General features: G+C 37.9%; 2 protein-coding genes across 2 annotated transcripts; one reads left to right on the forward strand and one right to left on the reverse strand.

Moving 5' to 3' along the window:
* Positions 1-22067: 22067 nt before the first annotated feature.
* Positions 22068-41643, reverse strand: TMEM212 (transmembrane protein 212). Its single transcript, XM_049775566.1, is given in 6 exon segments — positions 22068-22259; positions 29062-29128; positions 30654-30674; positions 30676-30974; positions 33266-33325; positions 41485-41643. Coding segments are annotated over 6 exon segments (798 nt in total).
* A 10847-nt stretch (positions 41644-52490) lies between these two features.
* LOC126011920 (non-histone chromosomal protein HMG-17-like) lies at positions 52491-53276 on the forward strand. Its single transcript, XM_049775679.1, has one exon. The coding sequence runs from the start codon at positions 52502-52504 to the stop codon at positions 52772-52774; it is 273 nt and encodes a 90-aa protein (XP_049631636.1). The 5' UTR covers positions 52491-52501; the 3' UTR covers positions 52775-53276.
* Positions 53277-72089: the final 18813 nt, after the last annotated feature.

Consider the following 72089-nt stretch of genomic DNA (forward strand, 5'->3'; position numbering starts at 1 on the left):
GGTCTTTAGAAATCTGCCATAAAGTAAAGAATTTAACTACATAGTACATTCCCTTTTCTAGAGTGCCAAATGGGCAGAGAAGATCTTGTTTACAAGAGGCAGATTTACAGAAGAGAAACAATTCAGTCTTGCAGAAGCTTCTGCAAACAGGAGATGTGAGAAGTGTTCAGAACAAAGAAGGGGTCATCCTTAAGAAATACAAGAAGCTTTGATCTTGCCCTTGCCTAAAGCAAGGTGAAAGGGTAAAGTCTTAAACAAGTTTGATCTGTGTATTTAAGTCAAACAACACTTTCAACACGTATGGGCAAGCGGAAGAGTTATTCAAATGGCAAAACATATAGGCTCCAGATTTTGTAACTATATAAATATACCAAATGTGAAATCACTTTCCTCCTACCCTCTTGACTATTGGAGATAGTAAGTCTTTAAAAGAGAGTGATCAGATCGAAGAAGAATGTAAATCTGGCTGAATAATAAAACCACAGTAATTTTGGACTTTTCTGTGTTCTTTAAACTTGCCCATAGTTTAAAGTTCTGTATTTCTTTCTAGGTGCCCTTGTCTTGTAACCACTCACTCAAACTTTTGACAGACCTTGGAAACAATGACTCATTTACAAAGACCTACACGACTGAGATATTCATAGAATAATGAAGGGAAGGTGTGACAACAGTGCTTGTGGTTTGACTCATCCTGGGGAAATGCATAAGACCTTCATTTATTTGCTAATCATTTCTGAGATAGCATATTTGTCCCTGCAAGGTACTTTGTAATGATTTATAGAAGTACTCCCTACTTATGAGCACAGAGCTAACAAATTAGCACATGCCTGAAATTTATTTACTCACCCAACTTAAAGAATATTTTGTTTTCCTTTCTTTTTCTTTTTCTTTCTTTCTTTCTTTCTTTCTTTCTTTCTTTCTTTCTTTCTTTCTTTCTTTCTTTCTTTCTTTCTTTCTTTCTTCTTTTCTTTCTTTCTTTCTTTCTTCTTTCTTTCTTTCTTTCTTTCTTTCTTCTTTACTTTCTTTCTTTCTTTCTTTCCTTCTTTCTTTCCTTTCTTTTCTTTCTCTTCTTTCTTTCTTTCTTTCTTTCTTCTTCTTTCTTTCTTTCTTCTTCTTCTTTCTTTCTTTCTTTCTTTCTTTCTTTCTTTCTTTCTTTCTTCTTCTTTTCTTTCTTTTCTTTCTTTTCTTCTTTCTTTCTCTTCTTTCTTCTTTCTTCTTTCTTTCTTTCTTTCTTTCTTTCTTTCTTTCTTTCTTTCTTTCTTTCTTTCTTTCTTTCTTTCTTTCTTTCTTTCTTTCTTTCTTTCTTTCTTTCTTTCTTTCTTTCTTTCTTTCTTTCTTTCTCCCCCCTCCTCTGCCTCTCTTTCTTCTTTCTTTTCTACCTTTATTTTATTCATTCTTTAGATTTTGGCACATATCTGTCTAGCAGTGCTCAGCACTCACTCTTGGCTCTGTGCTCTGGGGTATATGTAGTACTAGGTATAGGATCAGGTATAGAATCTCACTTGCTATGTGCAAGGCAAGTAAGTACCTTTCCTTGCATTTATCTGACCCTGAGAACTTAAATTTGCTTTACAAATATAGCACTGTATTAAGAAACATTGCTTTTAGTGTCTAAATCTATCATGGTTAGCTGGATTTTATTTCCAAAGTAAAATCTGTCTAATTTTTCTGCAATAAAATCTTCTCATTGCTATTTATTCTGAAGTAATTGTGATATAGTCAATTTAAGCTGAAATGAACAAAAGAAGCATCAGGAAATTTTTGTATTTGGGCACATCAAGAACCATTCCTTGAAAAATTTCCCCAGTTCCCAGGAGAATCTAAGAAGAAGACAAGAAAAAAATAACAGGTATCATGTCTGGAACCCTCCATATTTAAAGGAAGATAAAGATATCTAGAAAGTGTATGAGAATGGTAAGTGGATGGAATAAACACTTAGTCTCAGGTAGCACTCAAACCCTAAAACCCAACAGGGTTTCAGTTATCCCAACAGGCCACAGATAGAAGATTGTTTAAAGTGGAACCTTAATGGATTGGAGATCAGGGCAGAGTACAGCCTTTAGGTACACCTGGTCTGATTGAACTTAGTGAACCAAACATGAACTTCTCACAGTCTGTGTTGGATCCTTAGAAGCATCCATTTTTTTTAAATATTTATTTTTAACACATTTCATTTTTAATAATTTTTAATTAAATCACACATTTACAAAATTGTTCATGACTGCACTTCAATCATACAATGTCCAACACCCACCCCTTTACCAGAGCACAATTTCCCCACCAATGTCCTCAGTTTCCCTCATCCATTTCCCACTCCTCCCTCAATCCTGTCTGCTCCTATCCATATCCCACACCCCCTCTATCTACTTCTTTGGCAGACAGTTTTCTTCTCTCTCTGTTCCTTTTATTTTGTTTTAGACATTGTGATTTACAGTATTGTTACTGAAGGGGTAATTTATCATCTTACTTCCTTCCAGCACCCAATTCTTGTTTAGAGTGGTCATTTCCAATTATCATTGTCATAGTGGTCCCTTCTCTGCCCTACTTGCACAACTCCACTTTTTGTGACAAGCTTCCTACCATGGACCAGTCCTCCTGACCCTGTCTCTTTGGGAATAATTACCATACTGTCTTTTATTTTTAATATCTCATAAATGAGTGTGATTATTCTATGTTTGTCTGTTTGTCTCCCCTGATTCATATTACTTAGCATAATACTCTCTATGTCATGCATAAGCAAATTTCATGACTTTATTTTTCTAACAGCTATAGTTTTCCATTGTGCAGATATACCACAGTTTTTTTTTTTGTTTTGTTTTGTTTTGGTTTTTTTTTTGGTCAATTTATCTTTACTTGGACAGTTGGATTTTCAGATTCCAGCTATTGTAAATAGTTTTACAATAGGAGTGAAGATGGCTATTCTACATTGTTTTGGGTCTCTAGGGTATATTGTAGGTAATATCCAAAATCTGTAGTGCTTGGTCATATGAGAACTCAATTTCTAGTTTTTTGAGCACTGGCACTGTCCATATGATTTTCCATAATAGTTGACCAGTTGATATTTCTGCCAGCAGTAAATGAAAGTTCCTTTCTCCACTGGTGTTCTTGTCTTTTGAAGTGTGCCAGTATCCATGGTCTGAGATGAAATCTCATTGTTGTTTTGATTTGCTTTTCCCTGATGATTAATAATGTAGAACATTTTTTTATGCATCTTTTTGGCTATCTGTATTTCTTCTTTAAGGAAATATCTGTTCATCTCTTTTCCCATTTTTGAATGGGTTAGTTTTTTTTCTTGTTAAGCTCTACCACTGACTTATATATCTTAGATATTAACCTTTTATCAGATGGGTAATGGGTGGATAGTCTCCCTATCCTGCTCAATATTTTCTTTGAGGTATAGAAGCTTTTCATTTTAATGTAGTCTCATTTACTTACTTTTGATCATCAATATATTTTATTTTTTTAAATGTTTTATTAAATCAATATAATTTACAAATGTAAAATAATTGAGTTCTAGATAAATAAAGTTCCACAATGATTTTACCACCAGTGTCAACTTCCCTCCACCAATGTCCCCAGGTTCCCTCCCATATATCCTTTTTCCCCCAAGACCGCAATCTTGACAGGCACCTTTTTGTGTTCAGTTGATAAGTTAGGGTAACATGCTTTTAAAATTCTTTGACTCTGTGGCTTGGATTTGTAACAATATCATTCATTAAAACCACCAATGTACCTGAATTCCCTTGACTCATGCCCTCATTGAGAATAATCATTTTTAAATTAAAAGTCCTACTGTATGCTGGGGCAACCTGCCAGAAAGGTCATTGGGCCCTGAATTTGCAATCAGGCAGATGATCAAATTTATCTTTCTTGCAATATTTCAGAAAGATGCTCTAATCACTTTTATATAATGTCCAAGACTGAAAGCAGAAGACTTTCAAGTTGAACTTGTATCATGTTAATAAGGTGAGCATGCACATATATGTACTTCTGTTCATCCAGATGGCAGCTTGAGGTTTGCATCAATATTGAGAGGTTTGGTCATTAGCATGTGAACCAGATTTTGATCTTGACACTTCACTTTGGCCAAACCAGCCTGGTGGCTCTACCTATATGTCACTTTTATAAAGAAGCTTTTTTTTTTAACTATTGAGAGGTGGTGGGTTCAAATGAATTTGTGTAACCATCCTCCTGCAATCACAGACATTCTACATTAAGAGTTGCATCCATGGGCCTGGAGAAATAGCATGGTGGAAGGGCATTTGCCTTGCAAGCAGCCAACCCAGGACCAATGGTGGTTTGAATCCCAGCATCCTATATGGTCCCCCGTGCCTGCCAGGAGCGATTTCTGAGCAGATAGCCAGGAGTAACCCCTGGGCACTGCTGGGTGTGGCCCCAAAACAAAACAAAACAAAACAAACAAACAAAAAAAGAGTTGCATCCATGGGTCTGGATAGATAGTATAGTGCTATAGTTACCTTGCACATGGTTGACCCAGATTTATTCTCTGACATCTCATATGGTCCCCCAACCACTACCTGGAACAATACCTGGTATAATTCTTGAATGTAAATTCAGAAGTAACCCCTGAAAAAAAGTTGTGTGCTAAAAAATAAAAAAAATACATATATGTAAATAGAAAAGTTATCTAATACCCCTGAATGAATAAAACCTTGTAACAATGGACAGCACACTTAAAACAAAAGTCAAAAAATTATCCATAGAATAGACAAAAAGTTGCCACTGGTGTTCTTTAACTTGGAGATGTGTGTGTGAGTGTGGGGGTAGGCTTCACCAAACAACCAATACCCTAAACACAAAATATTACTTAAAATATGGGAAAAGGGGAGCCGGAGAGATAGCATGGAGGTTTGCCTTACATGCAGAAGGTCATCGGTTCGAATTCTAGCATCCTATATGGTCCCCCAAGCCTGTCATGAGCGATTTCTGAGCATAGAGCCAGGAGTAACCCCATAACCCCTGAATGCAGCCGGGTGTGTCCCAAAAACCAATATATATACGTATGTATGTGTGTATGTGTGTGTGTATGTATGTATGTATGTATGTGTGTGTGTTTCTGTGTGTGTGTTTCTCTCTCTCTCTCTCTCTCTCTCTGTGTGTGTGTGTGTGTGTGTGTGTGTGTGTGTGTGTGTGTGTATTTAGGAAAAGGAAGTTAGAGTCTGGCAATCATGATGGCAAATTTCTGGTTGTCACCCAGGCCTACTTGAAGTTTCAAGTAGGCCTGGGTGACAACCAGAAATTTGCCTTCAAGAATATGTGACTTGTCTCCTCAAGTTTAGTAACATGACTAAGTTAAGCATTAATGGCTGTGTTTTCCCTATGCAATCTTTTTTTTTTTTTTTTTTTTTTTGGTTTTTGGGCCACACCCATTTGACGCTCAGGGGTTACTCCTGGCTATGTGCTCAGAAATCGCCCCTGGTTTGGGGGGGATCATATGGGACACTGAGAGACAGAAACCACAGTCTGTCCGCTTGCAAGGTAGACACCTTACCTCTAGCGCCACCTTCCCGGCCCCTTCCCTATGCAATCTTAATGCTATAGCTAGTGCTAGGTTCTAGTCTAGTACCTGCAGGCCCACTTAATTTTGTTATCACAATTACAAAACCCCAGCTGTTTACTCAGCCTACTAGAGCACAAGCTCTCATCCCTCTTCAGAGTTTTCCTTGAGTACAGGATAACATGAACATGGAGGAACACATGAACACATCCACAAGAGATGGTCTGAGAGAGCAACTAAGAAAGAATTTCTAGTAATCTTAGTTAGCTATGTGAGCTACCCGAAGAAGGTTCTAAAACAACAGTCCTATAATAATGCTCACTGAACTGAGACCAATAGAAGGAAACCTTCAACAAAGCTGAAGAAAAACAAGAATTTTGGGTAAAAAATTGATATTTTTATAGTTGATAAAGGTCCAAGCAAAGCATATTGCTAAAGAATACAACCGGGGCCAGAGAGATAGCACAGGAGTAGGGCATTTGCCTTGCACACAGTGGTTCGAATCCTGGAATTCCAAATGGTCCCTTATGCCTGCCAGGGAGCGATTTTTGAGCACAGAGCTTGGAGAAATAATTCCCGAGCGCTACCTGCTGTGACACCCCCTCCCCAAAATAGAATATAATAACTGAACTGAAGATTAAAAATCTTCAATGAAGTCAAAGAATCTTAAAATCCAATTAGAAACCTAAAAGACAAAGAGCCTAGCCATTCAAAATCATACAAAAAAATGATTAAAACAATAAGTATAACATGACTGGTATAGCAAAGCATAAAGAGAAATAAGATTCATGCCATAAAGTTTCCAGAAGGCAAAAGAGAGGAGCAGGTTTCTTTTAAAATATGAGTATAAAGAACCAAGCTGGTAAAAATAAGACATCCAAATTCAGGGATCTCAATGAGTTCCAAGAAATATGAGATAAAACAAATACACTCATAGTCACATTATAATTAAAATGGCAAAAAAGAAAAGAAAACAAAAGAAAAGGAGATAACCCTAAAAACTCAACAGAAAAGGAAGAGCACACTTTAAATGTGCTAAGTGCTGAAGAGGAGAGATCATCAACCACTAATCAGATTTTAACTCAGAATTAAAGGTGAAATAAAGGAATTTATCAATAAGTTGGAGGAATCCATCACTGCTAAACTGGCCCCCTAAGAAATACATAAGGGTCTTTATAAAAGGAAAAAAAAGCCTGCACTTGGAATTAAGAAGATATTGAAAAAGTCTATAAAATGTTTGAGAAAAAATAATAAGTTTGAAAATGAACTCAAGATTTAATTGGCTTTAATTTAAAACACAAGATAGAAGATTAGGAGTTGGCTCTGTGGCTGATGAGCCTGCTTTGTAAGTCTAAGGCCATGAATTTGGTGGTTATTTTATACTGAGCAAAATCATAGCACCTCTGCTGTGTCTAGCAGTTTGTCTGAGCATTGCCACACTGAAGCTACGTCTATCTAAGTGTAATAACCACAACTAAAGTATGTGATCTCCAAACAACACTCAACTAGATAGATATGCAAGCTCCAAGGCCAGCAAAGTGATTGCTGCAATAACATATATGAGTCTCACAGAAACTTCCAGTGGGAACTTTAAGGAGAATGTGCTCAAACCCCAGCCCCCCAAGTAAAGTGTGACCACCCCTGCAAGCACATTTACAAACATCACAGATAAAAGGAGAGTTACTACCAAAAAGCACCACAACTAAATGTAAGAGCATCGTAATCTGTTGTGCAACTCCCAGTAAGCAGCACAACTAAATGTGTGAACACTGCAACCCAGCATATGTGGCAGCCCTAGTCATCACAATATCAATAAATAGAAAAGAAAGGGGAAAAATAAAGATGTAAAAATTAAAATGGAAAAAGGGCAATCGTAAGCCTCAGATGTAAATCTGGGCAGATGGAACCTGATCAATGAAAAATATAGATATCGAAGTATAAAAGAAGAGATTAAGAGCTCAAAATAATACTTCATGTCCAGAATCTACAAAGACCATCATTATAGACTTATACAACTCATGAAAGAGAGGTCCAGGGGCTGGAGAGATAGCATGGAGGTAAAGCGTTTGCCTTTCATGCAGAAGGACGGTGGTTCGAATCCCGACATCCCATGTGGTCCCCTGAGCCTGCCAGGAGCAATTTCTGAGCATAGAGCCAGAAGTAACCTCTGAGCATTGCTGGGTGTGGCCCAAAAACAAACAAACAAACAAACAAAAACAAAAAAAAACAAACCAAAAAAAAAAAAACCAAAACCAAAAAAAAAAAAAAAACCTTGATATCAGACCTGATACCATAACATGTTGGTAAGACACTCCATGGCATTGAGACTAAAGGCATCTTCAAGGAGGAAACTGCACTTTCCAAACAAGTGGAAGCAGAGATCAATATATGGAAATACATTAAACTGAGAAGCTTCTGCACCTCAAAGGAAATAGTGCCCAGGATACAAGAGCCACCCACTGAGTGGGAGAAACTATTCACCCAATACCCATTAGATAAGGGGCTAATCTCCAAAATATACATGGCACTGACAGAACTTTACCAGAGAAAAACATCTAATCCCATCAAAAAATGGGGAGAAGAAATGAACAGATACTTTGATTAAAAAAAATACAAATGGCCAAAAGGCACATGAAAAAATGTTCCTCGTCACTAATCATCAGTGAGATGCAAATCAAAACAATGATGAGATACCATCTCACACCACAGAGATTGGCACACATCACAAAGAAGGAGCACAATCAGTGCTGGCGGGGACGTGGAGAGAAAGGAACGCTTATCCACTTCTGGTGGGAATGCCGTCTAGTCCAACCTCTATGGAAAGCGATATGGAGATTCCTCCAAAACTTGGAAATTGAGCTCCCATTTAACCCAGCTATTCCACTTCTAGGGATATACCCTAGGAACACAAGAATACAATGCAAAAACCCCTTCCTCACACCTATATTTATTGCAGCACTATTCACAATAACCAGGCTCTGGAAACAACCAAGATGCCCTTTAACAGATGAATGGCTAAAGAAACTGTGGTACATATACACAATGGAATATTATGCAGCCATCAAGAGAGATGAAGTCATGAAATTTTTCTATACATGGATGCACATGAAATCTATCATGCTGAGTGAAATAAGTCAGAGGGAGAGAGACACAGAATAGTCTCACTCATTTATGGGTTTTAAGAAAAATAAAAGTCATTTTTGCAACAAATTGAGACGATGAGAGCAGGGTTGGAACTTACAGCTCACTTCATGAAGCTCACCACAAAGAGTGGTGAGTGCAATTATAGAAATAACTACACTGAGAACTACCATAACCATGTGAATGAATGAATGAGGGAACTAGAAAGCCTGTCTAGAGTACAGGTGGGGGTGGGGTGGGATGGAGAGAATTTGGGACACTGGTGTTGGGAATGCTGCTCTGGTGAAGGGGAGTGTTCTTTACATGACTGAAACCTAATCACAATCATATTTGTAATCAAGATGCTTAAAGATATTATAAATAAAAAAAAGAAAAATGAAAGACATTTCTCAGCAATTTTCAGACACAAAAGAGAGGAGGGCGGAACGTTACAGCCTACCCCATGAAGCTCACCACAAAGAATGATGAGTTTAGTTAGAGAAATTATTACATTGTGACCTATCCTAACAATGAGAATGTATGAGGGAAATAGAAAGCCTGTCTAGAGTACAGGCAGGGGTGGGGTGGGGAGCAGGGAGATTTGGGACATTGGTGATGGGAATGTTGCACTGGTGATGGGTGGTGTTCTTTACATGACTGAAACCCAAACACAATCATGTATGAAATCAAGATGTTTAAATAAAATATATAAAAAATATCTTAAACAGGGCCCGGAGAGATAGCACAGCGGCGTTTGCCTTGCAAGCAGCCGATCCAGAACCAAAGGTGGTTGGTTCGAATCCCAGTGTCCCATATGGTCCCCCGTGCCTGCCAGGAACTATTTCTGAGCAGACAGCCAGGAGTAACCCCTGAGCACCGCCGGGTGTGACCCAAAAACCAAAAAAAAAAAAAAAAAAAATCTTAAACAATGTGTTGGAACCAGGAGACAGTAAAGCAGTTAGAGAGGATGCCCAGCATGTACCAAACCCAGTTTTGATTCCTGGTGCCGTATGTTTGCCCTAAGCATTTCTGAATGCAGTTCTAAGGCCTCAACACCATCATGGTGGCCTGCGTACAGGTTCCATATCTTTAAACATCCATAAACTTTTTCTTGCATCGAGCCCACAGATTCAGACTTCCTGAACACAGCTTGAAAGGCAAGAAAAAAGTGTGTTGATTATGTTAACAATTACAAATATGCTAGCATTTCTGTAACTAAGTTTCAACACACTTTTATTTTATATTAATAAGGACCTGGGTCTGTCTCTGCTTCTCTTCCTCTTTCTTACCTCTCAGAAGCTGCAGCCAAGTGACAGAGGGAGGGAGAGAGGGAGGAGTTGAAGGAGACAGGCCTGGCACTTTCTGCTGCAAATGCTGCAGCTCACTGAGACTGCCTGTCAATTCTAATCATTTTCCCTGCAGGAAATGTCATTGCTTCATTGCATTGCAAGAAAATGATGTCATGGTGTGGGGCCCTGATCCATTTCCTGACTTTTAACCTGAGTTCTTGTAACCTTTTCTCAGTTGTGCTGTACCTAGAGAAAATGAAACACATTGAAACTAAAGGCCAATACATCTCATGAAGGCCTGTAAGTTTCTGAGGTGGGGCTAATGTCTGAATATATATATTAGTGATCAAATACAGTTTTGTTTGGGTATCACATGCTGGATATGGCATAGGTCCAGTGCTTCAGAAAGCAAATGGAAAGGAAATAGTTTTCAGGATGTGTCTGTAACTTCTTGGCAAAAACCTGCTCTTTTTTTAGATTTGATTTAATTAGTAAGGGAAAATGTTAAATTTAATTAGAATGCCTTGATTAGTTTTTGCTGTGGTAGTGTTTTTTTTTTTTTTTTCCTGTTGCACTATGTGTGAAAATAAATAATGGTCCCTGGCTGAGATTTTAAATCTTAGATACTACATTTGAGTCTCCATGGCTTTGGACTCATTACAACCAAGCTTAAATGACATTATTAAGCTATTTCCTGGAATGTCAAGGGCTGAAAATTGCCCTGTCAAGAACGACTCAGTTCTTTCAGGGATTTCTGAGAACAAGGGCTCAGATTGCATCCTCACTCTATTATTATAAGTTTACCCTGGCAGGAAACCACTAGATCTCAGATCATTTGCATTTACCCAATGAGAGTGCTCTACATTTCTAAAGAGGTTTTCAAGATTGCATGACAAAACCATGGAAAAATCTCCAATGGCGAAACGGGATTCCCCCTTTCCCCCTTCCCTCAACTGCATTTTAAATAGTTTCCTTCCCACAAGCTGATGTGTAGACATTCAAAAGAGTTACAAGTAACCCAGTTTATATTCCTGGCTTCTCCTCTGTCACAAGTATAATAATGCCAACAGTGACACAAAATTTCGAGCAGACCATTTAGAGTAATGGTACCTTCCTTCCCCTGCTCCATTAAGTTGACATTTTTTTGCACATGAAGGAGAGCATTAACTATTTAAGTCTCCCAGACAGTGGTGTAGCAAAATTTCTGCTCATTTCTCTATGAATGCAAAGACAAGAATTAGTGCCATGCATTTCTTGCTGTTTGAATGTATCTAAATAGTTTATATTCAGGGATCTTAGTTAACCTAAAGCACACACTTGGTATTGAACTATTTCATTTGTACAGCTGTATAGGATGCTCAGAATTGTATATGTTTTCCTGTGAGTGTCTTGCTACATACAGTTCAAGGTAGTGTTGGTTGTATAGTTGGTACCAAAGATCGTGAACTCCAACTTATACCAAGATGCCAACAGAAATCTTAAATTCTTTCAGAATAGAATGAGACATAATGCAAAAAAGTGAATGCATAAAAAAATTTCCAGCCCAATAGTGAGCGACAACACTCAAGAGATACTAATATTAGTTCAGAAAGTATTCTGACATATTTGAAACCTCTTCTATAACCAACACCTAGGATTATGTATCTTACTACTGGATAAAATTATAAATAAACATTTATTTATTGAGGAACTGAGTACCAGGAGACAAATACAGGACAATTAGGCATGTTCTCTCAAACATGTTATTTAGGAAAATATAAATATCTTATTTTTTAGGATATGCAGACAGTATCATGCCTAAAGTGTTTATTTTATATATACCCACTCTCAAATGAATAAACTATAAATATCAACATTAAAAGACATTTATTTATTGTAGTTGATTAGATTAATAGCACTAAACGCTATTTTTGTTTTTGTTTATTTGTTTGTTTATTTTTGTTATTTTTGGTACCACACCCAGGGGGCACTCAGAGATTACTCCTGGCTTTTCACTCAGAAATCGCTCCTGGCTTGGTGATCATATTGAATGCTGGGGATCAAAACCGGGTCTTTCCTGGGTCAGCCGCATGCAAGGCAAACGACCTACTGTTGTGCTACAACGCTGGCCCCTAGCCACTATTTTTGAAGTCTTACACTGTGTTTAACTTTCCTTTAGTTGTTTTAGCAGAAAGTTTGGGAATTAACTACCTTTCTTCTACGATTGGTTTATGAAGGAAATTAAGGCTATTGTTGAAAAGGTTAGAAAGTCAAAATTTGAGGCTGGAGAGATAGCATGGAGGCAGTGCATTTGCCTTGCATGCAGAAGGATGGTGGTTGGAATCCTGGCATCCTATATGGTTCCCTGAGCCTGCCAGGAGCGATTTCTGAGCTTAGAGTCATGAGTAACCCCTGAGCGAGACTGGGTGTGACCCCAAAACAAAAACAAAAAAAAAAAAAAAAAAAGAAAGTCAAAATTTGAATCCATCTATTTCTCTTCTAAAATCCCATCCATTTCCTCCTGAACAGGGTTCCTCCAACAAAGGGGTTCTCAACTCACCCACAGAAGGGTTTTCTCAGACAAAATGAAACATTTCACTGTGCTGTGAAATTTTAGAAAGACAGAAAACATTTCCTTAATTTAGGAATATGAAAGCATATTTTAAAGAAGTAGTTCAATGAACAGTTTAATTTTATTAAGGAACAAATGAAAATTAAGGGAAATATTAATTCAGTGTCAATTTATTGTCAATTCAGTGTCAATTTTAGATTTAAAAATTATGTAACAATGATGAACTTTCAATTTTTGTGTTATAATGTAAATCAGGAAATAAAAATCGCAACACAATGATCTAAATATAAAATTATTTTAATGTTTATTTTCTAAGAACATAGAGGGGGAAGAATTAAAGATCAAGGCTATTTTGCAAACATTTACAAATCTATTATTTGACTATTTCACAAATATAACAAGTTCTAGGAATATTTCTCTGAGTTTATTGTCTATTCTTTTGATCCTAGGAAAAAATAAAATAGAATACTTATTTCTACAATGTATCAAAGAAAGTAGAGTACTATTTTTGACATCTAATTTAGCTTTCCTATGCTTCAGAATTCAGTGAATGATGAGTTAATTAATAGCATCATGGTATCATTTCAAGATTTAATTTTTTTCACTATAAGAATGTTTTAATGTCTTAATTTAATTTTATTTTGTAATTTTATTTATTTAAACACCATGATTAAAAACACATTTGTAGTTGGGTTTTAATTATAAAAAAGAACACCCCCCCTTCACCAGTGCAACATTTCTACCACCAATGCCTTCCATGTCCCTCTTCCCTCACCCCTTGCCTGATTTTGAGGCAGGCATTCTATTTCTCTCACTCACTACCACTGTCATGATATGAGAGTTGCCAGTGTAGTTATTTCTCTACTGAACTCACCACTCTTTGTGGTAAGCTTTATACTATGGGCTGGTCTTTCTAGCCCTCATCTCTATTGTCTCTGTATATTATTACAATAATGTCTTTTATTTTTCTTAAAACTCATAGATGAGTGAGACTATAATGTGTCTATCTCTCTTCCTCTGACTTATTTCACTTAGCATAATAGTTTCAGGATTTAAGAGAAATCAACAAGGGGAAGAAAATTAATGATATTAGTAGAGTAAAGTAGCATAAAGATAGATAAAATAAATATGAGTGTAACAAATATAGAGTAGACATAAATCAAAAAGAAAGAACCATTAATTTTATGGCTAAAAGCTATCTAAGGAAGTAAAGAATCTCTGTTAAATATCTTTTTAATCATTTTCTATTTGTTGTGTCTGGTTTGGAATGATTTTTAATTTTTAAACATTAACATAATGTTAAAGGACACATTCTAAAAGCTCTTGAAGACAAAATTTTATATTTTATTAGAGACAAGGCAAAGATTTTTGAGTATCTGCTAAGTATTATTCCCTGCTATATATTATATAGTAACCATATCATTTTATAACATTGAGAAGGGTACTTCAGAAATAGTAACATTTAACATCAGAAAGTGTCCATTTCTGTTTGCTTAAGACTACTTAGTTGTTAGCCTCAAAACAAACCTCCAATTATCTGAGATCAAGGGTACTTGGCAGCTGCCTATCTCCTCTTCACAGAGGGTCTAGGTACTTTCTCTTGCCCTCTTTCTCTATTCTCTGTGGCTGGGTGGGACAGTGGTCTTGAATCCCTTGCTTCCATCTTCCTGGTTTTGTTTATAAAAATTTCAAAGAACTAAGGTGGAAGAAAGTTAGAACTTCATAGCATAACAGACTTTCTATACATAATAAGTAATAGGGAAATTGATTACTTTTTACAACAAAACACTGCTTCTTGGTATGAGCAAAGCAAAGGGGATCACAGAAAAGACCAAAGGGGGAAAAGTCATAGAGAAAAAAAATACAATAATGAATGATATATGGATGGAAGTCTAAGAAAAAAGATCACAGAGAAAGTGGTCAACAAGTTCAAAGACAATGGAAAGTCAGGAAAGATGTAGATTGAAAAGAATCCTTTAGCCACCTATTTTAGACCATACTTGTACAATCTTTGCCTTAGAAAAGAGAGTGGAAATATATGTATCTATATCTATCTATCTATCTATCTATCTATCTATCTATCTATCTATCTATCTATCTATCTATCTATCATCTATCTATTTATCTATCTATCTATCATCTATCTATCTATCTATCTATCTATTTAACAACATATATGTTGTTATGGGCTATCTAAAAGTGTGCTAGAATGTAGGGTCTATTTCATATCAGGCACTTGTAAATGCCTTTGAGGCCTACACAGTATAGAGGAAGGCTTGAGGACCAAACCATCTGCACAGAGAATATAGAGCCCCATCTAACCATGTATTTTCTAAGCCACTTCCTGGACCTCATCCAAAATGTGGCCAGGGAAACAATTGGGCAAGAAATTGTCGCTCTGTTGAAGTTTGGAAAAAATTTAGAAGAAGAAAAACCCCAGACCCCACAAACCTGGGATAGATATTATGATTGTGGAAAATTTGGCCACACTTCAGGGACTGTTGGACCCTTCCTGGCCCTACCCTGTAGAGACTACCACTCCAACCATGTCCACAATGCAGTGGAGGAGATCATTGTGCAAGAGATTGCCCCAATAGCTAACAGGTATCAGGAAACTTGCCAGAAGACCAACCCCCAGCCCCACAAAATTTGGTGTCTCAACTCATGAAGGTCTATAGCCATTAAATTCGCTGTAATCCACCACTGCAAAAAGTATTGCCTGGGATATTCCCTACCCTAATATTGTCACAATAACACCAGCTCAATATCCTTACAAATTAAGATCTAGATTTAAAGGACCAATTCTGCCAGTCACTTTAGGCCTATTCTTAGGAAGCAGCAGTCTAACTCTTTTTTTGTTTTGTTTTGTTTTTGGGTCACACCCGGCCACACTCAGGGGTTACGCCTGGCTCTCTGCTCAGAAATCGCTCCTGGTAGGCTTAGGGGACCATACGGGATGCCGGGATGCATCTAACTCTTAAAGGAATCAATGTACATGTGTGGATAATAGATTCTGATTATTTTGTAGAAATAGTAACAGTTGAGGCCAGAGCAGTGGAGCAAACGGTAGGGCATATGCCTTGCACGCGCTAATCTAGGACAGACTGGTTTGATCCCCCAGCGTTCCACATAGCCCCCCAAGTCAGGAGCAATTTCTGAGTGCATAGACAGGAATAACCCCTGAACTTCACTTGGTGTGGCCCAACCCCCCCCCCAATAGTAACAGTTATCACAGTATCAACAGTATGAACATTTTTTGGGGGGGTCACACCCGGTGGTGCCCAGGGGTTGCTCCTGCTCTGTGCTCAGAAATCGCTTCTGGAAGGCATGGGAAACCATATGGGATGCCAAGATTCAAATCACTATCTCACCTGAATCAGCTGCATGCAAAGCTAATGCTCTACCTGTGCTATCTCTCCAGCTCCCAACAGTATGAACATATTTAAAAAGAGAGTACATTGCCTATTGAATGTTTCTTCCATTTGTTTTGCCTGGCTACTCCAATCACCCAAGGATTGGAGGTTTTGGTAGCACTAAACGCCTAGCAGCCTCTGTGGATCCCCTAGTGGCCTTTACCTCTAACCTTACAAAAACATATGCACACTAATAAATCTAAAGGAATGATTAACACAGGTACCTATGCGTCTATCATCTCTTCCTTATACAGGCCCCATAGCTAAGTCCTGCAGAAGATACTTTATGGCTTGCAAGGAGTAGGCACTCTGTTTTCTTTTTTCCTCTGTCTGACAGAGTGCTAGACAGCTGAAAAGTACTGGCCATGAAGTGAATGTAGCCACATTTCAGCCTTATGTATCTCCCTTGCCCTTGAATATATGGTGTCAAGATCTAAATAGACAATGGCATGCCAGATTATGATTCTTCCTCCAGCTATTTCTCTAGCCCATAATTCAGAAAACACACACTTTTAATCAAGTCACTGTGGTACAGCAGCCACCACAATTCTGTATTCAGTGTAAGTCTAACCAACCTGTGTAGACACCACAGTGGCCCCTTAATGAAGTAAAGCTAAGGGCACTTACAGATTTAGCAGAGGAACATCTTAAATTAGGGCATATTGAAACATTGTTTTCAGAATGAATGCTTCTGTCTTTATAATACCCCCCAAATGGGCAAATGGCAACTATTGAATGACGAGAAATGTAAATGCTGGAGATGGAGAGATAGTATGGAGGTAGGGTGTTTGCCTTGCATGCAGAAGGACGGTGGTTTGAATCTTGGCATCCCATATGGTCCCCCGAGCCTACCAGGAGCAATTTCTGAGCAGAGAGCCAAAAGTAACCCCTGAGCGTTGCTGGGTGTGACCCAAAAACCAAAAACCAAAAAAAGAAAAAAAATGTAAATGCTACCATGTTTCTAATGCAATAGATATTAAGGATTGCTATTGTAACGTTCTTATTCATTCAGACAATTGCAAATGCTTTGCATTTTCCATTCCTTTTTTCACATAAGGCACCTATGCACAGGTTTGAATAGATGTTTTACCCCAGGGAATGAGCAGCTTACCTACTATGTGTTCGTATTTTTGATATAGTTCTATGTCTTTATTGTGCAAAAATTCCTCATGCTTACATTATCTACTACATGAACAATATTCTGATAGTGTGTTCTAATGATATAGAGCTACAAAGATTATATGAAGATGTAATGACATGTATACCGGCAGTTGAAATAAAAGTTGCAACAGAAAAAAATCAGGTGCAGCTCCCGTATAAATATTTGGGTTATGTTCTTGAGTGTACTAAAGTATGTCCCAAGAAAATTCCCATTTACTGGAAAGACCTCAAAGCACTCAATGATTTTCAGAGATTGCTGGGAGACATTAATTGGTTCCATATGTCTCTTAGTATTCCTAACTCAGAGTTTAGCAACTTATTTCACACTCTAGAAGAAGACTCTGCCCTAGATAGTCCAAGACAACTCCAGAGATTCAGAAGGATTTGAAGTTCTTTATGGACTGTCTCTAGAAATCTTATCTTTATTGATTTATCTTTGGAAAAATATAGTTATTATTTTTTGCTACACCTAGTCACCATTGCATTGATTATTCAATTATCAGGTCCATTATAATGAATTTATTTACATAATAAACAATCTCACACTTTTGTACAATGTTTAATTAATAGCTGCTCAATAATTAAATGGAGATTGTGAGTGCATGCTTAACTGGGATATGACCCTCATATCATTGTGCTACTCATTTCTAAAAAGGAAATTAACTCAATATTATTTTCAGTGACGTTTTTCAAAAAGTTTTGGCTGATTTCTCAGGAGAACTGTCCTCACACGACCTGGTGGGAAAAACTTGGGACTTTTTCAAAAAGAATGCCCTGTGTAATCTCATCCATCATTTGCTCTTCTCCTATTCCCAATGTGCTGATATTTTATACTGATGGATCATTCTATGGGATCATTTTTCCATCTCTGAACACAACAGTTTGTGAAATTTGCCACTTTGATTTATTTAATCTCCTACATGTCAAGCCATATATTTCAGTAAATCACTCAGCCTCTGTAGTTGACCTTTTTGTCAGAAATTGTCACTACTTCCATAGTGGCAAACCCTGTGGTTTAAGATTTGCTTCAACAACTGAAAACTCTTTCACAAAAACACTCTGAACCTATTTCATTACTCATATAAGACATCATTCTGGTATCTCTCATCCAAAGACTTTAAGAAACAAATCCACTGATCACTTAGCAATGCCAACATTTAAATCACCTGTAGAAGAGTATAATACTCTGCACACAAAGGCCTGTCATCTTTATATATTCTATCACATCCTACTCAGATATGCTAAGCAAATTATCTACTATCTGTGCTTCTTTACACTGCACACATACACCCCCATAAGGCTGGAGCTAACCCCTGAGATCTACAGAAAATGAATTATGGCAAATGGAAATTACCCATGTTAAAATCTTTCCAAACAAACCATTTCTACATGCAGTTATTAATACTTATTCTCATTTTATATGGGCTGCCTCATATAAACTTCAGAAGAGCTTCATATTTCAGAAAGAGATAAAGTCATTTGTTCCTTTTTATTACATTGATTTTCTGTCAATGGTATTTCCAACAATATCAACACTAATAAAGCTCCAGTCTACGTTAGTAAAACTTCTTAATCATTTTGCAATGAATGGAAAAACAAACATATCACTGGTCTCTCCTATAATCCACAGGGGCAAATCACTGTTGAATATGCTCATAGGACTCTCAAAACTTGATTATTAAAAAAAAAGAAAAGGGGATTTGATTTCTTATCCTTAACATTTTTATTTAGTTTTTTTAAATTTACCTCAAGGAGAACCCATATTACTGCTGGAAGACACGTTCAAGAAGATGTACAGGCTCAGAGAAAAATTCACTCACCTATCTGGGTGAAAATTTACAAAGATTGTGTAGCAGGTAATTTAATCATTCTAGGGAAAGAGTATGCTTATATTTCCACAGAGAACAGTACCCAAAAGAAACTCTGGGTTCCATTACAATTCATTAGAAGTTGACATCTCTGAGATGCGAAAAGGCTTTCATAAATTTAAGAAATGATATGAAAGATTATCTTGATTTTCAAGCAGTTCAACTGTACTTGTACATTAATACAGGAATCAAAGAGAGAGAGAGAAAGAGAGAGAGAGAAAGAGAGAGAGAGAGAGAGAGAGAGAGAGAGAGAGAGAGAAGAGACGGATAGAGGAACTGAGGAAATGTCTCAGAAAATTAGAGCTTATGCTTTGTATTTGGGAAGCCTGAATTTGATATCGCTAGCATTACATGATGCATCACATAATCACTGTTGGGTGTTTCCTCAGAAAATTATGCTAGGCATGCCCCACAAGATATATGTTATAAATTAATATGGCCTATATCTTATAGTCCATGTTCTTAAGCAGAAAGCCTCAATTTGATATGTGATAGATCCCAGGTATAAGTTCTCTGATTTTTTTATTATGTTATTACCATGGTTTTTAATTATTTGTAATATATGAAGCTAGTTACCCTGAGTAGCAAGAGTAGGATTCACATATTGTACCCAATTATGCTGTCTTTTATCTCAGTGCAAAAACTACTTTGATTTTTCCTGACATCTTCCTGTTAGTAACGTCTGTTGATTCTACTTCCTAAATGTCTCTCAAATGCAACCCTTTGCGCCAATATCCACTATCACAACCTAATTCAGATTAGGTCATTCTTTGGGTTGTCTTTCTGACTCATCCACTTTCCTTAGTCCATATAAGACCAGGAAGGACTATAATGTGTCTTAATCACTTTTGTGCCTCTAGCCTTAAACATATCTGTCACATAACATGTGTTCAATAAATGCTAGTATAAATAACAAATTTTGTATGCAGACCTCTGGGCTTATAATATTTAATTAATGACAAAGTTTTTTTACCCACACCTCTAGGTTAGCAGTATGATATGGAAAAATATTTTTAAACAATCTTCTTGGAAATAAACAAGATTTATACTGCTCTTATGTACCAGTAATATAATTGTAAAATAGTAAACCAAAATATTCTGGTTGATATGGTTACACTGTTTAAAAATTAACATATCTTAATACTAAAATATATATTTTTAAATTTTATTTATTTAAAACAGTTTTTATTTAAACACCATGATTACAAGGTTGTTTATTTCATACTGCCATTTTTTCACAGATAAAGTTATTCATGATTGAGTTACAGTCATACAATGTACAACAACCTTCACTTATATTAATATTAATATATAGTTAAATAAATTTCTTAAATAGTTATATCATAATACACTAAATTATGCAATTAATATTAAATATATAATTTTATGTATGTATTATTATTATATATTACAGACAAGATATTAAGCTAAGAAAGGTGTTTTTCTAAGCTGGAACCTGTGATTCTTGATTTTTCCAAACCTTCAGTTACTAGCTTTGATACCTTTTTATTGCTGTAGTCTGTTACTTCTTTTTTTGTTTGTTTGTTTGTTTGTTTGTTTTTTGGGTTACTCTTGGTTCTATGCTTAGAAATCACTCCTGGCAGGCTCGGGGGACCATATGGGATGCTGGGATTCGAACCACTGTCTTTCTGCATGGAAGGCGAACGCCTTACCTCCAGGCCATCTCTCTGTCCCCAGTCTGTTACTTCTTGAACAATACTGAAATCATGTGGTAGGCCCCCATGACTCATCAGTATCACTCAGGACAAGTAAAGAATGAGCCAGCTCATATTTGTTGGCCCTTCTCAATGAAAATATATTCAATTTGAATAAAGGTTTTCAAAATACATATGGAAAGATCTGAAATGATATTTGAAAACTGGCTGCTCATATTCTATGAAGTTTGAGATGAGGAAGTTCAAGCCTACAACCAATTAGGAGTGCAGGGGTTAAGGACCTTGATATCTACATACCTTCTGGTTCCTACAGTCTGTGTGGAGAGTAAATTTCACTCCCTCCTTCACAATTCCTATTGGTTTTTGCTCTGCTTTCTGTTTCTTTCCCTTCTTTCCATTGGGAAAATCACGTATTTTTCCTTCAATTCATAACATTTAAAATATTAAGCCAACAGAGTTACATTCCTAAGTGATATTTTCTCATATATTACTACTATTATGTAACATTTACCAGCATACATTTTAGTTTTGTCTGCATTTTATATAATTATAGAAAATGAAGGATTTTAATTTCTACTTGTTTTGGCTCTATTATGAAACAAAAACCACCATAAATTTAAAATATTTGTATTTAATATTACTTGCTCTAATGTAAAATATTTAAAATGTATCTTTTAAATATAGTTGGAAAAATAACATTTTATGTGAGATGAAGAGTGGGGCTAGGGTGAAACTTAAAGAGCTGGAGTGTTTGTTTTGTATGAGGGAGCTCTGGATTTAATTTCTAGCACCCCTTGACCCTCTAAGCATTGCCTGGAGAAATTCCCAGCATTGCTAGGTGTAGCTCCCCAGAAGAAAAATTAATGGGAATAAAAATTAGCATATTTCACATTAAAATTTTTTAGAGAAAAAATTGTTAGGTTGAGTAAATGTCTCAAGAAAACTATGATGAGTCTTATAATGATTTATAAAATAACAATTGTCAAAAAGGGGACCAGATGATAGCACAGTGAGGGTAAGATTTTTGCTTGTATGTTGCCAACCAAGTTTCAATCCCCGTTATCCCACATGTTCGCTTTGAGCATCATCAGGAATAATACTGTGTCTAAAGCTTAGAGTATCTACTGAGCATCTCTGGGTGTGGCCCAAAAAACAAAAACAAAAGAAACTGTAAAAAGATACTTCTCGAATATTAAACACTATCTACTGCTACTTGTGATAAAAACATAAAACTTTTACATTAATAAAATAATATGAACACTTTAATACAACCCATTAAAACATGCAATGATTTAACTATTAGAACATAGACTTTACTCTCATTTTCTCTTTAGGAAGTTGCTATTATCCTTGGTATTCGCCTACTGATTAAAAAATAATGCAAACAGACATGGAAAATCATCTTTGACTTACAAAATATGAAAACTAAGTTTTGTCTACAAGAATCCTAGAAAAATATTGTTTATGATTGCTAGGCAATTAACCAGGCCTCATGAGAGGAGAAAGCTGTGAGGTCCAAGGCAGTGAGAACCTCTCTGATGGATCCAGCCTCAGAATTCTCAGCTATGTGTGTAGGTGAGCCCAAATATTCTGAGGGACAGACAAATGCCAACTTCCCAATAAATGTTCCTACAATTGTTCTTCCATTATCCTTCTTCATCTTCTAGAGAAAATTATGAGATCACAGAAAGGTTAGCGATCGAAATTGTGATGATGATTTTTCCAGATTCTGATTCTTCTGGTGGACCAGATTGAGGACCCCACCTCGTGGAATTTGTAAGAAAGCAATAAAGTGAGTTCTTTTTTTTTTTTGGTTTTTGGGTCACACCCGGCGGTGCTCAGGGGTTACTCCTGGCTGTCTGCTCAGAAATAGCTCCTTGCAGGCACGGGGGACCATATGGGACACGGGGATTCGAACCAACCACCTTTGGTCCTGGATCGGCTGCTTGCAAGGCAAACACCACTGTGCTATCTCTCCGGGCCCAATAAAGTGAGTTCTTAATGTTTTCAAGCTCTGCTCGAACTTCAGCTGAAAGGAATCTACTTCTTAGAAGCACTGGAAAGATCTTAGGAAGTCTCAGATTTCTAGGATCAGCAGATGAGTTGCTTCAAGACATCTTTGTTGTCAACTTGCCTGCATCAATTTGAAAAGTTAGATTAGGTTTTTATGGTTATTATTTTTTTGGTTTCTTTTGGGGGGGCACACCCATTTGACGATTAGGAGTTACTCCTGGCTATGCACTCAGAAATTGCCCCTGGCTTGTGGGGTGGGGACCATATGGGACATCAGGGGATTGAACCACCGTTCTTCCTAGGCTAGCGCTTGCAAGGCCTTACCTCTACTGCCATATCTCCTGCCCCTTATGGTTATTTTTTAAGTGTTTATTGTTTGTTTTTTTGTTGGTGGGAGTGAGGATTCTGCATTGATTATGTGCTGTCTCCACATGCTTTTAAGCTACACTTAAAATAATAAAAAAATAGTTTACCTGTATTTTTTATGAGAAAAAAAAAGTTTCACATTCTTTAAATAAAAAAAGTACAATAAAACAACACCACTATATCATATGATGGAAAGCGATATGTTCTTTACCCTCTCATTAAAAAAAAATGAAAACAAAATTCACCAAGCATACCAGTAAATAATGAAAGAAAAACAAACAGAGCCATTCCATTCCATGGAGGGGTGGGTAGCTTCAGGACAACCGCCATCCGTCTGGCTGCCCAATTCTTTCCTTTCCCATCACATTATTACTTACTAAACCAAGAATGCAGACAATTCCAGTTATGGTTATTTTGTATTTTAGATTCTCTACTTAAATTCTTAAACCCAATGCGTGGTGCTTGTTTTTGCCTGACACTAACTCTGTGTCCACAGCTCCCCTTCAGTTCCCCATTACACTGAGTATAGGTGTAGTGTATTCTGATTCCACAACCAGTTTCAAGGAACCTTAAGCATATAAAAGAGCTCTCTGTCTTAGAGTGTCCATAACAGGACACTGTTCCATAAAAGGATGAGTAGCATAACATCAATACTTATTCCTCTGGCTCTGAAGGCTGAAAGTTCAATGTCAAGATGCTAGCAGAATTAGGTGAGAGCCTTCTTCCTAGTTTGCACAAAACCTCCTTGGCTACATCTACAAATAAGAAACAGAAAGAACTCTGGCCTCTTCCATTTCTTAAAAGGAATCCCCCTCATCTAGGGATTCTATCTATCTTCATGACTTTTCTGAGCCCAGTTAGCTCCCTTAAGGCCCATGTATTTATACTTAATCTTTATCACAATGAGGATTGTAGCTTTGCTATGAATCTTGGGGGTGAGATAAACTTCAGTCTCTAATAAAGCTTCTTAAATTATTTTCCATTCAAGACCTTTTTTTTTTTACCCCCAAAATTGAATTTATTATTTATTTTGCTTTGGGCCACAGCTGGAAGTGCTCAGAGCTTTTTCCTGCCTTTGTGCTCAGGAATCACTCCTGGTGGCACTTAGGGGACCATAAAGGGTACTGAGGATCAATCACACAAGGTCAATTGGCTGCAAGTCAAACATTTTAACTCCTGTATTCATTTTCCAGCCTTCATCAAAGAACTTTTTAATATAATCCTGGGTATATGAGTATATAACATAGGTATACAAATTAAACAGTGATAATAAATAAAAAAGTGAATTTATTTTGAAGCTAATTGTTATGAAGGGATTTTTTTTTTTATCACACCCGGCAGTGCTCAGGGGTTACTCCTGGCTCCAGGCTCAGAAATTGTTCCTGGCAGGCTCGGAGGACCATATGGGACGCTGGGATTCGAACCGATGACCTTCTGCATGAAAGGCAAATGCCTTACCTCCATGCTATCTCTCCAGCCCCATGAAGGGATTTTTGACTCACATTTTAAGCAGCTAGGATCTGAAGAACTCACATGTAACTTTGAATTTGTACACATCAATCCATCCACCTCAATCTTTCATTTTTCTTTGTGGTTTTGGTTTCATTCTAATCTACTGCCTGCTTAAATATTATCACCTGTGGCACTTCAACCAGAAATTATAACTTCTTAGATGGGATGTCCCTCAGCAGTGAAGTTAGTGCATACCTGGCATTCATGAAACCTGGGTTCAACCCCTGCACCACAAAAGGAAAAAAAATGGAGAGGCTGGGAGAACAGTTCAGAGGCCTATAATACATACTTGACATGCTGGAAACCCAGGTGTGATTCCCAATACCATAATCAAAGTAGCCCCAAAACGTTACCAATGTGGCCCTCAAACAAAAAAGAAAACAAAGAAATTGGGTCAGGGAAGTAGCTTAGTGGTAGAGCACATGCCTTGTATGTGTGAGGTTTGATTCCTGGCACTGAACAAACAAAAAAAACAATTTTTTTTCATGAGCTTAATTCATACGTTAAAGATATTCATATCTTATTCCTGTCTATGCAGATAGTATAGGGTGTAGCTACTTGGGCTATACTTTGAGATAAGGATTGTTTTTTTAAGGTCACACCCAGTGGCGCTCAGGGGTTAACTCCTGGCTCTGTGCTCAGAAATTGCTCCTGGCAGGCATAGTGATCATATGGGATGTCAGGATTAGAACCACCGTCTGTTCTGGATCGGCTGCGTGCAAGGCAAATGCTCTATCACTGTGCTATCTCTCCAGCTCTTTGAGGTAAGTTTTGAGGGTGGGACATCAGAAGGCAATTTGTGCCTTTATAAATTATAGAAACAAAGAATTCTCCCTCTGTCCAAGGCAGGCACAGAAAGGTTTGTGAGTGTGCAGTAACAAAATATCACCTGTAAATCAAAAGAAAAAACTTTCCCTTGCTGGCTTTGGTCTTTCAGCTGCCAGATTGTGAAAAATAAAGATCTGTGGTATTTGTTGCACTTGTCTGAGCTGACTAGTACTCAGGTTGTTTTCAATTCTACTAAACCAAAAGGCACTGGAAAAAAGAACTGTTTTAAAATTACAGGAAATAATGTTTATAAGTATATATTTCACTGTGATATGGCAGTTACTTATGTATCTGAAACATTCCTTTTTGTTCTATAATAAGATATAAAAAGTAATTTCCCAGGGGCCAGAGAGATGGCATGGAGGTAAGGCATTTACCTTTCATGCAGAAGGTCATCGGTTCAAATCCCGGCGTCCCATATGGTCCCCCGTGCCTGCCAGGAGCAGTTTCTGAGCACAGAGCCAGGAAAAACCCCTGAGCACTGTGGGGTGTGACCCAAAAACCACAAAAAAAAAAGTAATTTCCCTAGGATCTTCCTCTAAACCACTATTTTCACCCCCCCCCCCAAGTTTTATAGTTCTTGAATTTCCTGATTTGTAATAGATTTACATAAGATAATTTAATTTAGGGACAAATTAGATATGCAGCTTTATAAAGCATTTTTGTACTTTTGTTTATATATAAAAAGTGGGAATTGGGGCCAGAGCGATGACACAGCGGTAGGGTGAAAAAAAAGTTTCACATTCTCTCAATGAAAAAAGTACAATAAAACAACATCAATATATCATATGATGGGAAGTGGTGACATGTTCTGGCAGACCTAGGACGGTTCGTTCCCCTGGCATCCCATTGGTCCCCCAAGCCAGGGGCAATTTCTAAGTGTATAGCCAGGAGTAACCACTGAGCGTCAACGGTGTGGCCTAAAAACAAAACAAAACAAAAAAGTGGGAATTAATATATATTATGTGTTTATTAGGTTTGGGAATTCCACACCTACCTTGGTGCTCAGGAATCACTTTTGGGGATTACACAGGGTGCCAGGGATCAAACCCTGGTCAACAGTGTGCGAGGCAAGTACCACACATTCTGTACTATATCTCCTGCTTCAAATTTTATTAATCCTTTGTTGTTATTTATTTTGGGGCCACAACTGGCAACACTCAGGGTTTACTTCTAATTCGGCACTCAGAAATTTCTCCTGGTGGGACTTTGGAGACCATACGAGATTCCAGGGATCAAAACAGAGTTAGCTACATGCAAGGCAAATACTGTATTATAGTTCCAGCCCCATCCATTTTTATTAACTTTTAAATTAATTTTAATAAAATATTGTAAATGTTACCTTAGCCTTTAGGCATATAGGAAATATTTTAGTTCATTTATTTACTTATTTTTATTTTTTTAATTTTGAGCCACAACCGGTGATGCTCAGGGGTTACTCCTGGCTATGTGCTCAGAAATCGCTCCTGGCTTGGGGGACCATATGGGACGCTAGGGGATCAAATCGCGGTCAGTCCTGAGTCAGGTGGCTGCAAACGCTGCACTATTGTTTCAGCCTCCAGTTCAGTAATTTTTATTTTTATTTTTAAAAATTTTTTTTGGGGGGAAAACACACCCGGTGATGCTCAAGGGTTAGTCCTGGCTACGCACTCAGAAATCACTCCTGACTTGGAGGACCATATGGGATGCCAGGATCGAACCATGGTCCGTCCTGGATCAGTTATTTTTAAATAAAATTGTATTTGTTGGGGCCAGAGCGATAGCACAGTGGTAGGGCGGTTTGCCTTGCAGGCAGCCGACCAAGGATGGACCTGGATTCAATTCCTGAGATCCCAAATTGTCCTCCACTCCTCCAGGAGCAATTTCTGAGAGCAGAGCCTGGAGTAACCATTAAGCACTGCCGGTGTGACCCCCAGACAAAACAAAAAAAACAAAAAAACAATTAGTATTTGCTTTCTTTTGTGGGCTAGAGGAATTTGGGTCACACCAGACTGTTCAGAATTTACTCCTTACTCTGTCCGTAAGAATCATCCCTGGAGGACCTTAGTACTCAAAGGACTAAGGTGCCAGAGATAGAACTCAGGCCATCTGCATGCAAAGCAAGTACCTTAACTTCGATCATGTGTTTTAGGTCATTTAGGGACCTTGAAACATTACATATAAAATAACTGTAGATTTCCATAGTCCCAAAATGATCCAACTTTCCTTCTAAGAAGTTTTGTATTTTCTTTTTTTTTTTTCTCAATGATTCAAGAATTTTATCTTACACATTAAGAGTTTGGTCAGTTTTAAGATCAACTTCCTTCAGACATGCTGTCCTTAAGTCCTCTATTGTCACCACTCGTTAGCTCACACCGCTGGCTGCTGTTGCGACTCCACAGTGGTTATTTTCGTCTCTGGCTAGTTTCAAGTTTTGTATTTTCTAAAATTTTTGTTAAAAAGATACATTTGTATCAAGAATAGAAAATGTTCCTATTATAAATGAATTTTTTTATCTGTTTATTTTGGGGCCACATCCAGCAGCGTCAGGGGTTACTCCTTGCTCTGTGCTCAGAAATTGCTCCTGGCAGGCTTGGGGGACCATATTGGATGCTGGGATTGAACCCGGGTCTGTCCTGGGTTGGCTGCGTGCAAGGCAAATGCCTTCCCACTGCATTATCACTTTGGCTCCCATTATAAATTAATGTTTATATAACATTAAACATTTGTTCAGGATACACTCAAATCTTTAAGGTTTGGAGCAGAAGTATAGTTATGAATATAGAACATCATACTCCATTATGTCAGCCATTCATCCTCTCAAAGAAACACGATCTACCACCATAATAAATTAAGTGGTGTTAAATTAACACAGACTTGATGCTTCTTAAATCATCTAGAATGCTCAACCAAACTAGTGCTGCATTTTGTGTAGATGGGAAAACAGATTCTGTTCAGAAGCAGTACTAAAACTATTTGTTATTGAAAGAAAATCATCAAAAACTTTTGGGGGTGAATGCCACAAGTGCACATTCCCTGCACTTAACCTTCAAGTTTCTAATGTAATAGAATATGTCTTGGATGAGATCCGGAAACTTCAGATGCCACTTTGAAGTTGGAGAAAGTTGTTTTTTGTTTGTTTGTTTGTTTGTTTGTTTGTTTGTTTGTTTTGGGACCTCTCCTGGCTCTACACTCAGGAATCATTCTGGATGGTACTCAGAGGACTATATGGGTTACCCAGGATGGAACCTAATTTGATTATGTGCAAAATAAGCACCTTATCCACTGTACTATCTCTCCATCCCAAATGTTCTGCCTTTAACTCTTTTTTAACTCCTTTTTAAACATTAAGCAGATTTCCTTTATAGTCTTTATAGGACTGACTTATACCTCTGCATGTATTTCTTTTTACTCCTTGTCTTTTATCCTATGTTAAACTGAGACATATCATGTCAAGCCCTTATGATAACAGTCAAATGTCTGATTAAATATTGATGCTGATGTGTGATGGTTGCCAGTAATTTAATGTGTGGTTCTCCTAGGCATATCTTTCTTTCAACAAAGGAGCCCAGGAAATTGGGATGTTCAACAAGGGAGAAACTTCAAATGCTAAATTTCTAGATATTCTAGTAAGGCAGTGGGGGAAGTAATTTTGATCTGCTCACTAAAACTCTCAGTGGGTTTCCTTATAAAATAAACTCTGTTCTTTAGAATGTACAGGATTTCCTTTGCAGACTTCTGTAGAAGTTAAAGCGAACAAGACTAACCACGAAAAGCACCGTGAATGCCAAATTCTTGTCTTCCAATTTTGCTGGTTCTGTTGATAACATCAAACTGGAAAAATAAATGGTTGCCATTATCTAAATTCACCTAAACTTAATAAAATATGGACCCAATTGAGAATTCAGTGTAAGAGTTTGAAGCAGGAAATATTTGGTTAAGCCCACAAGAGCAGAGATATAGTATCAACCATAAAAATTTGGGATCAGAAATCACTTGTGTTTTTTTCTCAGTAACTCTGCTCCAGTTCTCCTGGAATCAGAATTATGTATCTAAACACTAGAAAAGAACAAAAACACAAGGAGGATGACAAGATAGCCAGGAATGAATCTTTCCTAATTAAAAAAAAATTACTCTGGGTTCTGAATTTGATCCCACTGCTTATGTGATGTTGAACAATGGATGTAAAATATTTTGTCTCAGTTTTCTATCTGCAAAATGGTATGTAAACTGACAAATAGCATGCATACATTTTTTTGTTTGTTTTTGTTTTTGGGCCACACCCTGTGACGCTCAGGGGTTACTCCTGGCTATGCACTCAGAAGTTGCTCCTGGCTTCTTGGGGGACCATATGGGACGCCGGGGGATCGAACCGCGGTCCGTCCTAGGCTAGCGCAGGCAAGGCAGGCACCTTACCTCCAGCGCCACCGCCCGGCCCCTTTTTTTTTTGTTTGTTTGTTTTGCATGCATACATTTTATATTTTTACTACTCCTATCCATATTGGTCAACCTTGAAAAAGTCAGAATTCTAAATTTGATGTTAACTTTCATCAGACTCTGGTGTCACTGAAATAGGAAGAAAAGGATGGTTTCTTCTATATCTTTTCTGACTGAAGAATGTGTATACTTTTCCAGATTCATGGGATAAAAGGTAATTTGAGGATCTATATTTAATAAACATTAAAATATTAAGTAATCAGGGGCCGGATAAATAGCACAGCGGTAAGGCATTTGCCTTGCATGCGGAAGGATGGTTGTTCGATTCCCGGCATCCCATATGGTCTCCCGAGCCTGCCAGTGGCGATTTCTGAGCATAGAGCCAGGAGTAGTCCCTGAGCGCTGCCGGGTTGACCCCCCCCCCCAAATTAAGTAATCTGCTTCAATTATCCAGAAAAAAATGGTAATTTGTATTTGGGTGATATTATTGATTGTGGATTTCTATTAAAATCGATCGATAGTATCTACTACCACAACATCAGCTATAACATTGCATTTCCATTCATTCATCATGAACAAGTAAGTATTATGGGCCAGGAGCTATTCAGCATTATTTGTATATTTGTATATATATTTGTATATTTGTATAGAGAGAGACTGGTAAATAAGAGACAGATTAACCGGGGTTTGCAATGTGGAGAGTTGGGGTGAATAGATTATAACTACAATGCTCAGTACTCATTCCTGGTTCTGTGTTCAGGAACAGGGTTCTATTTAGGGAACCAACCATACATGGTGCTGGGTATTGAACTGGGGTCTGTTGTATGAGAAGCAAGCATTTCACCTGAAGTACTATATCTCTTGGCTTCCAATTTAGCATTCAGGACAGAACAAGAATAGGTACCCATCAAATAAAACTTACATTATGTGTCCATTCCAGATGTTTTGCAGAAAGCTTGATAAACACCATCAGTGATGCACAGAACATGACAAAACTCAGAAATAGATCAAAGGTCTGAAGTGTAAGGTGATACTCTTCATAGTGTGGTGGGTCCAAACAAAGTGATGGAAATTTTGTGTATGGGAAGGGAAAGTCAACTGCATAACCAAGGTAATTGGTTCCTGCAATCCCTGAGAAAGAATAGAAGCAATATGGTCCAAGAAATGCTGATTCTAAGGCTATTGCAAAATGAAGTGGACATCCAATAATGCTCAAAATCACAGAGGTGAAACTAGCTTCCCACTGAAAATAAAACAGAAACAAATTATTACTTTAAGAACTCAGTTTTTCAGGACTGGAGAGATAGCACAGAGGATAGACTGTTTCCCTTGCACACCGATGACCTGGGTTGATTCTTGGCATCCCATATAACCCCTCTGGCACCAGCAACACTAGAAGTAACTCCTGAGTATCACTAGTATGCCATTCCCTCTCTCTCTAAAAAAATTCAATTTCTCAAAAGTTTCTCAACAAAATGGAGAAAGAGATGCTAGGTCTTAATATTTCTCAGGAGGCGGGGCCGGGCAGTGGCGCTAAAGGTAAGGTGCCTGCCTTGCCTGCGCTAGCCTTGTACGGACCGCGGTTCGATCCCCCGGTGTCCCATATGGTCCCCCAAGCCAGGAGCAACTTCTGAGCACATAGCCAGGAGTAACCCCTGAGCGTTACCGGGTGTGGCCCAAAAATAAAAAAAAAAAATATTTCTCAGGAGGAAGGGAAAAATAAGTGGATCAAAATTTTCTCTTTAGGTTCCCTTGAATTTACCTATACCACAAGAACTAACATATTAGTCAACTGGGCAGGGAGATGGGGCATAAAACCAATTCTAGGTAACACATGTTTTATTTTACTTATTTTTTATTATGTGTAGGTAACTACTCTTGGGTAAGACAAAGAGATGGTTACATTTAACCTGTGCAATGCCTTTGGGCCTTGATCAGCAGGAATGGATGTGTGGTCTACCAGCACTGAAGTCTCCAAGAGCCTATTAGAAAAGCAGCCCACTCTCTTCTCTACTGATCAATGTCTGCTTTCTTTGTAGATCTCCAATTGACTAATATTCACATCAATGCCTGCAAGTATATCTAAACATATCAAGTTTTTTTTTGTATAATTGCATTAATTGACCCTCTCCTGTTTAAATGTATGTATATCATTGACTTTTTATCTTGTTTTAGGGTGAATGATAATGGAGGAAGTAGAAGGAGATCCAAGTTGAGATATGGAGACTTGAAAAATAGAGATGACCCCTGAACTACTCAAGGTTAAACTGTGTTGGTTCACTTACATGAGGATTTTATTTTCAATAAATACTGAAATTTGGGAGAGGTGGTTGATGATCATTTGAAAAAATATTTCAATGAACTATGCTGCTTAAAAATAATTTTAAGGGCCGGGCGGTGGCGCTGGAGCTAAGGTGCCTGCCTTGCCTGCGCACGGACCGCGGTTCGATCCCCCGGCGTCCCATATGGTCCCCCAAGAAGCCAGGAGCAACTTCTGAGCGCATAGCCAGGAGTAACCCCTGAGCGTCACAGGGTGTGGCCCAAAAACCAAAAAAAAAAAAAAAAAAAAAAAAAAAATAATTTTAAATAGAAGAACTTAAGTATATCATGAATATATAAAATATTTAAAACAATATATATAGATAATATAGTATATATACAAATATAAAATGAATATAAATAGTATACTTTAGTTTTGAGTATTTGGGTTTATTTGAGGAGCCACACCTGGTTGTGTTCTTGGCTCTGTGCTTAAGATTTCTCCTGGGATTGAACCTAGAACTGCTGCATACAAGGCAAGCTGCCTACCCATTTTACTCATGCTACAGTCCCCTACTTTATTACTTGCTATCATACACAATCACAAGTATTAAAGCTAAAAATAATTTAAACCTCTATATACATTTATTAATCTATAGAGTGTTTCATATTTTAGAGAAATATAAGCAAATATTATTGACTAGTTTTTATGTCAAAAGCAGACTATTAGATATATTTTGCAGTGTCAAAAGTGATATTTAAATTTTTAACTGCATTTTAGTGGGGTGGAAGTTAGTATCTCTCAGTTAGGACTAAACTTTATATTTTTCAAAGCAGACCTGCCTCTTTAAAATGAAATTTATAAGCATTTACACTAGCTCTTTACTTCCCAAAATACAATGCTTTCAATAATTACATGAACTTGTTGGAGATGGTTGCAACAAAAAATAGATAAATTTTTTCCTTTAAGGACTGGGAGAGATAGTAAGAGAATTAAGGTTTAATTTGTATCTAAATGATCCTATTTCCATTTTTTGGCAGTTCCTTGTCCCTTGAGTATTACTGGCAGTGACTTTTGAGAACAGAAGGGGAATATGTAGCCCACCATGCCCAAATATTCACTTAAAATATATTTATTACTGAAATCCATTCTTGTAAGGTGCTATTCAATGTTCTACAGTGACAGAAATCACATGCTCTATGTTATATGTTGAATCAGTGGAAATTTGACATTTAAGTCCACACTAGCATCCAGCATAATGTTTGCATATTTACCAGGTGTCTCTTGGTCCTCTCTCTGTGAGCCAGCATTAGCAGTATACCAGCTGTGATGGCCTGTTAAAAGAAAATAGAAAAATAACATCCATGACAAAACGTAACTCTGGAAAGAGTTCAATCAGCCACCGTTTGACAACTATCATGGACTAGAAGGAAGAGCAAATGTCTCAATGGTTCAGGTCTTTTTGTCAACTGTGCTGACAATCAAGAGAAGGACCAGGGATAGCACAGCAGGTAGGGCATTTGCCTTGCATGTGGCTGACCAGGTTAGATCCCTGGCCCTGGTCCAGAGACTGCCAGGAGTAACCCAGAGTGTCATTAAGTGTGGCCCAACCCCCCCAAAAGAAATGCCATCAGTGTCATAAAGGCATAATTCTTGCTGACAAAATATTTTATTTTTCTGTGTTGCTCTTGTTGCCATCACAATTATCACTTCATTCTATAAATGCCTGACTTTCTAACCCTTGCCATCTATTTTATTTTGACCAACTGTCTACCACTTATCTTTTCCTCCCACCTCCCATTTGCTGAAATAGCAAATGGGAGGTTCCAGAATGGAGAATGAGAGCCCAAATCCTACCTAGCATCTATCTTTAACTGCTTGCTCTCTTTTGTTATTGTCTGGCTTTGCCTCTGATGGGAAACAACAACATGCCCCTTTTCTCAAGTAACCAAGATGATCATTCAAATAAATGCTTGGTGGACATTGATTGTGCTGGGGACATTGGTATCTTTGTTTTTTTATAGTCTCTTAGAAAGAGCAAAATGAAAATGATGAAACAAACAAAAATGATTGTGTCATCAGAATTGAGCAATAGATAATAAAAAGGAAGAAAGAAATTCTGGCCTCATCCTTAGTTTGGCATCAGTTTGATGGAGACCTTTGTGATCACTGAGCCTAGAAATCGCTTTTTCCCAACCCATAAATCATTATGTGTTCCCGGTTCAGGAATGTTTTGAAGTTAAGGGGAAAAATAGCCTTGAAATAAGACATAGAATGAGGATAGAACTAAAAATAGTCTAGATTTTTTTTGTTAGAGAAATAAATATGGATGTATAGTATCCACAAATTTAAGGCATTGGGGAATAAATTTTTACACAAATCGTTTTATGTCCTGTGGCTTTTGTAGCACTGGTCTGGCATATTTATAGCTCTGAGTCCTAGCGTCTCATTTTTCTAAAATGACTTATTTTAAAAGTTGTATTTAGAGAATTTGAGAGAGAGAGGAAAGCACACACACACGTACACACACCAACGTGGACACACACACAACTTCTCATGCAGCTGAGCCTAAAATTCTAGACTGGAAAGTGCTGCTTCACAAAACTCTCATGGGCCAAAACAAAACCATCTATAGTTGGAAGTCTACATGAATCTGCAGGAGGAAAGTTTCCTGAGGCCCCTAGACAGGCTAATTCAGCAGGAATCTCACAGCAGATCAGTATGACAGGAAAGAGGGACCTTTCACCGAGGAGGCTGAGCCCAGGAGCATTCTCTGCTGTAGGGGCAAGGTCTTCTAGTGACACATCACTCATTTCTCTGTGAGAAACACTGAAGCCAGTGTGATAAATATCAAGAAGGAATCCTTTTAGCTGGCTTTACTCCAAGCAGAGAACTGACATTATCAGATGCTGAGATTTTAAGTTGCCTTAACTACTTTGGCATGCACTGATTCTTTTCTTTTAAAAGTTGAGGAATGCAGCAGAATTGCAGTTGCCAGTCATTTCTGCTATAGCTGCCAGCTTGAATTTTGCTTTGTTTACACAAAGCCTGAAAAAAACTTTCATATAGTAGACTGGAGAATGAATGTTTATCTACCTGTCCATAGTGAAGTGGTGGCTCAAGAGTTGTGCCCCCAAGAGGGGTGCTGCTGGAAAAATAGTTCCACAGGTAGGGTGCTTGCCTTGCACACATTCAGCTCAGTTTTAATTGCCAGTATCCCATATGGTTCCTGGAGCTTGCCAGGAGTGACTCAGGGGAACCAGGGCTCATGCTAGTCAGCAGTTCAGACCTTGTGGTGGGGACCACCAGGGAGGCTCTGCTATGCTTAAGGATATCCAGAACTATACTAGCAGTGCTAGAAGGTCATGTGGAGTTAAGGATTGAACTAGGGTAAGGTACAAGCCTGTCTACTATCTTCCTTTCCCTACCATTTGTGGAGCAGCTCTACTTTTCTACTGTTCACATGCATGAAAGTTTAGCACTTATCCCTCAAGAATTATGATTTTCCCCTTTTATCCTTTTATTTCCTTTTTAAAATCATGTTTATAGAAAGGAAAAGAACAAAAGAAAAAAAAGATATTCAAGGGAAGGAAAGTAAAATAGATAAAGAAATGTGAGCATGAAAGTGTTTGAAAGATGAAAAGTCGGGCAGAGAAAGGCAATTGAGTTGTGATGAAGGGGAGAGATAGGAGTGTACAGCACAGGGTGTAGGAGCCCAAGAACCAGTTCTGCAAGTCCTCCCTCAGGTCTTCTCTAGAGGACTGACATTCTAAATGGATGCATCACTTGGGCTTTCTAACAATTGCTGCTAACACTGCAATTACATGATTGCTGTGGACCTTCCCACAAAATCTTTCAAATTTTCCAAATGGAGGACCCAGTTCCCAGAAGTAGATGAATTGAAGGAAGCTGAGAACAGTCACAACATAAACAGAAAATTTGAAAGGACTCATTTTTAATATGGGATAATTAATTCCCTTACAAATCCCTATAGTTTGTCTCCCATGAATAAGATTTGTGATAGGCATTGTGCATATAGAATATAAATGATAATAGTTAACTATTTTTGGAAGCTTACAGCATAATATGTATATATATATGTGTGTGCATACATACATATATATACATATATATATATATGGAGAGAGAGGCAAAGAGAGCAGATGGAAGGAGACAGAGACAGAGAAAGAAGCAGAGGCTCCACTACACTCTATACATATGTTGACCAGCATTTGAAGTGCAGGTGTGAAAGTAGCACACATAGGACAATGCTTATATATGGCAAGAAGAGCAAACCTTCTATGTAAGAAGGGTTAAGTTATTATATGCTGCATTTAGGGAGCAATAAGTAACAAACATATATGGGAAAAGGTATCTAAAGAAAATTTGAAGGATAGATGTGTCTCCAATGGGAGATGACAGAGGAAAGGTCATGTAGAGAGCTAGAACTACTCTGCAAGGGCCAGAAGAAGGGAGTCTTAGTCCCTCATAGTCATAGTCAGAGGCCTAGACTAAGAAATTCTCAGAATGTCCTGTGCATATGAATCACCTGGGATCTTGTTACAGAGCAGGCTCTGATTTAGTGAAGCTGTGAGACCTGAGCTTTTGCATGTCTGACACGTTTCCAAGGGATGCTGATGCATCTGCTTCAGGTGTACTCAGCAGTACTGAGTAGAAAGAAGGTGTTGGTTCTGGAAAAGAAGGTTAGGAAATTAGGCTTGTAAGGCTAGATTGAGAAGGGCCTCAAATTTTAGCCTAGTGTATATGGTGACTTCATTTGGACCATATTGTAACAGTAAAGGTTTCTGAAGAAATTAGTCTGACACAATAAAGGTAAAAAAAAGATGAGCCAGCAATTTCATGCATGATGAATTGGAGTAGAGTGAGACGTAAAGAAGTCTCTGTAGGACTCTGATCTTCAGACTTCAAACAACAACAACAAACAGCCTCTCCTTTACCCATAATAAAAAATACATTTTCCACTTTGGCTAATTATAAATTATTATATGTAACTGAAACAATAATGCTTAGCCTCATGTATCCTATGTTCTAATATTCTCTGTATTCTCTGATCTTAGCCTTATTCTACTTGTATTTAAAAAATGTGGCTTGTGCCACATAGAATAACTTTATAATTATTAATTATAATAATTTAATTATAATTAAATTTATAATATAAATTTATAATTTATAATTTTATTATTTTTTGCTTGTTTGTTTGTTTGTTTAGGGACCATACCCAGCAGTGTTCAGGGGTTACTCCTGGTTCTGGAATTGCTCTGGGCTGGCTCAGGGGACCTCAAGGGGTTTTAGAGATTCAACAAGGGTTAGTTGCATGCAAGGCAAGCACTCTACGTGCCATACTTTCACTCCAGCCCCAGAAATACATTTTTATAGTTTGACTCACAACTCTAGGCATGAACCCTGGAAGTAAGTGAGAAGTGGCAAGAGGCTCAGAAACACACAATGAATGCGAATGAACAGAAGAAATGCACAGATATGCCTTGTGGGGAAGATCAGAGTTACAACTGCTCTGGACTTAGTAAAGTGAAAAAGTGGCTAAGGATTGGCTTAAGGCAGTACGTACTTGCTGAGTACACCTGAAGCAGATGCATCAGCCTCCCTTGGAAACGTGTCAGACATACAAAAGCTCAGGTCTCACAGCTTCACTGAATCAGAGTCTGCTCTGAAACTAGATCCCAGGTGATTCATATGCATAGGACATTCTGAGAAACTGTAGAAGAAAGGATTAAGTGAAAAAATCACTCCAGGGTTTGAAATTTTGTTCATTCAGGAACAGAAACCATTACTTTGGGTGCTAGATTTTATATATATATATATATATATATATATATATATATATATATATATATATATATATATATATATATATATATATAATTTATTTTTGACAAGCAGGACTTCAAGAAATTTAGTCTTTCTAATGTGGGGGCAGGCATTTGACCATTGGATGTTTGGAAATCACATAGTTGTTCAAGTAATAAAAGACCTGGGTGGTGTTGTGGTCAAAACCTTCTCTAAAGAAAAAGGCAAAGGAAAATGGGCTTGCTTGAATCAGTCTAGCCCGGCCTTTTTCTCCATTGTCTGTCTTCAAGTAGGGTTCCAGGTGTAGCATTGAACCACTTGATTGTGCTTAAATCCACTCTTCATTCTTGTCATCACGAAGCTTGTGCTGCAAGCCAGGTTTTCCAGGATTAAAGTGGTGCTCAGTCCTTAAGACACAATAATCTTTTTGCTGCATACTTTCTAGCAGCTGATACCTTTAAATAACCTGGTTCAGTGAAACTGCTTAGCATGTGGCTGTCAGAAAAGAGTCTGAAGACCAATTACTCATGAAAAATTTAAAAAGCCTTGAATGAAAGGCATGGAACAAATACAAAGTAATGTATTACTTTTAAACTAGCTCTCTTACAAGTCTCAAAAGGGTTATAAAGTCATTTGCAAAAGGAAATGTCAGGATGATTGAAATGTACGAATTGTCTTTCCACCAGCGGAAGATACACTTTGCAGGCAAGTTAAATGCCTGGCAGGGAAGATTGTGGAATAAGTCGGAGACTTTTTAAAGTGGATCCTGAACTGACAAAGCCCGGTTCACTGGAAACTCAATAGGAGAAAAGTCACTTTGTTACAAATTTAGATAGTACTGAAAGACTGAGCATAAGGATATTTTTCCTGCTTTAGTATAAATACTAATTTGACCTTTAGTCTTTGCAACCTGATCATAATTCAACTTTATATAGAATTCTGTGCCACAAGATGGAGAACACAGGATTTATTCTTTTATTCAAAACTATTAACTATTCAAATCTATTAATATGAATACTATTAATAGGTATGTGAATACCTATTATGCTGTAAAAGTAAAACAGCAAATAAAATAGAGAAAATGCTCTGTTTCTGTACAAGCTAAGTTTGTTGGTTTGGTAGAGGGAATAAACAATAAATAAATCACAAAGTTCTTTAGAACTATATTAGAGCTAAGGGGAAACAAAGAAGGGTCCGTTGGTGGGCTAAAAATGGGAAATTGTATAAATTGAATAATGATAGAAGGCATCAGTAAAGGAGTGATGGTTATAAAAAGATTGAGAAGTAGGAAGTAAGCCATGTGGGAGAAGGAAGAGGTTTCAGGCAGAAAAAGTCCTTAGGTAGATGCATACTTTGGAAAGTTTGGAAACAGCAGGGAGTCAGTGTGAAAGGCAAAATGAGCTAGGGGAATAATGGTAGTTGAGGTGTAGCAGGTATCAGGATCCACAGCTCAGCAGGGTTTAGACAGTGAGAGGGGCATTATATTTACTAAAACTCATTTAGGACCTTCAAAATAATAATCTGTTATGCTTTCTTTGTCTACATTGCACTTATTCTCACTCAGTATCTGAGACTAAATAAGTTCCTCTAGATGCTCTATAAAATTTCTACAGGAGGGGTGGAAGAGATAGCATGGAGGTAGTGCATTTGCCTTTCATGCAGAAGGTCAGTGGTTCGAACCCGGCATCTCATAGGGTCCCCCGAGCCTGCCAGGAGCGATTTCTGAGCATAGAGCCAGGAGTAACCCCTGAGCGCTGCCGGGTGTGACCCAAAAACTAAAACAAAACAAAAAAATTTCCACAGGTAAAGGAAAGAGGACCATCTATATAAGAGATCCTTACTATACATTCAATGAACATCAAAGGCAGGCCATGACCACGGGTCGACCTTCCCAAATCTTTCCTGTGTCATTCCCAGTATGTCGTGCTCCCAATTAAATGCCCAGCAACTAGTGACATACTTGAAATATGTGATATAATTTCTCTGTTTTTAATTGGAAAATAATCAGACATTTGATGTAGAGAAAGTTAGATGCAATGTTTTGTGATGCTGATGAAATCAATATTTTTAGATCATTTTATGGAAGTCTTTTAGGTATTACAAAGGAAGGGGCATAAACTGGACAATAGTCATGGTCTTAATATAAAATGTCAAAGTTGACCTTAGACAAAAAGTTAAATATTGTTTTGTGAAATGCTTGTTCTAAAGATAAATATTTAAATGTGTTTATAAAGGCCCAGATTCGGTGTAAAAGGTTTTTCTTAGTCTTAGCCAACAACAAAACTTTCCGATGTTGCCTCAGTACATAGAACTGCTATCTTTGCATGTGAGTCATTAACAATGCTTCTTTGTTTGGTATGTTTTAGGTATTGAACCAAATAATATAGGTATCAAGAGGCCAGATAAGTAGTAGAGTAGTTAAGAAGTATGTGAGTAAGCCTAGTTCAATTCCCGGTACTGTATTGTCTCCCAAGCATGCATAGGGACAGCCTTGGAGGCTCAGCCCCCACCCACACTACCGGGCTAGGTAGCATTCCTTCTTGGGGACCTGCTAGTAATAATCTCAGGAATTGGGCCCAGGTTCTCTAATTACACCTCGGAAGGACCCTCCCCCCACCAAAAATACCTCAAAGTGGGGGTGGAGGGAAGACAAATTTGGTGATGGGAATTCCCCTGATTCGATGCTAATATGTACCTAAAATATTACTGGGAAAGTTATGTAAGCCACTATGATCAAAATAAAAATTATATATTAAATAAATACCCCAAAGTGCAGAGGATCAAGTGGTAGATTTAATACAGTGGTAGATATAAAAGAATGTATTAATAACTAGGTAAACAAACACCAACAATTTCCTTGTTTAATTTCTCTCTCTTATTATTATTATTATTATTCTGCTTCTCCTATTCAACATCGAGATCTTAAAAAGAGATATTGAAGGCCATATTTTGTTTCCCAGTATAGTTCAGTATAATTCAAGTATACTAAGTTATCTGTACATATTTCTTTAAAAATTGGTCAAAATTGCATCTTTTAGGGTCTTTCTCTCAGGTGATATTCTAATGAGCAATGAACATTTGCATCCTGCCAACTTGCATGTGGCCTTTCTTTCCTATTGAGGCTGAAGTTAGTGAAAACTATCACATGAAGTTAATGAAAACTATCACCTGTCTTCTTGAATTCCTTCAGTGGCCTAGAAAGGAAGAGGTGAAAAAACAAAGATTTGGGGGCTAAGAATCTGTAGGTCACTTATTCCTCAGTATAGAAATATCTTGGGAATTTCAGGGAAACAGTCTGACAATTATTTTCCTCTGTTCTCTATTCATAGATTTTTCATGATTAATATAATTCTTCTAAATTCAAATTGTGAAAGAACAATTCTATTTTTTCTTAATATCAATGTGAGAAGATTAAAATAACTTTTAAAGAATTATTTGACCCTGCTCTTATAGTTAATACTCATGATATAAAGGATAACATGATGATATTAAGAAAAGTGCTATATTTAAAAGTCAAGAATGAAACCAATGTTCCAAGATAAATTATTTCTATTAAATTTTAGTATATTCATATTGTTAGAAAATTTAGTAAGGACATGTTGCACTGTTTTCCCTTTCCCTTATCCTTTATTCTCTCAACAGTAAACATAATAAAATATTTTCCTACCAAAGCTCCATTCCAGATGGGACAAGCGATCCAGACACTCCAACCTATAGACCAAAGTTTGTAGGAAAAAACAGGAAAGAAAGCAATCACTCCTGAGAACACACTGAGGGTCCCCAGTATAAGGAGAATCCTGCCAGCAGCTTGATATAGGCCATGCATTTTCCTTGTTATCCTTAGCTCAAAAATGTTTTGTTACCAAAACATGAGGCTTTGATAGGCCTTAACAAACAGAAGTTTCTTAGAGACAGTAGCCATGACACCTGTATATTGTTGATCTACTTGGAAACAAGATCCAATTCGTTTCCCCCCAAAATAATAAAATGTAATAAAATAATTCTTGGCATAAATTTGGCACATAAGTTCTAATATCATTTTATTATGCACACACACACACACACGCACACACACACACACACACACACACACACACACACACACACACACCACTTTCCATTACTGGTTACTCTCTTCATTCCCTTCATTCTGTTCTGTCATGGGGAGTGACCACTTCCTGCCTTAATCAGATTCAAAGTCCTGCTGACTGAGCTAATTGTTTCTCAGCCCAACCTGCCTGTTGGTTTCAGCAGAAAGCCAACATCCTTTGTGCACAATAGAATCACATTCCCACTACAATTTCCCACCAAACAAAGTAAAAATGAGCCCTCTGATAACTTTTATTAAGTTTAAATAATTTAAAGTAAAAGCAAGACTTTTTCTACATTTCAAAATTTAATTCTGTTGCTACTATTTAAAACATATTTTATATGAATATCCCAGAAAGGACATTATTAGAGTTGTCAGTAAATAAGCTTCATGTCTATTATTATATGATTTGTCCAAAGATCAAATAAAGTACAGAGACAGTGATGTATACAGTTACAGAATCAAAATTATTTTATTTTGGTCACACCCAGTGTTGCTCAGGGGATACTCCTGACTCTGTGCTCAGAAATTGCTCCTGACAGGCTTGGGGGACCATATGGGATGCCAGGAATCAAACCGGTGTCCATCATGTGTTGGCCGCATGCAAGGCAAACACCCTTCTGCTGTGCTATTGCTCTGGCCCCATGTAGAATCAACTTTTAGAAGTTACTTGTTCGTAGAATAAAAGATTTTAATCATTCCTAAATTGTATTTTAAAATTTAGGGGTTGGGATTTTGTATGGGGTTTAACAACTGCAAATGTTTTGCCTTTTTTATGCATTTGAGAGTGGGGTGCACTTGCTTTTGATGGAGTAGACATACTTGACTCCTTCCAAAATAGTATTTTTAAGACAAATGTTTCTTTATAAAGTTGTCCTACTATTTTTTTAATTCAATATAAGTGACACTTTCCTTAAATAAAATGAAAATAGTTTGATAGAATGACTTAGAACATAGATTTTGGAGTCCAGCGAAGGTAAAAGTCTGTTGTGATTCCACTCCTTCTAGGCATATTTTCTTAGGGACAAGTTACTAAACTTTCATATCTATATTTATTAACATAGGAAATAAATTAATGTGTCTCATCAAGTAGTGATTGACTAAATGAACCCACAGACATGAAATCATATTCATGTGAACTTGTGAATATCACAGCATATATTCTCATTGTGTTAGAATTTTCACACCAGGGTTTCTCCAGCATGGAACAAAGACTTGGTATTTATTTTATATGTCCATCATCTTACAAACAATAAGGTGAAAGGACACTTAAGAGCAATTTGATAAATGTCACCACAGGAAAAGGAAAGGTGTCTTTTTTATTGTTTTCTTTTCCTTATCTTACCAATTTTAAAGTCACTGGAAATAAATATACAATAATCATTCCAGAATGTGATGCAAATGTTGAAGTAGTTGCATTTCTGGACATACGGGACCCAGAAAACCTACTCGGGCTTTCTATTATAGCTATTACCCCTTTCCTTACAATATAGTGCAAGTACATTTTGATTTTTATTACTAACACCTTTGCTAAGCTTCACAAGAGTTTGCAAGTCTTATACATCCCCTAGATTAATGAGATATCCCACTACCTAGCATAGCATCAGGCACAGGAAGATACTTAATACACACTGACTGAGCTAATTTCTTAACATATCTGACATGTCCATGCATAGTTCCTACAGGGGTTCACCACTGTGAGCATGTGCCCAATGGAAGGGAGAGGCTCTGAACTATAGAGAGATGTGTTTGTGTTCCTATCGGGTTTAAACTGTTTTGACTTTTTCCTTCAGTTTTTATCTCAAGGTTAGAGCTACATGGTATGTCAATATACTGCAGGTCAGATCACTCTCTCCTGTTTTCATGTTTGGAAAATAAAGGCTGTTGAAATACTTACGTTAAACAGTACAAAGTTGGCAAACAAGGAGGATACTTTTTGTTTTAAATGAGGGGGCATGTGGCTTTTTAGTGTGGGTTACACTGACAGGCTTAACCCTGACAACGAGGCTTGCAAACCTTAATATTTGTGATTAGAACTGTTGCCACAGACTGTAACAAAGAGAAGGGGCAGAGTGAGCTATCTGTTTCTCCTGTAGTACTTTTCCGGGACAATGCTTCTATTCCACTTTCTTTAAAGCGAGGAGACTTGGAGAAAGTAGAATGCATCCTGACCTGTATTTCCTTGCAGATTTGCCATGCCTTCTTCTTCTCTATAAGGCAGACAGTAATGCTCACTGCTTTTACCCCTACAAAACTTTATCTTACTGGAAGGAATATCTTTCAGACCTGGTGCAGGGGCTAGAGTTATGGTTTTTCCAGTCTGCTTTGCAGATCACACTCCCTACTCCAATTTACCATGCTTCAGGGAATCTCATGATCTTGGTTTAAGAGTGATCAATAAGAACAATTAAACCCTCCCATGCAACTCATCTTAAAAATAAAACCCTCCTCTCTCAATAGACATTTTAATTTTAACATTCACTGATCCATTTCCTGCAAAAGCAAATGTAATCAGCACCTTCCCACAAAAGGGTAGCCCGTGCTGCTAAGGAAAGAAAGTTCATCAGGATTTTCTCTACCTCTTTAAGTATAGTCCTTCACTTGTAAGCCCTGGAAATAAGAGTTCTGTGTGTACCAAAGACCTGGGATTTTTTAAGTAGGCTTCAGTATTATAGAAGGGGTCTAGTTTTGCCAAGATAAAAGAAAATGGAGCTCTAAAAAATAGATAAAATCAAAATGCTTTCTTCCCCCAATAGCTTCAGATTACTAGCTCCATTTGTATACACATCACAGAGGTAATTTATGTAGCCAAGAATGAAAGCTTTGGCATCAGAGGACCTAGGTTTCTTACTGATGAGTCCTTCTGACATATAGAAGGAAATGAAAACACTCAGAAACAAAAGCATTGCTAATGCCAGTGCAATGACTCAAGCACAAAGTAGTAGGATACCTTTATATTGTGAAACACACAACCACCACTGTAGATGATTCCTCAAACCTAGCCTCATGTATGCCCCAGTACCCTGGCTTAATAGTTAATTTTTTTCTAAAGGACTCACAGGACCAGAGACTGAGACCACTTGATGTGGTCTCTGTGGGAGTGACAGGACAGTTCTGTCCAGGTGGGGAGAGATTTTGGGGGAGCTGCAAAGAAGCAGAGATCTTACCCAAAGCTGGGTAGCAGCCCCATCAGGGTTCACTCCAGTTTCTGATGGAGACCCCTAGTCTCAACCTCTTTCATTGCTCATTTCTGATTTGGGGTGAGGAATCCCACTTTGGGCTCACTTCTCTGTGACTTGTTTCTTTTTCTTTCTTTTTTTTTTTTGCTTTTATGTGATTATCCTTTATTAAAATTAAGATTGTTGTGTGGTTAAGAATACTTTGAAGAATATTTATGAAACTGTATCCCTAAATTACATACTATGTGCAAACTAATGTTATTTTATTTTTTTATAATATCTTTATTTAAGCACCATGATTACAAACATGATCGTAGTTGGGTTTCAGTCATTAATAAAAAACACACACACCCCTTCACCAGGGCAACGTTTCCACCACCAATGCCCCATCATCATTCAAAGGGACCAATAAAATTCACGGATTAATATGCTGGATGATCATTGTGACCTGGCTGTCTTTGGAGTAGTACAGTGCTTCTCAAATAGTGGGGCATGAGGCTCCGTAAAGGGGGGCATGTTTCACCTCGGCAAACACTGTCATAACAAGCTAAGCCCCGTGTGTATGTTTCTGTATGTCTCTGGAGCTGAGAGTTGTTGTGTCCTGCTTCAAACCCCGCTTCGAAAAGCTATGCATTGCAAAACGTGCTCATTGTAGCCACCACCTCTGATTAAAAAATCAGCTCAAATTATTTTATATATTTTTGTTTTGCAGGTTAAGGTTTTTTTTTTTTTTTAATAAAGATACTATTTACAGTCTCGTGGGGGGGGTGCAAAAATGTTTTCTTCCTAGGGGGGTATGACAGAAAATAATTGAGAAGCACTGCCTCGGTGGTGTTTCAAGTCTCCTGCATTGGGGAGGAAGGTTCTGCAAACTTGAGCAGAAACTGCCTGAGGCACCAGCTCTGCTGGCATTGTTTACCTCTTCCAGAAGCAGGTCTGGGAACAGGGCCGCTGCAGGAAGCAATCCAAACCAAGCTGGAGAGATGCAATGGGTCCAGATATTTCCACCATGTGGAGAGCATGAAATTCTCTGTAGCCATCTTTATTGGGAAGAATTCCATTCCCAAGGGTGGAGAACAGGTTGAATAGACAGCCTATCCAAAGGTTGCTCCCACCCTGGTGGGATAAATATATGTAAAGAAGGAGCCATCTTTGATTAGAATGAAGATCAGTTAATCTAACAACTTCCCCTTGTGTATTCGCTAAAATGCAGAGTACGACATAAACCACAATAAATTATGTTTTATTACTTTATTTTTAATATCTGTCTACCTATCTATCATCTATCTATCTATCTATCTATCTATCATCTATCTATCTATATCTTTATTTAAGCATCATGATTACAAGCATGTTTGAAGTTTCAGTCATAAACAAAATAACACTCTTCACCAGTGCAACATTCCCACCACCAATTATCATCTTGTGCTGGCAATTTTAAACAATATCAATGAAAAATTTCTTTTTTTAATAAAATTTTTATTTAAAGAATTTTGATTTACAAAATTAGTCATGGTTAAGTTGTAGTCAAACAAGATGTCAGCAACAATTCTTTATTTTATATTTTATTAGTTTATTTGCATGTGTTTAATTATTCTAGCATCCATAGAATAAATCCCACTTGGTTGTCATTTACAATCCTTTTTTTAATAATGATATCTTCATATAAACACCTTGATTACAAATATGATTGTAGTTGGGTTTCAGATAAATCATGTTTTAATGTTCTCTGCAAAAAAAAAAAAAGAGAGGTCATCTAGAAGCTAAAAAGGTGGCTGCATTTTGCATAGATACAGTAAAATCTGGGAAAATAAAGAACAGAAATCTTTTAGCCTAAGAACAGGGTGTCCTTTCCCAGGAAGCATCTGATTACTAGAGGTTTCAGATGGTCTAAGTTTGCCTAACTCCAGAGTCTTTCTTCTAAGTCCCAGGAAAAGTTCTCCTCATAGTGGTTGTTGCAGTAAGGCTCTGTAATTAGACTTCTTGGGTTTTTACAGGTTCAATGTTTACAGGATGTCAAGAAGTGTGTCCTGGTTTCATTTTGCTGTCAGGATGGCATGGCATGTAAACCTGCCCAGGTTGCAAGTTGCTGGTTTTATGTTGTCATCAGGGTAGCATGTGAGCCCACCCTAGAACAAGCCAGTGTCAGAGTGGCATAGAAGCCTGACCTGTTCACCAGTCTTTGCCTCCTGTGGTGCCAAAGTCTATAATAGTTCCGATAATGGGATGATGAGATCCAAATGGGATGATGAGATTCAGAGCAACTGAAGCCTAAGTTAAGTTAACATGACAAATGTTCAGGGTAAAAGGTCCACCTGCAACATATAAATTTTGGAGTTCCTATTCCTAATAAATAGAAACTTCACTTTTACCCAAGATTTCCCCACCTCTTTTTTTTTGTTTCTGGGTCACACCCAGCATCACTCAGGGGTTACTCCTGGCTCTATGCTCAGAAATTGCTCCTGGCAGGCTCGGGGGACCATATGGGATGCTGGGATTTGAACCACCATCTTTCTGCATGCAAGGCAAATGCTGTACTTTTGTGCTATCTCTTTGGCCCCAAGATTTCCCTATTTTATTGGGCCTATGCATAAAGGAAAAGGATAAAGCCCCAAGATATTATTGGGACACCAAAGCTTAGTAGTAATCTCTATCCCTTGGTTAATGTAATAATCCCTGATACATAGGTTTATGTATGTATGTATGTATGTATGTATGTATGTATGTATGTATGTATGTATGTCCCCAGGAAATACAATAAAATACACATATCCCTTAATATTTTTCTACTGAACAAGTCCAAAGGGGCAATACTGCATCCCAATAATGAAATACATACAAAAAATATACATAGTAAGGAAATACATCTAGAGGTTAGAGTGATAGCACAACAGGTAGGGAATTTGCCTTGCACTCAGCTTAACCAGTTTCAATCCTAGGTATCCATATGGTCCCCCTAGCATGGCAGGAGAGTTTTTTTTTTTTTTTCATTTTTATTGTGGTAAAAGTGAATTACAAATCTTTCACAGTAATGTTTAAGGCACATAATGACAATGAATGAGGGGCATTCCCACTACCAGTGTTGTCCTCCCTCCATCCCTGTTCCCTGTATGCATCCCACATCTCCCTCTTTACTCCCCATAATGTTAGTGGAACTGTTCCTCACTGTACAGCTTGTTGTAGATTAGGTATTGATTCTGTTGTCATTACTTTGGATTTGGTATTCAAGTCTGATCATTTTTTTTTCGGACCACACCCATTTGATGCTCAGGGGCTACTCCTGGCTAAGCGCTCAGAAATTGCCCCTGGCTTGGGGGGACCATATGGGATGCCGGGGGGTTGAACCGGGGTTCTTCCTTGGCTAGCGCTTGCAAGGCAGACACCTTACCTCTAGTGCCACCTTGCTGGCCTCGATAATTTTTTATTTCCACCAAATGAACATATGACTGTCTGGTGCCAGGAGTGATTTCTGAGTGCAGAGCCAGGAGTAAGCCTAGAACTGCCTGGTGTGACCCCAAAATAAAACAAAACAAAAAAAGAAAAACAAAAGTAAAAAACACATAACAACAACAAAACAACCAAACAAACAAAAGTGGGCCAAAGCAATAGCACAGTGGGAAGGGCATTTGCCTTGCACAAGACTGACCCAGGCTCTATCCTCAGCATCCCATATGGTCCCCTGAGCCTGCAGAGGTGATTTCTGAGTGCAGAGTCTCAGGAGTAATTTAGGAGTAATCCCTGAGTGCTGCCTGGTATGACCCCCCCCCCAAAAAAAAGCAAAACAAGATAAAAAAAATACACCCCTTATGTCTTTTGAATAAATCCAAGGGGGTAGAATCTGTATTACTGCTTCAGCCAACTATATGGTCTGTTGATTGATGGCAGTCAGAGAGGTGGCTGGCTAGAGTCAAGGGCCAAGATATTTCTTTGAGCCAAGACCTACTCAAAAAGCTGAATGTAGCCTTTGGCAGCAATCCACAACAATAAGAGGTAGAAGAGGTGAAGGAGGGGCTGTGCTCCAGGTCTAAGGGGTGTAAAGTTGTAGTGGTAAAAGGACTTAATGGGTCAGGCAACAATTCCAGGATAAGTAAACATAGGAAAACAATATAAGGTTTTGTAGATTGGCAAGCAGGGGAGGGGGAAAGGGGATGGAACTCAGATGGACATAAGCCTAACCTAAAGGTGGCCAACACACACACACATGCACAGACAAACGTGTATATTGATCAGTATGTTACAGCTGTAAAATTAACCCATCTGGGAACGGGTCAAAGTGCTTCATAAATATAAAGATGCAGGTAAGGTGGAGATGAAAATTTCTAATTCCTAGGAATCACTGCTAGCGAGGGTAGACTTGGCTGTAAAAGTGTCATAGGTTAGATAATGCATTTAACATTCTCAAAACAATTAGATATTCCAAATCTCATCTTCAGCATATCAATAAAGCTTTTTCAGAATTTTATAAATAATTTTATATTAAGCACTACAGCAAGGGTCTAGATTATAGAGCATTGTGTTATGTGTCTAGACTCGCAGGGGTCCTCAAACTTTTTAAACAGGGGGCCAGTTCACTGTCCCTCAGACCATTGGAGGGTCTGACTATAGTAAAAACAAAACTTATGAGCGAATTCTTATGCACACTGCATATATCTTATTTTGCAATGAAGAAACAAAACAGATACAAATACAATATGTGGCCCGCAGGCCATAGTTTGAGGACCACTGGTAGAGAGTCCAAATCCCTTTCCTGTAGGATTCTTTGAAAAAAAAAAAAAACATAATTGTAGACATATTTAAATTGAAAATATGTTCCAAAACATTTTCATAATGAGCACTGTAATAAGGGTCTAAGGCAGTGGTAGGCAACCTTTTTTTTTTCAACTGAGCCAAATCTCGCCAAAACAACGACTGAAATTTATTTTGAGAGCCACATTTTTCATTTTGGGGGGGTGGTTGGGCCACACCCGTTTGATGCTTAGGGGTTACTCCTGGCTAAGCACTCAGAAATCGCTCTTGGCTTGGGGGGACCATATGGGACGAAGGGGAATCGAACCACGGTCTTTCCTTGGCTAGCGCTTGCAAGGCAGACACCTTACCTCTAGCACCACCTCACCGGCCCCGAGAGCCACATTTTTAAAACCGAAAATACATAGGATGGTACACTGTTTTTAGTTTCAATATGTTTTCATTAAAAATATTCTGCATGCAAGTATCCACATAGGTCTGGAGGATACAAATAACACAATTAATAAAACAAAAACTATAGAATGATATTATTTATCAATAAAGTTAAATTCCATAAAATTTGTCTTACAATGTAGAGAAAATTACATCCTGACAATGACTGACAAAGTCACAAACACTAATGTGAACATTGGCCTTGCATTTCCTTGGATAGTTTGAGTAAGTCAGGTTTGTATGTTGTTGTTTGCGATTCCAGGTTCTCATCGATGAGACGATTTCTCAATTTACTCTTGATAAGATTCATGCTTGAAAATGATTGTTCACATAAATATGTAGACCCGAACATGGAAAGAACAGTAAACACTAGCTTTATTATTTGATTATATGAGTCAGGAATACTATTCCAGGTGTTAAAAATCAACATATCTTCCTTCTCCAGGTCTTTCATAGCAGACCACTTGTGCTGTGAACTAAGTTCACATTTGTGTTTCTCCAGTCTTTCTAAATTAGCACAAAGACGTTCAAATTTCAAGCTCCACAGTTCTTTGTAGTCAAAGTTGCCAATGTCGTTATTAAAGGGTGAAAAATTTAATTCCGTTACAGTAGCATCCAGAGGTTTTTTTTTTTTTTTAACAAAGACCAATGTCACTTTGCTATTTCTGAAATCCTGAAACATCTTGAGAAAAGCTTCCCTCATATTTAAAAGTAGCTGTTTTAAAATAGGTAATGTCAATATCAGAATTATTTTCTTGGTGATGTTTCAACAGGCTTGGAAAGTGAATCAAAGTTTCTCTGTCAAAATCTTGAGCAAAAAGAGATAATTTGTTTTCAAATGAAATAACTTCTAACAATGAAAAAATTGTGTTTCCTTTCTCCTGTAGCTTATGATTAAGCTGATTTAGATGTGAAGTAACATCCACCATAAAATACAGTTTTTGAATCCACTGATCGTTTGTTAATTCTGGATATAGTGAACACCCTTTTCGAGGAAAAATGCTTTAATATCTAATAATGAAGAAGCAAAACGTTTCAAACACTTTCCTCTTGATAACCAACGTACCTTGTTGTTGCAGCAGAAGATCTGCATACCACTCTCCATTTCAACTAAAAATTCTTTAAACTGGCAATGATGAAGCTACAATGGAGTTGATCATCTTAATCACCAATTCCATAACTTTGCACATTTCTTCTGGAAATGTCTATGCAAAAAGCGCTTCTTGATGTATGATGCAATGGTATTTAAGTATCTCATGACTAATTTTTTCTATCATAATAGCAACAAATCCATTTCTTATGCCGGTCATACTTTTTGCCCCATCTGTTGCAATTGAGAAGATTTTATCGAGTGGAATATAATATGTTTCAATGCAACCAATTACAGCATTTGCTATATCCTCTCCACGTGTTTGACCTTTCAGTGGCAATAATCCTAAAAGTTCTTCTTTAGGACCTGTAGCTGACATAAATCTTACAAAAAGTGAAACTTGAGCTGAATCATTTAAGTCACAAAATTCTTCAACTGCTATTGATAAAGCTGAAGCCACTTTAAGCGCTCACTGATAGAGGCTAGGAGCAGAGTCCTGACTCCTGGAGCGGCCGCCTGGCACACAGAAGAGCTGCATTAAAAAGTGTAAAAAGGGTCCAGAGAGATAGCACAGCGCGTTTGCCTTGCAAGCAGCTGATTCAGGACCGAAGATGGTTGGTTCGAATCCCAGTGTCCCATATGGTCCCCCGTGCCTGCCAGGAGCTATTTCTGAGCAGACAGCCAGGAGTAACCCCTGAGCACCGCCGGGTGTGGCCCCAAAACAAAACAAAACAAAACTGTGAAGAGCCGCATGTGACTCGCGACCCCCGGCTTGCAGACCACTGGTCTAAAGCATCCAAGTTCTCTCTCCATACATATCTGTGAAAAACATTAGAACTTAATTTTGGGGGATAATCAATTTGAAAATGACTTTTCAAGACATAATTTGTTGAGACATTCATATACTGAGTATTGTAATTAGAGTTTAATTTATAGAGCACTTCAATATGTAATTAGAGTGTCCACCTTTTTTTTTCTTCATAGACCTCTGTGAAAAAAACATTCAGGAGCAGTGTGAAGAAGAAGCGAGAGCGACCCCTGGACGGCCCGGCCCGGCCCGCTAGCCCGCCCGCCTCCCGTGCACCCGTGCCCAGTGCCCTCCGCTCAGCTCCGCTCAGCTCTGCGGCCCACCGCCAACGCCGCCACCATGCCCAAGAGAAAGGCTGAAGGGGATGCTAAAGGAGACAAAGCCAAGGTGAAGGACGAACCACAGAGAAGGTCTGCAAGGTTATCAGCTAAACCTGCTCCTCCAAAGCCAGAGCCCAAGCCTAAAAAGGCCCCTGCAAAGAAGGGAGAGAAGGTACCCAAAGGGAAAAAGGGTAAAGCTGATGCTGGCAAGGATGGAAATAATTCTGCAGAAAACGGAGATGCCAAAACAGACCAGGCACAGAAAGCTGAAGGTGCTGGAGATGCCAAGTGAAGTGTATGCATTTTTGATAACTGTGTACTTCTGGTGACTGTACAGTTTGAAATACTAGTTTTTATTAAGTTTTATAAAAATGCAAAATTTTGTTTTACTTTTTTTTTTTTTTTTTTTTTTAAGCTATGTTGTTAGCACACAGAACACTTCATTGTTGTGTTTGGGGAAGGGCATAAGTCACAAATAGAAAGTCTTCAAAGCTAGACTGCCCTAGGGAGAAATTATTTTCCCCGCCAGTTTTGAGGCTTCCTCTTGATTCCCAAGAGGAGGGATTCCTTGATGTTGACACATTTACCACCTTGGCACCCAATGCCATGTGGTGTGGAAAAACTAAAATGGGTTTTGATGTCCTGTCTCCCTCTCTGCCTTCAGCATAGACTCGACTCCCTTAAACCCAGAGAGACCTGTTGATCCTGGACTCCCAAAAAGTGATTATCAGGATGTTAGGGCTGGACTTGAGAGCCCCCACTGAGGCAGCAGCCCTCAAAGTAAAACGGTTTCCTTTTTTCGATTGTGAGTCTTCAGATTGATGATGCTGCCATTTTCCTTTCATTTCCTGAAAGTCAGGATCGGCTTGTGAAAAGTTGTTAAACAACACGCTAAATGTGAAATGTCAACCCTCACTCTAAACTTTCCCTATTCAGAGCATCAAATGAAGATGTCATTGGGTTTTATAGTGGCTTTCTGATTTTGGTAGTCCATTGAAGAAGGGAGTTTGAAAGTTATTGTATACTGTTAACGATTGTCTGCCCATGTCCTGCCTGAAATACCATGATTGTTTATGAAAAGTATCTTTAATAAAGCTGGATACAGTTTGGCTTGGAAAAAAAACATTCAAAAGTTATTGCAGACATATCATTTTGAAATTAAGTTACTAAAACATTTCTATAGTGAACACTGTAATGGAATCTATGACATCCAAATCCCTTCTGCAGAGATTTCTGTGGGCAAATGCATTAGAACATTATTGTAGACATCTAGGAAAGGCAGTTAGCTGAACACCTGCTTTAATTTATGCAGCTGTATTTATTGCTATGCAGCTGTATTTATTGCTATAGGCCACATTAAGTGTAAAAGAGGATTTAAGCTGCTGAATATTTCACAGAACAGGTGGGATATGCAAAACTTCATGATCATTGAACTTAAATCAGCATTGTCTTGCTGCATTTTTACAATAGACAATTCAGTGACCTTTGTCTATATCACCATAATGATTTGAAACAGAAAATAAGTTGTATTTTTTCAGAGTTGTTCTTAGAATCAATAACATACTGTGACAAGCCAAGGTTTTCTAAGAGGAAGTCCACATAAGTCTGTAATTTTTGCTTCTACCTGCCCTCATAGGAAGTGTTTCAGATATACTAAAAGCACAGGATGTAATTTCCAATTTTCTACTTCTGTTTCCAATTTTCTATTTTTGTGCTCTGCAGTGATTGCAAAAAGACCTGTTATTATTGGTCCATTTTTCTTTTTCCAATATAAATAAGGCAATATTGTAGTGTACATAACTTGTAGATATCAATGGCAAAGATAAGTGCATGAAACTCAAATGCCTGAGACTTTTTATGAAAGGTGAGGCACTGGCCTATAGATTTTAACTGGCCTTTAAAAAAGAGTAACGATAATTGACTCATTTAGCTGCTTGCATCTCTGCCAAGCATGCTTTGCAGTTTTTAAGTCATCAAGATGATTATTATTTTCCTCTTTATGTTTGTTCTGCTTATCAGCTTATTCAGGTCTTTATGGAGACTATTTATTAGAAATAAAAGTAGTTCATATGAATCTTGTTGGTTGTGTCTGGAAAATTGGCCATTGATCTTCCCAATAGCTATCTTCTCACAGAACTTTTATTATTTTGCTAAATTCTTCTACCACTTTACCTTTATGTTCCAATAGATTTATGTCTTGTTGAGATCATCCTCATAATGGTTTCAGTTAAAATAATGAGCCAACGTGGAGCATTACATAGGCACTGTAATATTGAATTCATGAAAGAAGTGTTTCCTAAATTATGAAGTCCAGTGAGATTTTAACCAGTTTCCTCAAACAGATCAGGAATTCTGAATATGGTTACTCCTAATCCCCATAATCTATGCCTTAGTGTGATATGTTGACTTGTCCTGATAACCTGTTGGGGATGCTATGGTTTCTTTTTTTCTCTCTCTTAAGTAGTCTTTGTTGGATCTGGGGAGAAGCAGAAATGCTTCAACTTGGGGGGTGTGTGTGTGTTCCTTATCCCATTCAGAAGGAATCTCTGGTTTGTTTCATCATTTGTGAGAATTCTGCTTCTGACAAGGTATAGTGGGACCCCGAGTTTCTTGCTGGGGTCTCCATTTGTAGAAATATAAACATATTCTTTTGCTCAAATGAGTTTTCTAGCAATCCATTCTTTATCAATTTTCACCCAAATAGGTGAGTTAATTGTTTTTTATTTAGCCTGTGCATCTTCTTGAAATTATCTTTCTGCAGCTTTCCTTGGGGTAAAGTCAAGAAGTGTAATGAAAGTAGCATTAAGGATAGAAGGTCAGTTGGCATGCCACTTTTCCTAAATTTTAACAATTGAGTTTTACGGATTCTGTGTGTACATTAAACTATGCCTTGTCCCTGAGTATTTCAAGGAATACCACTGATGTGTTTGTTTGATTTGCCATTCTTTCCAGAGTGATTAAAAGTTTTTACTAGAGTAGGCTGGGCCATTGTCAGTTTTGATAGTATGAGGAATGATAGTATGACAGAAAAACATAGTAGTAAAAAGAAACAAACAGCCTTAGCTATTTCAGAACTCATAAGGGCAGCCCACATAAAACAAGGTTGCCATTGGCACTGGGAGGCCAGAATGAGATTGACTATGAGTAATGAAAATATGCTCAGGGCACTTTTGCAAAAGACCTTATAATTGCTGAAACAAATCCTAAACTTCATGTTTATGGGCATTTAGGGAGTTAGTCACAATTTCAGAGAAAGGCCAACCACATATGCTGAGTCACTCACCACTTTACATGGGCCTGAAACATGAGAAAGTAAGTAAATCAACGTGGCAAGTTTCACTTGTTGGATGAACTTATAATTTGTAGGCACTACTGTGTCAGTTTGGGGCCAGTGATACCATCATTATCTGAGGATGAGCCATCAATATAAAACATAGGGCAATAGATATGGGGAAAGAATGATTTATGAAGAAGTTATAAATGTGTCCTTCTGAAAAAAATCCAAGGCTCTTCCAGAGGTGTAATGGAAGACTTCTCACTCGGGAAAATGTTGCCCAAGAATGATGTAAAATTATATCAGCAAAATATTGGCACATGATTGATGAGTTGGTCATTCCCTGAGGTAAAACAGTCTCTACTGAAATAGCCACATGGGATTCCTGTTATTAAGAGAGGAAATAAAGAATATAAAGTGTTTGTGATTCTCTGGGTACATAGGGATATTATGAAAGCAATCTTTTAGGTCTATTACCACCATCAGCCAATCTTTAGGCATTGCTGCTGGAGTGGACAGATCTGGTTGTAAAGCATCCATGGAGACCATTGTAGAATGGTTCTCCATTTCTTCTGTCTTTCTTTCCTTCTTTCCTTCTTTCTTTCTTTCTTTCTTTCTTTCTTTCTTTCTTTCTTTCTTTCTTTCTTTCTTTCTTTCTTTCTTTCTTTCTTTCTTTCTTTCTTTCTTTCTTTCTTTCTTTCTTTCTTTCTTTCTTTCTTTTCTTTTCTTCTTTCTTTCTTTTCTTTCTTTCTTTCTTTCTTTCTTTCTTTCTTCTTCTTTCTTTCTTTCTTCTTTCTTTCTTTCTTTCTTTCTTTCTTTTCTTCTTTCTTTCTTTCTCTTTTTTCTTCTTTCTTTCTTTCTTTCTTTCTTTCTTTCTTTCTTTCTCTTTTCTCTTCTCTCTTTCTTTCTTCTCTTTCTTTCTTTCTTTCTTTCTCTTTCTTCTTTCTTTCTTTCTTTCTTTCTTTCTTTCTCTTTCTTTCTTTTTCTTTCTTTTCTTTCTTTCTCTTTCTTTTCTTTCTTTCTTTCTTTCTTCTTCTTCTCTTCTTCTTCTTTCTTTCTTTCTTTCTTTCTTTCTTTCTTTCTCTTTCTTTTTCTTTTCTTTTCTTCTTTCTTTCTTTTCTTTTTCTTTCTTTTTTCTTTTCTTTCTTTCTTTCTTTCTTTCTTTCTTTTTCTTTCTTTCTTTCTTTCTTTCTTCTTTCTTTCTTTTCTTTCTTTCTTTCTTTTTCTTTCTTTTTTCTTTTCTTTCTTTCTTTCTTTCTTTCTTCTTTCTTTCTTTCTTTCTTTCTTTCTTTCTTTCTTTCTTTCTTTCTTTCTTTCTTTCTTTCTTTCTTTCTTTCTTTCTTTCTTTCTTTCTTTCTTTCTTTTCTTTCTTTCTTTCTTTTTTAGCCACACCTGTGATGCTTAGGGATTACTCCTGACTATATGCTCAGAAATTGCTCCTGGCTTGAGGGACTATTTGAGACACCGAGGGATAGAACCATTGTCCATCATAGGCTAGCACGGGCAAGACAGATGCCTTACCGCTTGTGCCACCACTCCAGTCCTCATCCAATTCTTTGATGAATATCATGAGTATCCTTAAAGAGATTGCATTACATCTTTATAATGCTTTGGGGAGTTTTCCCATTTTAATTATGTTAATCCTCCCAATACATCAACAGGATATATGTTTCCATTTCCTTGTGTCCTCTTTTATTTTTTGAAACAATATTTCGTAGATTTCTTTGTATAGGTCCTTCACTTCTTCAGTTAAGCTAACTCCATGGTATTTGAATTTCTGTGGTAATTTATAATATTATGAATGGGACTTTTTTTAATGTCTATTTCTTTATAATTATTTGTGTATAAGAAAGCCTTCGATTTTTGTGCATTAGTTTCTAGCCTGCCACTTTGCTATATGAATCTATTATTTCCAGGATCTTTTTGACAGTCTTTAGGATTTTCTAAATATAGTATTATGTCATCTGTAATCAATGACAGCTTGACTTCTTCCTTTACTATCTGGATGCCCTTGATATCTTTTTCTTGCCTCATTGCTATGGCAAGTACTTAAAATACTATGTTGAGTACAAATCGTCAGAGGGGGCAGCCTTACTTTGTGTCAGATCTTAGAGGAAAGGCTTTCCATTTTTCTCAATTGAGTATATTTGCCATTAGCTTGTGGTAAATGAAGTTGGCTATATTGAAAAAAGTTCCTTCCATTTCCATCTTGTTGAGAGTTTTTATCATGAATCAGTGTTGGACCTAATCACAATATTCCTATTGATATGAACATACAATTTTAATTTTCCTTTTTTGATGTGGTTTATTATGTTGGTTGACTTGCATATGCTGAACTATCCTTGCATCTCTTGAACGAATTCTGCTTGGCCAGGGTGTATGTCATTCTGATAAGGTGTTGGATCCTATTTGTTAGAATTTTGTTGAGGATCTTTGCATCTGTGTTCATCAGGGATTTTGGTCTGTAGTTCTCTTTTTTGGTGGCATCTGCATATGGTTTCAGGGTGATGTTAGCATCATAAAAACTACTTGCCAGTGTTTCTGTTTCTTCAATTTCTTAAAGAGCCTGAAACGTATTGGCAGTAGGTTCTCTTGGAAGATTTGAAAGAATTTATTAGTGAATCCATATTGATGTGGGCCTCTGTTTGGGGGAAGATTTTTGATTACCATTTTAATTTTTTCAATAGTGATGGGTCTGCACAGATATGCTACATCATCTTAGTTCAGCCTTGGGAGGTTATAAGAATCCAAGAATCTATCCATTTCTTCCACATTCTCATGTTTTGTGACATAGAGTTTCTCAAACTAGTCTCTTAATACCCTTTGAATTTCTGTAGGCTCTGTCATAATCTGCTTGTTTTCATTTTTGACTTGGTTTAAGTTTCAATTCCTTTCTTTGTGAGTTTTGGTAGTAGTTTATAGATCTTGTTTATTTTTCAAAGTGCCAGCTCTTCCTTTCTTTGATTTTTCCAATTGCCTTTTGGATTTCCCATTCATTGATTTCTGTGCTTAGCTTTATTATTTCCTTTGACTTCCTATTTTTGGTTTAGTTTTAAATCACTTTCCAATTTTATAAGCTGTGCCATTAAGTTATCTAGGTAGGCTCCTTCTTCCTTCTTGATGAACACTTGGAAAAATATAAATTTTTCTCTTAGTACCACTTTAGCTGTGTCCCACAGATTCTGATAATTTGTGTCTTTATTCTCATTTGTTTAATGGAATTTTTTTTTTATTTCTCTTTGATTTAGTCTCTGACCCATTGGTTGTTAAGTAATGAGCTTTTTAATTTTCAGATGCTAAAAATTTTCCTCTGTGTTTGCTTGTTATTCACTTTTTTTTGTGGTCTTTGGGTCACACCCAGCAGTGCTCAGGGGCTATTCCTGGCTCCAGGCTCAGAAATTGTTCCTGGCAGGCACGGGGGACCATATGGGACACTGGGATTCAAACCAATGACCTCCTGCATGAAAGGCAAATGCCTTACCTCCATGCTATCTCTCCAGCCCCTGTTATTCACTTCTAATTTTAGTGCATTATGATCTGAGAGGATGATATGTACAATTTCTATCATCGTTTTTATGTTGGTTTGTTTTATGTGGTATATTGTGGAGAATGACCCATGGGCATTGGAGAAGAATGTATATCCAGTTTTCTGGGGATGGAGAACCCTATATATATCTACTAGGCCAATTTCTTCCAGTGCTCATTTCAGTGCTAGTATAGTCTTATTATGTTTCAACCCAATTAACCTATTAAGTTGTGAGAAGGCAGTGCTAAATTCTTCCACTATTATTGTGTTATTATTGATAAATTCCTTCAAGTTTTTCAGCAGTTGTTTAAATATTTTGCTTGTCCCTCATTGGGTACATGTATGTTTAGTTATGAGTGTGATTTCTTTCTCTTGTACATAACCCTTAACTATTAAGATATGCCCATCTCTGTCTCATAACTTTTTAAAGTGTAAAGTCTGTATCATCTGAAATTAGTATAGTCACTCTGGCCTTTATAAGGGAGTTTTTCATTTTAAAAATTGTCCTTCAACCTTTGAGTTTGAGTGTGTTCTGACTATTCACATGTGGTTTTTGTAGACAGCATATTGATGGATTCAGCTTTTTAAATCCATTTTGCCAGTCTGTGTCTCTACACTGGCACATATAGTCCATTGATGTTGAGAGAGATGATTGTCATGGGATTTATTGTCATCTTTTAGCAGAAGATTTGTGTGTCTTGTGTATATTTCCTTCAAACTGAAATTAAGTCAGGCTGGGTGAAGTACTCTTTTTTTGTGTGTGTGGTTTTTGGGTCACACAGTGCTCAGGGGTTATTCCTAGCTCCAGGCTCAGAAATTGCTCCTGGCAGGCATGGGGGACCATATGGGACACCAGGATTCGAACTGATGACCTCCTGCATGAAAGGCAAACGCCTTACCTCCATGCTATCTCTCAGCCCCATGGGTGAAGTACTCTTAGCAATACATTTTTTTCATGAGTTTTGTCACTATCTCCCATCATTACCTTTGTGCCTAGAGTGTTTCTTGTGACAAATATGTGGTAAATCTTAGGGATGCTCCTTTGAATATCATTTCCCTCTTCGATATTGATGCTTTCAATATTCCATCCCTATCTATGGGTTCGTTATTGTGACTATGATCTATCTTGGGGGTTACTTTTCATTGGCTCTCTTTTGGCTTGTGCTCTTTGGGTATGTAGGATTTCGTTGCATGCACTCTTTAGATCTGGGAGTTTCTCTGCAATTATGTTCTTGATTGTTGATACATACTTGAGTTTTTCTTCATATGTCTCTGGGACTGCAATAACTTATGTTGTTTCTCTTGAATTTATCAAAGACTTTTTTCATCTGTTCACATTCTTTAGAGACTTTTCCCATTGTCTGATCATTTGTTTTGAGGATTTTCCCACCTCTTTTGTATGGAGTTGTTGTGCATCTTATCTTTCAGCTCACTGATTCTGTCATTAGTCACTGTTACTCTTTTGGAGAGGCTTTCCATTGAGGTTTTCATTTCACCTACTTAGTTTTTCAACCCTGTTATTTTAGTTTGAAGTATTATTATTTGTATTTTCAGATCCTCTTGATTATTATTTGTGGTACAATCAGTTTGTTCCATGCTTTCTTTGAGTTCTCTGAACATTCTTCATACTTTTTAAAATTCTTATCTGACAAGTAAATAGGTGGTTGGTACTTTTCGGGTGATCAGAGATACCATCTTCATTCTCCAAGCATGCTGGGACCTGATTTGTTTCTCCATTGTCACAGATTTTTGTTGTTGTTGTTGTTGTTGTTTTTGTTTTTGTTTTTGTTTTTTTTTTGGCCACATCCGTTTGGTGCTCAGGGGTTACTCCTGGCTAAGCGCTCAGAAATTGCCCCTGGCTATGGGGAATGATATGGGACACTGGGGGATCAAACCGTGGTCCTTCCTTGGCTAGCAATTGCAAGGCAGACACCTTACCTCTAGTGCCACCTTGCCGGCCCCTCCATTGTCACAGTTTTAGTGTTATGTTTTCTATGTCCTGTGCTGGAGTTCATTGAGTAGGAGGAGCAAAGGGTTGCAGAGCAGAGTGGAGTGAGTGACTGTTCTTCACTGGCTCTTTTGTCTTTGAATTAGAATTCCATCTCTCACCTGGGTGACTCTGACATGGCTTTTGGGTCCCAAAGCCTCAGGCTCTGCCACCCAAGGCCTGTTGTCTCTCTGTGGTAGCTTTTAGTTTGAGCACATGTCACTACTGGAAAGGCACTTTTACTTTTTGATGTGGAAGATGTTTCGAAAGTTTGACCCATATATCCTGTAATACACAATACATTTAAAAAGGACCAGAATCTCATAAAAATTATAAAGAGTAACACCAAATTGCCTACTATACATATTACTACTCCTGTAATGGACATGAAAAAGATGATAAGGGACATGAAAAGCCAAGGTCCCTTGTTTCAAAGCCTTGTTCTAAAGGGTTATTATGGTCCTTACCCAACTGGTAATCCATCCACTTGGTCAATCCATGGATCATCTCAATCACTATTGTTGAGGTCTCTGTTCGAGAATCAGAATCCTCATACCCCAACCCCCAGGGGATTGGGTATGCAAGTCTGGAAACAAGCCACTACAAGAAATAATCTAAACCAAGCTAGAGAGACGAAACAGGTCCAGGGATCTTTCTACCACATGGAGAGTGCGACATCTTCTGGAGCCACAGTTTTTATTAGGAAGAAGAGGACCGTCCCCATGGATGGAGAACAGGTTGGGGTAAAGAGCCTATCCAAAGATTCTTCCCACCCAAGTGGAATAAAGATATATAAAGAAGGAAACATCTTTGATTAATGGGAAAACATGCGAATCCAACACACCACCTTACTGAAAAGTCATAACACTGACACCTGAAAAACCTGATAGCATCAAGCCTGATTTCTTATGTAATAATGTTAGTCTGCATCAAAACCCATGTTGTAAAAGTTTCTCCCCTAAAACTTCTGTGCTAAGAAGTTATCCCTGACATTTTTAAATTGTCAAATTTAAAGTGTCAGGACAACCCCCCCCCCCACAAGATTATCTTTTTAACTGAATAAAAATAAAGGAACAACCTTCTTTCATGTCCCCAGCCCCATATTATGGATAGCTTATGGATAGTCCCATGTTATTGGACCTCACACTTATGTGGCACATACTTTAACAGTGAGTCATATCTTAAATCTCTGAAAGGTATACCTCTTCCCAGGCATACAGTCAGGCTGAATCAATCATTCTTGAGAGAACTAAAGAGATAGTACAGGGTTAATAATCTTACCTTGCACAATTTGCTTTGATTAGATCTTTAGAACCATATATGGTTCTCTGAGTATCTCCAGGAGTTATCCCTGGGCTCAGAGAGAGAAGTAAGCCCACAGCAAACTTTCCACCCTCCAAAAAAAAAATTCTTAAGAATACCTACAATTGGGGCCTGTGTGGTGGCGCTAGAGGTAAGATGTCTGCCTTGCAAGCGCTAGCCAAGGATCAGGACCACGGTTCGATTCCCTGGTGTCCCATATGGTCCCCCCAAGCCAGGGGCAATTTCTGAGCTCTTAGCCAGGAATAACCCCTGAGCATCAAACGGGTGTGGCCCGAAAAAACAAAAAAACTAAAAAAAAGAATACCTACAATTTTTAGATTGCAGTTTAAGGTCTAGAAGACCAAAGCTGATCTGATCTTCCACACCAAGACAAGCTATTTTTTCTTTTCAGAATAAGACTGATGAACCAGGTGTTTTAGGTTTCACTGTTAACATGTATTATTCATGCATACACAAAAAGATATATCTTTGATAGACATTTTTGCTTTCTACATATTTCAGTTCCTTTTTTTTTTGGGGGGGGGGCCACACCCGGCGGTGCTCAGGGGTTACTCCTGGCTGTCTGCTCAGAAATAGCTCCTGGCAGGCACAGGGGACCATATGGGACACTGGGATTCGAACCAACCACCTTTGGTCCTGGATTGGCTGTTTGCAAGGCAAACACCGCTGTGCTATCTCTCCGGGCACAATATTTCAGTTCCTTAACTGGATTGAAAATCTTTCTGTTGCTCACTTATAATACTTATTTCTCTCTGTACTTTTAGGGAAATCCTACATCCAGGTGTGCTTATGGCTTACTCTCTTGGCTCTGTCATCAGGGATTACTCCTAGTGGAGATCATGAGTTCACATGTTGTGCCAGAGATCTAACCAAGGCTAGCCTCATCAAGGCAAACATTTTATCCTCAATACTATCACTTGGGCCCTTTTCTCTGCTTTTTATTTGCCCATTTCAACTTTATATGAACCCTTTCTTCTCAAAATGGCCCAGGGTTTAAAGAAAGCAGAGTACATTTTACCTCTTCCCTAACTGGACATTGACAAATTTAAAGTCTTCCAGTATGCAAGATGTTTGGACTTAAGTGGAAATTTGTGCATCCACTTGGACATACCTAATTGAGATTTTATCTGTCTCTTGTATATCTGACCCTCCACTGTATTTTTTAATCATCTGGAATTTATCAAAATTTTCCCATGTTTTTGCAAAGCAAAACAACTTAAGTGTGTGACCAGCAAGCTAGCACAGCCCCAGACTTTATAACTATAAGTAAATGTTCTGATTGACCGACTTGACTTCAACTAGTAGCCTCCCACGGGCTATTGTGGAGATTGTCTATCTTTTCAGAAAGGCCACGCCTATTTGTTTTATCAGGGAGATAGAGGAGCCATGCAACTATGATTGTGACAGTAACTGTGATTGATTAGAGGTCTGGCCATGGAGGAGAGGAGAAGAACTAAAGAAAACAGGAAGAGAGAAAGAGTGGGAGTGTCTGGGGAAGAGAGGTGGGGAAAAGATGGTGAGGAAAGAACAAGAGAGGAGTCAGAACACAGAGGAAAACATTCCTGAGGCCAAAAACAGCTTCTTGCGTCACTCACAGATCCAAAGCTCTGGCCCGGACAGAGTTGATTCCGGGACAGAAGAGAGATGGAAGCCAGGACTGTTCACGTACATTTAAAAAAAAGAAGTTTGTAGGGGGGACAAAATGGAAATCAAGAGAGGAAAAGAATAGAAAGCGATAATGAGAAAGAAGTAGCTTTAACTTTTCTGAAACACTTTCAGCTTTTAAAGTTGCTTTTTGGGACAAAACTTTAAATCCTCTGAAAAAGGAAATGTGTATTCACTTAGTTTCTGCTCTTGGCATATTTGAAAAGGGAAAGAATCAAATTGTTCAGAGAGACTAAACACACATTTGATCCAATTTTAACCATATAATAGGCCCAAAGGAAAAAAATAGTTATAATGTATTACCCAAATACATGCCACTATGATGCCAATTTTTTGGGTTATGGAAATGGAGGGTCTAAGTTATTGCAAAATGAAGCTGAAAAGTAAATTATTGTCAAACCCTGTTTTTGACCACTTAAAGATGTTTGACAAAAGTTTGGAATTTTTTTTTTCTATCCATTAGAAGAGAATCCAGGTGTATATTTTTTAAACATCTCTATCCAATCTGACTTGTTTGAATTTTTAATTATGAAGCATACAGGACTTGAAACCAAGAACATCATAGAAGTAAAGAGGATATTACACCAAAGAGACATGAAATGCTGATTCTTCCTTTAGTAATTTAAAAAGAAATAGATAAAAATAATCAAAGAGGGGCCGGAGAGATAGCATGGAGGTAAGGTGTTTGCCTTTCATGCAGAAGGTCATCAGTTCGAATCCGGCTTCCCATATGGTCCCCCGTGCCTGCCAGGAGCAATTTCTGAGCATGAAGCCAGGAGTTTCCCCTGAGCACTGCCAGGTGTGACCCGAAAACCACACACACACACACACACACACACACACACACACACACACACACACAATCAAAGAGATTTTTTGCAATTTCTTTGCACAAATTAAACCTAAAAGGAGAGCTAACCAATTTTCTTTCTGTGTATTGACATAACAATCACAGAATTCCTGTCAATAACCCTCCTGAACTTGGCTTTCCAATTTCAATGTCACTAGCTCTTGCCTATAGTGTGAATGTGGCATAGGCTACAACCTATGTGGCATACCTGCAGAGCTGCTGTGCTCTCAAGAAAGATCAGGGCTGTGTGATGTTCAAAACCTCTCAATCATGGTGTCCTTCTTACATAGAAATGCAGACTTTAGAGTGGAAATTTTTCAAGACTTTTCATACTAAGGATTCCATGAGTTAAATTAAATTTCAAAGAAGCAAAAGTGCCTAAACAGCCACAGTTTTTTCCCTAAGAAGCCTTTATCAGTTAACATGTTTTCCTCTCAAGGATCTTGAACAACCAGCAATTCTTTCCTTGTCTGGTACAAGCCATGTGCACATAATAAACTCTGCTCATAATATGTAGGTCAATTGGGTTTTTACTGCAGATATTTCAGATCGGTCTCTAGAGAGGCCTTATTTTCACATAGGCAAAAACTGAGAGCCAGCATCCACCAGCTGAATTAACAACTTCTGAGAAATAAAATGGTGATCTCAGTCATGTCAAAAATAAAGCTTGTCAACACGCAGGAGGGTAAAGTTGAAGGGAACATAAAATGGGATCACTCTTTTTTTTGCACTTCTTGAAAGGAATGACAAGCTGTGAAGGATCTGGTAATATCTGTGGGCATAGATTTCATGGCAGGATGTTCTGAGAATGAGAATATAGTGAGGATGTGGGTGAGGTAGAGAAAGGCAAATCCTCCCTCATCATCCACATGCACTGATGAAGAGGACTCAGATATAGTGAATGCTCTAAATTAGTTTCAGATTGATCTAAAAAGCAACATCCTACTAATATATATTGCTTTGTTTTCTGAGCAATGTTTAAAGACAAGAAGCCTCTACTTTTGCACCTCAGAAAGCCAGATAAGATGAAAATGATGCAATATGATAAATTCCCTCACTTCATCCATGTGTGAACTCAACAGACTCCACATCTTGACCTCCCCTTAACAATCTCTCTCAACTAACTTTAAACTTCATAGCTTCCTTGTTTATTTGATGTCTCCTCATCTAGAATGAAAGTTCTGTGAAGGCAAGACATTTTTGTTTACTTCTATAACTCAGAATCAGAAACAATGCTTAGTTCTATGTTCACATTATTTATAGGAAGTATGCGTAAGTAAATAACATCAATTTAGAGAGGTCCCTAGTTATTACAATAATTAGTTTTTCTAGATGCTTTTTCTATGACTACTACCTCTTCTAGCCTTCACTTAAAACATTCAGTATCTGGTTTTTGTTTTCATTTTGGGCCACTCCAGGCTGTGCTCAGGGGTGTACTTTTGGTTCTGAGTTCAGGGAGTATTCCTAGGGATTTCAAGGAACCATATGGGATACCAGGCATCAAACCTGAACCTGGTTCAAACATGTGTAAGATATATGCCCCCACCTGCTGTACTATGGCTCAGAACCCTGATGACTTAAAATTTTAAAGCAGCACATATTCATAGTACCTCTTTAATTCAATAAATTTTTAACTTGGCTTATGTTTTCTTCTTTGTTTGTTTTTGTGGTGCTCAAGATCAAACCAAGGGTCTTCCAGTGAGCCATATCCCCTAGAAAATGCCTTTTTGTTTTGTTTTTGTTTTGTTTTTGTTTTGGGGCCACACCCGGCTGTGCTCAGGGGTTACTCCTGGCTGTCTGCTCAGAAATAGCTCCTGGCAGGCACGGGGGACCATATGGGACACCGGGATTCGAACCAACCGCCTTTTGGTCCTGGATCGGCTGCTTGCAAGGCAAACGCCGCTGTGCTATCTCTCCAGGTCCTTTTTTTTTCTTTCTTTTTTTTTTTTTTACCACAACTGGCATTGTGCTTCAGGGGACAGCTGGCATCAGTGATAAAAATTAAATACAAAGATTAATCTCTTCAAGGCGTGTCTCAGCTGAGGCGTGTGTTTTCTGTTGGAGTTGTGGACTTGTGCTGGTTTCCTTAGCTTGGCAGACATTTGGGGGCTTCCCCGGGCATCCCCTGATGGCTTGCCTCGGCTGAGGTGAGTGTTTGGGGGCCAGAGCGCGGCTGCTCCGCTGCGCTTCGCGGCTGCGCACTCCACCTAGCCAATAAGTACCACCACAACACGTAGAAAAACCCACAGCGTAAGCGTGACAATGGGGAGACTACGCAGACCAACTTCAACCATAGAGAATGAAGATGGAAACTCTGATGACTCAACAATGGTCAACTACCTAAGCAGTCTTTCAGAAATGGAGTTTAGAGAAGAAATATGGAGGTTGCTAACAGAAATCAAAGAAAGTATAAATCAGAACACTAATAAAAATCAAGAGAATATGAAGATAGAAATCAGAAAACTCCAAACTGAAATATCAGATCAGATAACAGGTCTGAAAAACTCAGTAGACGAATTGAAGAACATAATGGATGAGCTTTCCAACAGGTTAAAAGCAGCTGAGGATAGAATTAGTGCTTTAGAAGATGAGATGCATAACAACTTTACACAGCAGAAGAGATTGGAAAAAAGCCTTAAATCAAATGATCAGACAATGGAAAATTTACTCAAAGAATATGAGAAGATGAAAATAGAAGTCTTTGATAAGCTCAACAGAAACAACTTTAGAATCATTGGAGTCCCAGAGACCCAAGAAGAAAATCTTCAGGAAGAATCAATGGTTAAGAACATCATCACAGAGAAACTACCAGAGCTAAAGAAAACATGTGACCAAATCCTGCATGCCCGAAGAGTACCAGCTAAAAAAGACCCCAGTAGAAACACCCCAAGACACATCCTAGTCACCATGATGAAACCCACCGATAGAGATAGAATACTGCAAGCAGCAAGATCGAAAAGGGAAATTACATTCCAGGGAGCATCCTTGAAATTTACAGCAGACCTGTCACCAGAAACACTCAAGGCCAGAAGGCAGTGGTGGGACATAGTGGCAAAACTCAATGAAATAAATGCTTCGCCAAGAATACTGCACCCAGCAAAACTCAGTTTCAGGTTTGAAGGATGTATACACGGCTTCACAGATAAACAACAGCTCAAAAACATTGCAGACTCAAAACCAGCCTTAAAAGAAAAACTGAAAGATCTACTCTAAAAACAAGACAGAACAAGAAACACACCAAACTTCTACACAAAGATGGCAATAAATCCCATGACAATTATTTCTCTCAATGTCAATGGACTAAATGCGCCAGTTAAGAGGCACAGAGTGGCGAAATGGATCAAAAAACTGAAGCCAACCTTCTGCTGTCTACAAGAAACACACCTGAATAGTCAGAATAAACATAGACTCAAAATCAAAGGCTGGAGGAAAATCATTCAAGCAAACAACACCCTTAAAAAAGCGGGGGTGGCCATACTAATATCAGATGACACAAACTTTATACTCAGAAAAGTTGTAAGGGACAAAGATGGATATTATGTACTAATCAAGGGATTTGTACAGCAAGAAGAAATCACTCTCCTAAACATATACGCACCGAATGAGGGTCCAGCAAAGTATTTAATACAATTGTTGACAAATCTGAAGAAGGATATCAATAATAACACAATAATTGTGGGAGACCTCAACACAGGCTTGTCAACACTTGATAGGTCAACCAAATGGAAACCCAACAAAAATGTACCAGACCTGAAAAGAGAAATGGATGAAAGAGGCCTAGTAGATATATATAGGGCACTCTATCCTCAGAAACCTGGATACACATTCTTTTCCAATGTACATGGATCATTCTCCAGGATAGATCACGTGCTGGCACATAAAACATACCTCCATAAAATAAAAAAGATAGACATTTTGCAGGCTGCCTTTGCTGACCACAAGGCTCTGAAGTTAGATGTGAACTGCAAAGGGACACAGAAGAAAAAATTTAACACCTGGAAGTTAAACAGCCTCATACTCAATAACCAGTGGGTCCGAGATGAAATCAAGGAGGAAATCAAAAGGTTCCTGGAAACAAATGACAATAAAGACACAAACTATCAGAACTTATGGGACACAGCAAAAGCAGTACTGAGAGGAAAATTTATAGCTTTGCAAGCACACATCAGGAAGGAAGAAGGAGCTTACCTGAGTAGCTTAATGACACAGCTAATAGAACTAGAAAGTGCTCAACAAAAGGACCCAAAAATAGGGAGACAGAAGGAAATAACAAAGCTGAGAGCAGAAATCAACGAAGTGGAAACCCAAAAAACAATCCGAAAGATCAATGAAAGCAGAAGTTGGTTCTTTGAAAAAATAAACAAGATTGATAGACCATTGGCAAAACTCACAAAGCAAAAGAAAGAGAGAAACTTGATAACGCGTACTAGAAATGAAAAGGGGGAGATCACTACAGATACTGCAGAGATTCAAAGGGTATTCAGAGAATACTTTGAGAAACTCTATGCCACTAAATATGAGAACCTGGAAGAAATGGATAAATTTCTGAACTCATATAACCTTCCACAGTTGAATAAAGAAGAGGTAGCATATCTAAACACCCCCATCACTATTGAGGAAATTAAAACTGTAATCAAAAATTTACCCAAAAACAAAAGCCCAGGCCCTGATGGATTCACGAATGAATTCTTTCAAACCTTTCAAGAGGAACTACTACCAATTCTGGCCAGGCTCTTTTATGAAATCGAATAAACAGGAATACTTCCAAATAGCTTTTATGAAGCCAACATCACCTTAATACCAAAACCTGATAGAGATGCTGCCAAAAAAGAAAATTACAGACCAATATCCCTGATGAACACAGATGCAAAGATCCTCAACAAAATCCTGGCGAACAGGATCCAGTGCCTCATCAAGAAGATCATTCACTTTGATCAAGTAGGTTTCATCCCAGGAATGCAAGGCTGATTTAACATCCGTAAATCTATCAATATAATGCACAACATAAACAACAAAAAAAAATAAAAATCACATGGTCATATCAATAGATGCAGAAAAAGCATTTGATAAGGTTCAACACCCATTCTTGATGAAAACTCTCAGCAAGATAGGAATAAAAGGAACCTTTCTCAATATAGTCAAAGCCATCTACCAGAAGCCAGTGGCAAATATTATCCTCAATGGAGAAAAACTAAAATCCTTTCCTCTAAATTCTGGTACAAGACAAGGCTGTCCTCTCTCACCACTCCTATTCAACATAGCACTGGAAGTACTTGCTATAGCGATTAGGCAAGAAAAAGATATCAAGGGAATCCAGATAGGAAAGGAAGAAGTCAAGCTCTCACTGTTTGCAGATGACATGATACTCTACTTAGAAAACCCTAAAGACTCTACCAAAAAGCTTCTAGAAATAATAGATTCATATAGCAAAGTGGCAGGCTACAAAATTAACACACAAAAATCAATGGCCTTTTTATACACTAATAATGATAGGGAAGAAATGGACATTAAGAGAACAATCCCACTTACGTTAGTTCCACACAAACTCAAATATCTTGGAGTCAACCTGACTAAAGATGTGAAGGATCTATACAAAGAAAACTACAAAACACTGTTCCAAGAAATAAGAGAGGACACGCGGAAATGGAAACACATACCATGCTCATGATTTGGCGGGATCAACATCATTAAAATGGCAATACTTCCAAAAGCATTGTACAGATTTAACGCGATTCCTCTGAAGATACCCATGACATTCTTCAAAGAAGTGGATCAAATACTTCTGAAATTCATCTGGAACAACAAACAACCTCGAATAGCTAAAGCACTCCTTGGGAAAAGGAATATGGGAGGCATTACTTTCCCCAATTTTAAGTTGTATTACAAAGCAACAGTTATAAAAACAGCATGGTATTGGAATAAAGACAGACCCTCAGATCAGTGGAATAGGCTTGAGTACTCAGAGAAGGTTCCTCAGACATATAACCACCTTGTTTTTGATAAAGGAGCAAGAAATCCTAAATGGAGCAGAGAAAGCCTATTCAACAAGTGGTGTTGGCACAACTGGTTAGCCACTTGCAAAAAAGCGAACTCAGACCCACAGCTAACACCATGTACAAAGGTAAAATCCAAATGGATTAAAGACCTTGATATCAGAACTGAAACTATAAGGTATATAGAACAACATGTAGGTGAAACACTCAGGACATTGAGACTAAAGGCATCTTTAAGGAGGAGACAGCACTTTCCAAGCAAGTGGAAGCAGAGATAAACAGATGGGACTATATTAAGCTGAGAAGCTTCTGCATCTCAAAGGAAATAGTGCCCAGAATACAAAGGCCACCCACTGAGTGGGAGAAATTATTCACCCAATACTCATCAGATAAAGGGCTAATATCCAAAATTTACAAGGTACTGACAGAACTATACAAGAAAAAAACAACTAACCCCATCAAAAAATGGGGAGAAGAAATGAACAGACACTTTGAAAAAGAAGAAAGGCAAATGGCCAAAAGGCACATGAAAAGATGTTCAACATCACTAATCGTCAGGGAGATGCAAATCAAAACTACTATGAGGTACCACCTCACACCACTGAGATTGGCACACATCACAAAAAAGGAAAACAAGCAGTGCTGGCGGGGATGTGGAGAGAAAGGAACTCTTTTTCACTGCTGGTGGGAATGCCGTCTAGTACAACCTTTATGGAAAGCGATATGGAGATTCCTTCACAAACTGGAAATTGAGCTTCCATACGATCCAGCTATACCACTCCTAGGAATATACCCAAGAAACACAAAAATACAATACAAAAATCCATTTCTTACTCCTATATTCATTGCAGCGCTATTTACAATAGCCAGACTCTGGAAACAACCAAGATGCCCTTCAACAGATGAGTGGCTGAAGAAACTGTGGTACATATACACAATGGAATACTATGCAGCCATCAGGAGAGATGAAGTCATGAAATTTTCCTATA

Source organism: Suncus etruscus, chromosome 6 (assembly GCF_024139225.1).
Source record: "Suncus etruscus isolate mSunEtr1 chromosome 6, mSunEtr1.pri.cur, whole genome shotgun sequence".
In the NCBI taxonomy this organism is placed as follows: domain Eukaryota; kingdom Metazoa; phylum Chordata; class Mammalia; order Eulipotyphla; family Soricidae; genus Suncus; species Suncus etruscus.

Bases quoted from the DNA above. Each gene is read 5' to 3' on its own strand.
- LOC126011920 (XM_049775679.1), top strand. From the start codon at position 52,502: ATGCCCAAGAGAAAGGCTGAAGGGGATGCTAAAGGAGACAAAGCCAAG.